Below are 72,089 nucleotides of genomic sequence, written 5' to 3'. Positions count from 1 at the left end.
TAGTGGAATATGAGACTTTTCCGCTAACTTGTGACAAAAAATAAAATTTCCATGAACTCACTATGCCCATCAGCGAATGCCTTAGGGGGTCTACTTTCCAAAATGGGGTCATTTGTGGGGTGTTTCTACTGTCTGGGCATTGTAGAACCTCAGGAAATATAACAGGTGCTCAGAAAGTCAAAGTGCGTAAATTAATTTTTGTGCACCATAGTTTGTAAACGCTATAACTTTTACCCAAACCAATAAATATATACTTATTGCTTTTTTATCAAAGACGTGGAACAATACATTTAGAGAAAAATATATAGAAATTTAGTTTTATTTGAAAAATTTTACAACAGAAACAGAAAAATGTCATTTTTTTGCAAAGATTTCGGACAATTTTGATTAATATCAAAAAAAGTTAAAATGTCAACAGCAATGAAATACCACCAAATGAAAGCTCTAATAGTGAGAATAAAAGGAGGTAAAATTAATTTGGGTGGTAAGTTGTATGACCGAGCAATAAACCGTGAAAGTAGTGTAGTGCAGAATTGTAAAAAGTGGTCTGGTCATTAACACCTTAAGGTGTTTTTTTGCAAATCTTTTGCAAATCTGACCAGTGTCACTTTATGTGGTGATAACTTTAAAACGCTTTGACTTATCCAGGCCATTCTGAGATAGTTTTTTTGGCACATATTGTACTTCATGACACTGGTAAAATGAAGTAAAAAAAAAAAAAAATTATTTATAAAAAAATACCAAATTTTCCAAAAATTCTTAAAAAATTTCAAATTTCCAAGTTTCAATTTCTCTACTTCTATAATACATAGTAATACCTCCAAACATAGTTATTACTTTACATTCCCCATATGTCTACTTTATGTTTGCATCATTTTAGGAATGATATTTTATATTTTGGGGATGTTACAAGGCTTAGAAGTTTGGAAGCAAATCTTGAAATTGTTCTGAAATTTTCAAAAACCCAATTTTTAGGGACCAGTTCAGGTCTGAAGTCACTTTGTGAGGCTTATATAATAGAAACCACCCAAAGATGACACCATTCTAGAAACTACACCCCTCAAGGTATTCAAAACTGATTTTACAAACTTTGTTAACCCTTTAGGTGTACCACAAGAATTAATGGAAAATAGAGATACAATTTCAAAATTTCACTTTTTTGGCAGATTTTCCATTTTAATATTTTTTTCCATTTACAAAGCAAGGGTTAACAGCCAAACAAGACTCATTATTTATGGCCCTGATTCTGTAGTTTACAGAAACTCCATATATGTGGTCGTAAACTGCTGTATGGGCACATGGCAGGGCGCAGAAGGAAAGGAATGCCATACGGTTTCTGGAAGGCCGATTTTGCTAGACAGTTTTTTTTTTTACACCGTGACCCATTTGAAGCCCCCCTGATGCACCCCTAGAGTAGAAACTCCATAAAATTGACTCCATCTAAGAAACTACACCCCTTAAGGTATTCAAAACAGATTTTACAAATGTCATTAACCCTTTAGGCGTTCCACAAGAGTTATTGGCAATTAGAGATGAAATTTCAGAATTTCCATTTTACAATTTTTTTTTCTAGTTACAAAGCAAGGGTTAACAGCCAAACAAAACTCATTATTTATGGCCATGATTCTGTAGTTTACAGAAACACCCCATATGTGGTTGTAAACTGCTGTACGGGCACACGGCAGGGCGCAGAAGGAAAGGAATGCCATATGGTTTTTGGAAGGCAGATTTTGATAGACAGTTTTTTTGGACACCATGTCCCATTTGAAGCCCCCCTAATGCACCACTAGAGTAGAAACTCCAAAAAAGTGACCCCATTTTAGAAGCTACGGGATAGGGTGGAAGTTTTGTTGGTACTAGTTTAGGGTACATATGATTTTTGGTTGCTCTTTATTACACTTTTTGTAAGGCAAGGTAACAAGAATAGCTTTTTTGGCACCTTTTTTTGTTATTTACAACATTCATCTGATAGATTAGATCATGTGGTATTTATTATAGAGCAGGTTGTCACGGACGCGGCGATACCTAATATGTATACAATTTTTTTATTTATGTAAGTTTTACACAATGATTTCATTTTAGAAACAAAAAAAATATGTTTTAGTGCCTCCATAGTCTGAGAGCCATAGTTTTTTCAGTATTTGGGCAATTATCTAAAGTAGGGTCTCATTTTTTGTGGGATGAGATGACGGTTTTATTGGCACTATTTTGGGGTGGATATGACTTTTTGATCACTTGCTATTACACTTTATGTGACATAAGATGACAAAAAATTGCTTTTTTTACACCATTTATATTTTTTATTTTAGGGGGTTAGGTCATGTGATATTTTTATAGAGCCGGTCGATACGGATGTGGCGATCCCTAATATGTATACTTTTTTAAATTTATGTAAGTTTTACATAATGATTTCATTTTTGAAACAAAAAAAAATCATGTTTTAGTGTTTCCATAGTCTAAGAGCCATAGTTTTTTAAGTTTTTGGGAGATTATCATGGGTAGGGTATGATTTTTGCGGGATGAGATGACGGTTTGATTGGCGCTATTTTGGGGTGCATATGACTTTTTGATCGCTTGCTATTACACTTTTTGTGATGTAAGGTGACAAAAAATTATTTTTTATTTTTTACGGTGTTCAACTGAGGGGTTATCTCATGTGATATTATTATAGAGCTGGTCGATACGGATGCGGCGATACCTAATATGTATACTTTTTTTTATTTATGTAAGTTTTACCCAATAATATCATTTTTGAAACAAAAAAAATCATGTCCCCATAATTTTTTTTTTTTTTGGGCCATTGTCTCATGTAGGGGCTCATTTTTTGTGGGATGAGGTGACGGTTTGATTGGTACTATTTCGGCGTACATGCAACTCTTTTGATCACTCTTATTACCTTTTTTGGGAAGTAAGGTGGGCAAAATTTCAATTTCCTGATAGTTTTTTTCTTTTTAATTTTTTTGGCGTTCTCCGTGCGGGGAAAGTAACATGACTGTTTTATAGATCAGGTCGTTACGGATGCGGCGATACCTAATATGTGTAGTGTATTTTATTTTTTTAATTTTTATTCAGTGATAAATGTGTTTTTATTATCTTTACATTTTTTCTGCCACAACTGAGCAGACGGGGAAGGGGAAGGAGGGGAGCTCCCTCCCTCTGTCCCCCCATCTATATGGGGGCTGAAAAGGCACAGCAGCCCCCCGATGACAGAGGGAGGGAGCTCCCTGACTTAACCCTTTCCATACAGCGGTCCGTACGGACTGCTGTATGGAAAGGGTGAAACGGCTGACATCGCGATGTCAGCCGTTTATACCAGAGCGTCATTTTAAAGTTTCTGATCCCTGCGGTCAGGGACCCTCAGGTATCAGAAACTACAGAAAGCGCTGCAAACCGCAGGTCTGAATTGACCTGCGGTTTGCACCAATCGCCGATACGGGGGGGTCACAGGACCCCCCTCGGCATTGACCCTGGGTGCCTGGCTGTGTGTAACAGCCGACACTCAGCACTGTCAACATGTTTGCAGACATGGTGACAGTTTAATGCCAGGACGAGTATACTCGTCCTGGAGCGCTAAGTACCAGTGTTCCAGGACGAGTATACTCGTCCAAGGTCCTGAAGGTGTTAAGGGGGTTTACGCCAGGGGGGCTGAGGTGGTTAAAGTCCGCTTAGTTCAGTACAACATAATCAATAGAACAGTCCATTCAAAAATAAAGGTATTTTTACCCTGGGTTCTTTTTAGTCCGTAGTAGATTCCAGTCGGCTTTCCTGCCAAACTTTCCACATGTCCTCAGTTTCCGGCTCTGTTCACAGCCAACCACAGCAGTGTGTCCACCACACCACACACTCCACACCACCACCTCACTTCCTTTTCCTCTTATCAGGAGAGTGCGTTAACCCTGTGGTTACCGGATCCTAGGTAGTGCTTTCTTAAAGGCACCACAACCCAAATAATGGTGATACATATCTGTCACTGAGGACCCAACCTTGGCGTCCTCTACAATAGATATATATATATATATATATATATATATATAAGCAAAAAACGGAACAGCACCTCCTGAGACTAATCGCAGGTGCAGGCTACCCGGCAATAATACAGCAAACAAATAAAGTAGCAGCACACCACTAAATGCACTAAGACTGAGTATACAAGTGAATATGTGAACAGGGTCAAATACATGACGCCAATATTATTATTATTATTATTATTTACTGCAAATGCAGTAAAGAAGCTTTTAGCGCATATTATTGATCAAAAATATGTCGGGCCCACCTACCAGGCGACAAGGTTGCTTCTTATCAGGTGGGACCTACTCTAACATGGAGGGTCCAGCTCCATTTTCACTCTGATTTAAAAACACCAAGGGCTGGGGGATGGGCGAGGAGTGCTAAGTTCCAAAGAGGATGCCTAGTCCTCTATAATATACATATAAGCAAAAAACGGAACAGCACCTCCTGAGACTAATCGCAGGTGCAGGCTACCCGGCAATAATACAGCAAACAAATAAAGTAGCAGCACACCACTAAATGCACTAAGACTGAGTATACAAGTGAATATGTGAACAGGGTCAAATACATGACGCCAATATTATTATTATTATTATTATTATTTACTGCAAATGCAGTAAAGAAGCTTTTAGCGCATATTATTGATCAAAAATATGTCGGGCCCACCTACCAGGCGACAAGGTTGCACCTGCGATTAGTCTCAGGAGGTGCTGTTCCGTTTTTTGCTTATATGTATATTATAGAGGACTAGGCATCCTCTTTGGAACTTAGCACTCCTCGCCCATCCCCCAGCCCTTGGTGTTTTTAAATCAGAGTGAAAATGGAGCTGGACCCTCCATGTTAGAGTAGGTCCCACCTGATAAGAAGCAACCTTGTCGCCTGGTAGGTGGGCCCGACATATTTTTGATCAATAATATGCGCTAAAAGCTTCTTTACTGCATTTGCAGTAAATAATAATAATAATAATAATAATATTGGCGTCATGTATTTGACCCTGTTCACATATTCACTTGTATACTCAGTCTTAGTGCATTTAGTGGTGTGCTGCTACTTTATTTGTTTGCTGTATTATTGCCGGGTAGCCTGCACCTGCGATTAGTCTCAGGAGGTGCTGTTCCGTTTTTTGCTTATATGTATATTATAGAGGACTAGGCATCCTCTTTGGAACTTAGCACTCCTCGCCCATCCCCCAGCCCTTGGTGTTTTTAAATCAGAGTGAAAATGGAGCTGGACCCTCCATGTTAGAGTAGGTCCCACCTGATAAGAAGCAACCTTGTCGCCTGGTAGGTGGGCCCGACATATTTTTGATCAATAATATGCGCTAAAAGCTTCTTTACTGCATTTGCAGTAAATAATAATAATAATAATAATATTGGCGTCATGTATTTGACCCTGTTCACATATTCACTTGTATACTCAGTCTTAGTGCATTTAGTGGTGTGCTGCTACTTTATTTGTTTGCTATATATATATATATATATATATATATATATATATATATAAAATTAATTATTATTTATTTTTAACTCTCCATTAAGTAACCTGCTTTTAATTATTTCATAATGGCCCCTGAAGTCCCCCCCCTCCCCCCTTGCATTATTCTAGTCAGCACCTACTGATTTAATACACACATTCTCCAACTGCATTAATATATTTCCACCTGCAATACCACAAGCGGCCGCTAGATGGCCTACCTAACAACAGCCGTAACACTAGTCCACCAGCAGAGGAAGGGAACGGAGCTACGAGCCAGTGCACAGACAGAACAGGCAATCGCATGATGCTGAACTATGAAGCAGACAGGGCAGAGCTGCCCCTGGGTTAGACAATAAATCAAGCCGACCTCGTTATAAGGCAAAACCCCCTACACAATGCCGACCAGATCTGACACTGGACCCACGGAAAGCCTCAATCTTACCGAAAGTGCCGGTGTTCTGACTGCCAAAGGAAAGATGCTGCCCGCTCGAATCTCCCGCTTCCCCAGTGCAGTGGACGAACCAGAAGTGACGTGAGACACCCAGTCGTCATTCTGATGCGTCCCTCCATGTTTTCTTTGCGAGTAACCCCGCCTCCCCTCGCACAAATCTGGCAAATAAATTTGCCTATAACATGTCAGTGTCACTCCAAATCTATTTAGCATTGCTGTCTTTGCATTAAAGAGCTTGAAATACAATAGAGACAAAGAGATACATTTTGAAAAGAAAAGAAATAATAAAAGAAATGAAATATAAGTCCTAGGAGACCTCAGAGTGCCATACACTAATTTTCAAGCCAATTAGAGCACTTTCAATCCAGGTCAAATTTATAAACACTCAAATCAAAATTTGTTAGAGAAGCACCCAAAATATTTTCAAGAAATTCACTGATTTCTAGTGAAGAATATTGGACATAAACAAAGGGACAGTTATCATTCATCTACAGTATGTCAATGGTTCTAGAGACAAACATAGCAAATTTTGGAACTCATATTACTTGTGCTAAATTCTTGACTATTTTGGGCTATATGCGTTGGTCTCCACAGATGGGTGGGAGAATGGGCACTGCGAGGCTGGGTCTAGTTGGCCCAGTGCATTTATTATTGTTTATGTTTAGTAACTTGGTGCAGATTTCAGTTCTGGTGCACAGCCTTTCACAGATTCACCAAGACTCTAGAAATTAAAGGACAGTGAGTGAAATAAGGAGGGGGGGGGGGGGATGCAGAGAAAGCTGACATAGCCAGAAGCATTATGCTGTTGGATTAATTTAATCCAGCTATGTGAAGGAGTTTCACAGACTTTGCAGCAGCAAAATGTTTTTTTATGTTTTTTTTTAAAAATAGAATACTATTTAGAAATGTTTAATATTTTGCATTTAGGGAACACAAGAGCAATATTGTTTTTGCAAATTAACTGCACAAAGGTGTCCACAGCCTTTAACCTTCTCAGGACCGCCGCACGCAGGATTGTTCCTCCTGGACGCGGCTATACGTCCTCTCGCGAGAGGTGAGATTTCCTGTGAACGCGCGCACACAGGGGCGCGCGTTCACAGGATCGCAAGGTAAACCAGTGGATCTACAGCCTGCCAGCGGCAATCATTCGCTGGCAGGCTGTAGATGCGACTTTTTTTTAACCCTTGAAAGGTATATCAGATGCTGTTTTGTTAACAGCGTCTGATATACCTGCTACCTGGTCCTCTGGTGGTCCCTTTTGCTTGGATCGACCACCAGAGGACACAAGCAGCTCTGTTATAAGTAGCACCAAGCACCACACTACACTACACTGCACCCCCCGTCACTTATTAACCCCTGATCACCCCCCTGTAAGGCTTCATTCAGACGTCTGTATGTGTTTTGCGGATCCACGGATCCGCGGATCCGCAAAACACGGACACCGCGGATCTGAAAAACACGGACACCGTCAATGTGCGGATCAGAACATTGCCAGAACTATATAGAAAATGCCAGAATAGGACATGTTCTATAGGCTCTACAAAAAACACAGTGTTCGCCCGATCAGGCCTGATCTTGTGCGCACAGTTGCAAAAACACCGTAAAATCCCTGTGGCGCTATAAAGATCACTTTTGAGGGGCATGGCGAGTTCATAGAAGATTTTTTCTTTTTGGCACAAGTTAGCGGAATTTTTATATATTTTTTTTCTTACAAAGTCTCATATTCCACTAACTTGTGACAAAAAATAAAATCTCACATGAACTCACCATACCCCTCACAGAATCCAAATGCGTAAACATTTTTAGACATTTATATTCCAGACTTCTTCTCACGCTTTAGGGCCCCTAAAATGCCAGGGCAGAATAAATACCCCATAAGTGACCCCATTTTGGAAACAAGACACCCCAAGGTATTCCGTGAGAGGCATAGTGAGTTCCTAGAATATATTAATTTTTTGGCACAAGTTAGCGGAAAATGTTTTTTTTTTTTTTTTTTTCTCTTACAAAATTATTTTCCGCTAACTTGTGCAAAAAAAAATATTCTAGGAACTCACCATGCCCCTCACGGAATGCCTTGGGGTGTCTTCTTTCCAAAATGGGGTCACATGTGGGGTATTTATACTGTCCTGGTATTTTAGGGGCCCTAAAGCGTGAGAAGAAGTCTGGAATCCAAATGCCTAAAAATGCCCTCCTAAAAGATACTCATTGGAATTTGGGCCCCTTTGAGCACCTAGGCTGCAAAAAAGTGTCACACATGTGGTATTGCCATACTCAGGAGACGTAGGGCAATGTGTTTTGGGTAGGGATGAGCGAACTCGAACTGTATAGTTCGGGTTCGTACCGAATTTTGGGGTGTCCGTGACACGGACCCGAACCCGGACATTTTCGTAAAAGTCCGGGTTCGGGTTCGGTGTTCGTCGCTTTCTTCGCGCTTTTGTGACGCTTTCTTGGCGCTTTTTGAAAGGCTGCAAAGCAGCCAATCAACAAGCGTCATACTACTTGCCCCAAGAGGCCATCACAGCCATGCCTACTATTGGCATGGCTGTGATTGGCCAGAGCACCATGTGACCCAGCCTCTATTTAAGCTGGAGTCACATAGCGCCGCCCGTCACTCTGCTCTGATTAGCGTAGGGAGAGGTTGCGGCTGCGACAGTAGGGCGAGATTAGGCAGATTAACTCCTCCAAAGGACTTGATTAACTGATCGATCTGCAGCTGTGGATCATTGAGCTGCTGATCCTCAATTGCTCACTGTTTTTAGGCTGCACAGACCGTTTGTCAGTCACATTTTTCTGGGGTGATCGGCGGCCATTTTGTGTCTTGTGGTGCGCCAGCACAAGCTGCGACCAAGTGCATTTAACCCTCAATGGTGTGGTTGTTTTTTGGCTAAAGCCTACATCAGGGTGAAGCTGTCACACCAAGTGCATTTAACCCTCAGTAGTGTGGTTGGTCAAGCTATCACACCAAGTGCATTTAACCAGCAATAGTCTGTTCATTTTTTGGCCATATACTAAATCAGGGGCAAGCTGCGCCCGTCACCAAGTGCATTTAACCCTCAGTAGTGTGGTTGGTCAAGCTGTGACACCAAGTGCATTTAACCAGCAATAGTCTGTTCATTTTTTGGCCATATACTACATCAGGGGCAAGCTGCGCCCATCACCAAGTGCATTTAACCAGCAATAGTGTGGTTATTTTTTGGCCATATCCCAGTCTAATTCTGTCACTAAATCCATACCGGTCACCCAGCGCCTAAATACTAGGCCTCAAATTTATATCCCGCTAAATCTCTCGTTACCGCTGTCCTGTTGTGGCTGGGAAAGTTATTTAGTGTCCGTCAAAGCACATTTTTTGTTCTGGGTTGAAATACAATTCCCAATTTAGCAATTTAAAAATTTAGTGGTTTCTGCTGTATCAGAGCTATTTGAAATCTATCCCTAAAAGGGTATATAATATTCAAGGTGCACATAGGGTCATTCAGAATAACTTCACACACCCGCTACTGTGCATTTCCAAGTCTAATTCTGTCACTAAACCCATACCTGTCACCCAGCGCCTAAATACTAGGCCTCAAATTTATATCCAGCTAAATCTGTCCTTAGTGCTGTAGCTGGGCGAGTTATTTAGTGTCCGTTCAAGCACATTTCTTGTTCTGGGTTGAAATACAATTCCCAATTTAGCAATTTCATAATTTAGTGGTTTCTGCTATATCAGAGCTATTTGAAATCTATCCCTAAAAGGGTATATAATATTCAAGGTGCACATTGGGTCATTCAGAATAACTTCACACACACCCGCTACTGTGTATTTCCAAGTCTAATTCTGTCACTAAACCCATACCTGTCACCCAGCGCCTAAATACTAGGCCTCAAATTTATATCCTGCTAAATCTCTCGTTAGTGCTGTAGCTGGGCGAGTTATTTAGTGTCCGTTCAAGCACATTTCTTGTTCTGGGTTGAAATACAATTCCCAATTTAGCAATTTCATAATTTAGTGGTTTCTGCTATATCAGAGCTATTTGAAATCTATCCCTAAAAGGGTAGATCATATTGAAGGTGCACATAGGGACATTCAGTATAACTTCACACACACCCGCTACTGTGTATTTCCAAGTCTAATTCTGTCACTAAACCCATACCTGTCACCCAGCGCCTAAATACTAGGCCTCAAATTTATATCCAGCTAAATATGTCCTTAGTGCTGTAGCTGGGCGAGTTATTTAGTATCCGTTCAAGCACATTTCTTGTTCTGGGTTGAAATACAATTCCCAATTTAGCAATTTCATAATTTAGTGGTTTCTGCTATATCAGAGCTATTTGAAATCTATCCCTAAAAGGGTATATAATATTCAAGGTGCACATTGGGTCATTCAGAATAACTTCACACACACCCGCTACTGTGTATTTCCAAGTCTAATTCTGTCACTAAACCCATACCTGTCACCCAGCGCCTAAATACTAGGCCTCAAATTTATATCCAGCTAAATCTCTCGTTAGTGCTGTAGCTGGGTGAGTTATTTAGTGTCCGTTCAAGCACATTTCTTGTTCTGGGTTGAAATACAATTCCCAATTTAGCAATTTCATAATTTAGTGGTTTCTGCTATATCAGAGCTATTTGAAATCTATCCCTAAAAGGGTATATAATATTCAAGGTACACATTGGGTCATTCAGAATAACTTCACACACACCCGCTACTGTGTATTTCCAAGTCTAATTCTGTCACTAAACCCATACCGGTCACCCAGCGCCTAAATACTAGGCCTCAAATTTATATCCAGCTAAATCTGTCCTTAGTGCTGTAGCTGGGCGAGTTATTTAGTGTCCGTTCAAGCACATTTCTTGTTCTGGGTTGAAATACAATTCCCAATTTAGCAATTTCATAATTTAGTGGTTTCTGCTATATCAGAGCTATTTGAAATCTATCCCTAAAAGGGTATATAATATTCAAGGTGCACATTGGGTCATTCAGAATAACTTCACACACACCCGCTACTGTGTATTTCCAAGTCTAATTCTGTCACTAAACCCATACCTGTCACCCAGCGCCTAAATACTAGGCCTCAAATTTATATCCTGCTAAATCTCTCGTTAGTGCTGTAGCTGGGCGAGTTATTTAGTGTCCGTTCAAGCACATTTCTTGTTCTGGGTTGAAATACAATTCCCAATTTAGCAATTTCATAATTTAGTGGTTTCTGCTATATCAGAGCTATTTGAAATCTATCCCTAAAAGGGTATATAATATTCAAGGTGCACATTGGGTCATTCAGAATAACTTCACACACACCCGCTACTGTGTATTTCCAAGTCTAATTCTGTCACTAAACCCATACCTGTCACCCAGCGCCTAAATACTAGGCCTCAAATTTATATCCTGCTAAATCTCTCGTTAGTGCTGTAGCTGGGCGAGTTATTTAGTGTCCGTTCAAGCACATTTCTTGTTCTGGGTTGAAATACAATTCCCAATTTAGCAATTTCATAATTTAGTGGTTTCTGCTATATCAGAGCTATTTGAAATCTATCCCTAAAAGGGTATATAATATTCAAGGTGCACATTGGGTCATTCAGAATAACTTCACACACACACGCTTCTGTGCATTTCCAAGTCGAATTCTGTCACTAAATCCATACCGGTCACCCAGCGCCTAAATACTAGGCCTCAAATTTATATCCCGCTGAATTTGAATACAATACATTGGGCCAAATAATATATTTGTTGTTGTGGTGAACCATAACAATGAGAAAAACATCTAGTAAGGGACGCGGACGTGGACATGGTCGTGGTGGTGTTAGTGGACCCTCTGGTGCTGGGAGAGGACGTGGCCGTTCTGCCACATCCACACGTCCTAGTGTACCAACTACCTCAGGTCCCAGTAGCCGCCAGAATTTACAGCGATATATGGTGGGGCCCAATGCCGTTCTAAGGATGGTAAGGCCTGAGCAGGTACAGGCATTAGTCAATTGGGTGGCCGACAGTGGATCCAGCACGTTCACATTATCTCCCACCCAGTCTTCTGCAGAAAGCGCACAGATGGCGCCTGAAAACCAACCCCATCAGTCTGTCACATCACCCCCATGCATACCAGGGAAACTGTCTCAGCCTCAAGTTATGCAGCAGTCTCTTATGCTGTTTGAAGACTCCGCTGGCAGGGTTTCCCAGGGGCATCCACCTAGCCCTTCCCCAGCGGTGAAAGACATACAATGCACTGACGCACAACCACTTATGTTTCCTGATGATGAGGACATGGGAATACCACCTCAGCATGTCTCTGATGATGACGAAACACAGGTGCCAACTGCTGCGTCTTTCTGCAGTGTGCAGACTGAACAGGAGGTCAGGGATCAAGACTGGGTGGAAGACGATGCAGGGGACGATGAGGTCCTAGACCCCACATGGAATGAAGGTCGTGCCACTGACTTTCACAGTTCGGAGGAAGAGGCAGTGGTGAGACCGAGCCAACAGCATAGCAAAAGAGGGAGCAGTGGGCAAAAGCAGAACACCCGCCGCCAAGAGACTCCGCCTGCTACTGACCGCCGCCATCTGGGACCGAGCACCCCAAAGGCAGCTTCAAGGAGTTCCCTGGCATGGCACTTCTTCAAACAATGTGCTGACGACAAGACCCGAGTGGTTTGCACGCTGTGCCATCAGAGCCTGAAGCGAGGCATTAACGTTCTGAACCTGAGCACAACCTGCATGACCAGGCACCTGCATGCAAAGCATGAACTGCAGTGGAGTAAACACCTTAAAACCAAGGAAGTCACTCAGGCTCCCCCTGCTACCTCTTCTGCTGCTGCCGCCTCGGCCTATTCTGCTGCTGCCGCCTCGGCCTCTTCCTCCGCCTCTGGAGGAACGTTGGCACCTGCCGCCCAGCAAACAGGGGATGTACCACCAACACCACCACCACCACCTCCGTCACCAAGCGTCTCAACCATGTCACACGCCAGCGTTCAGCTCTCCATCTCACAAACATTTGATAGAAAGCGTAAATTCCCACCTAGCCACCCTCGATCCCTGGCCCTGAATGCCAGCATTTCTAAACTACTGGCCTATGAAATGCTGTCATTTAGGCTGGTGGACACAGACAGCTTCAAACAGCTCATGTCGCTTGCTGTCCCACAGTATGTTGTTCCCAGCCGGCACTACTTCTCCAAGAGAGCCGTGCCTTCCCTGCACAACCAAGTATCCGATAAAATCAAGTGTGCACTGCGCAACGCCATCTGTAGCAAGGTCCACCTAACCACAGATACGTGGACCAGTAAGCACGGCCAGGGACGCTATATCTCCCTAACTGCACACTGGGTAAATGTAGTGGCAGCTGGGCCCCAGGCGGAGAGCTGTTTGGCGCACGTCCTTCCGCCGCCAAGGATCGCAGGGCAACATTCTTTGCCTCCTGTTGCCACCTCCTCCTTCTCGGCTTCCTCCTCCTCTTCTTCCACCTGCTCATCCAGTCAGCCACACACCTTCACCACCAACTTCAGCACAGCCCGGGGTAAACGTCAGCAGGCCATTCTGAAACTCATATGTTTGGGGGACAGGCCCCACACCGCACAGGAGTTGTGGCGGGGTATTGAACAACAGACCGACGAGTGGTTGCTGCCGGTGAGCCTCAAGCCCGGCCTGGTGGTGTGTGATAATGGGCGAAATCTCGTTGCAGCTCTGGGACTAGCCAATTTGACGCACATCCCTTGCTTGGCGCATGTGCTGAATTTGGTGGTGCAGAAGTTCATTCACAACTACCCCGACATGTCAGAGCTGCTGCATAAAGTGCGGGCCGTCTGTTCGCGCTTCCGGCGTTCACATCCTGCTGCTGCTCGCCTGTCTGCGCTACAGCGTAACTTCGGCCTTCCCGCTCACCGCCTCATATGCGACGTGCCCACCAGGTGGAACTCCACCTTGCACATGCTGGACAGACTGTGCGAGCAGCAGCAGGCCATAGTGGAGTTTCAGCTGCAGCACGCACGGGTCAGTCGCACTACAGAACAGCACCACTTCACCACCAATGACTGGGCCTCCATGCGAGACCTGTGTGCCCTGTTGCGCTGTTTCGAGTACTCCACCAACATGGCCAGTGGCGATGACGCCGTTATCAGCGTTACAATACCACTTCTATGTCTCCTTGAGAAAACACTTAGGGCGATGATGCAAGAGGAGGTGGCCCAGGAGGAGGAGGAGGAGGAGGAAGAGGGGTCATTTTTAGCACTTTCAGGCCAGTCTCTTCGAAGTGACTCAGAGGGAGGTTTTTGGCAACAGCAGAGGCCAGGTACAAATGTGGCCAGACAGGGCCCACTACTGGAGGACGAGGAGGATGAGGATGAGGAGGAGGTGGAGGAGGATGAGGATGAAGCATGGTCACAGCGGGGTGGCACCCAACGCAGCTCGGGTCCATCACTGGTGCGTGGCTGGGGGGAAAGGCAGGACGATGACGATACGCCTCCCACAGAGGACAGCTTGTCCTTACCCCTGGGCAGCCTGGCACACATGAGCGACTACATGCTGCAGTGCCTGCGCAACGACAGCAGAGTTGCCCACATTTTAACCTGTGCGGACTACTGGGTTGCCACCCTGCTGGATCCACGCTACAAAGACAATGTGCCCACCTTACTTCCTGCACTGGAGCGTGATAGGAAGATGCGCGAGTACAAGCGCACGTTGGTAGACGCGCTACTGAGAGCATTCCCAAATGTCACAGGGGAACAAGTGGAAGCCCAAGGCCAAGGCAGAGGAGGAGCAAGAGGTCGCCAAGGCAGCTGTGTCAATGCCAGCTCCTTTGAGGGCAGGGTTAGCATGGCAGAGATGTGGAAAACTTTTGTCAACACGCCACAGCTAACTGCACCACCACCTGATACGCAACGTGTTAGCAGGAGGCAACATTTCACTAACATGGTGGAACAGTACGTGTGCACACCCCTCCACGTACTGACTGATGGTTCGGCCCCATTCAACTTCTGGGTCTCTAAATTGTCCACGTGGCCAGAGCTAGCCTTTTATGCCTTGGAGGTGCTGGCCTGCCCGGCGGCCAGCGTTTTGTCTGAACGTGTATTCAGCACGGCAGGGGGCGTCATTACAGACAAACGCAGCCGCCTGTCTACAGCCAATGTGGACAAGCTGACGTTCATAAAAATGAACCAGGCATGGATCCCACAGGATCTGTCCGTCCCTTGTCCAGATTAGACATTAACTACCTCCCCTTAACCATATATTATTGGACTCCAGGGCACTTCCTCATTCAATCCTATTTTTATTTTCATTTTACCATTATATTGCGAGGCTACCCAAAGTTGAATGAACCTCTCCTGTGTCTGGGTGCCGGGGCCTAAATATATGCCAATGGACTGTTCCAATGTTGGGTGACGTGAAGCCTGATTCTCTGCTATGACATGCAGAATGATTCTCTGCTGACATGAAGCCAGATTCTCTGTTACGGGACCTCCCTCCTCTGCCTGGGTGCTGGGCCTAAATATATGCCAATGGACTGTTGCAGTGGTGGGTGACGTGAAGCCTCATTCTCTGCTATGACATGCAGACTGATTCTCTGCTGACATGAAGACAGATTCTCTGTTACGGGACCTCCCTCCTCTGCCTGGGTGCTGGGCCTAAATATATGCCAATGGACTGTTGCAGTGGTGGCTGACGTGAAGCCTCATTCTCTGCTATGACATGCAGACTAATTCTCTGCTGACATGAAGACAGATTCTCTGTTACGGGACCTCTCTCCTCTGCCTGTGTGTGTGCTGGGCCTAAATATATGCCAATGGACTGTTGCAGTGGTGGCTGACGTGAAGCCTCATTCTCTGCTATGACATGCAGACTAATTCTCTGCTGACATGAAGACAGATTCTCTGTTACGGGACCTCTCTCCTCTGCCTGTGTGTGTGCTGGGCCTAAATATATGCCAATGGACTGTTGCAGTGGTGGCTGACGTGAAGCCTCATTCTCTGCTATGACATGCAGACTGATTCTCTGCTGACATGAAGCCAGATTCTCTGTTACGGGACCTCTCTCCTCTGCCTGTGTGTGTGCTGGGCCTAAATATATGCCAATGGACTGTTGCAGTGGTGGCTGACGTGAAGCCTCATTCTCTGCTATGACATGCAGACTAATTCTCTGCTGACATGAAGCCAGATTCTCTGTTACGGGACCTCCCTCCTCTGCCTGGGTGCTGGGCCTAAATATATGCCAATGGACTGTTGCAGTGGTGGCTGACGTGAAGCCTGATTCTCTGCTATGACATGCAGACTGATTCTCTGCTGACATGAAGCCAGATCCTCTGTTACGGGACCTCTCTCCTCTGCCTGGGTGCTGGGCCTAAATTTATGACAATGGACTGTTGCAGTGGTGGCTGACGTGAAGCCTGATTCTCTGCTATGACATGCAGACTGATTCTCTGCTGACATGAAGCCAGATCCTCTGTTACGGGACCTCTCTCCTCTGCCTGGGTGCTGGGCCTAAATATATGCCAATGGACTGTTGCAGTGGTGGCTGACGTGAAGCCTCATTCTCTGCTATGACATGCAGACTGATTCTCTGCTGACATGAAGCCAGATTGTCTGTTACGGGACCTCTCTCCTCTGCCTGGGTGCTGGGTAGTGTTGAGCGCGAATATTCGAAAAGCGAATTTTTTTCGCGAATATCGCAACTTCGCGATTTCGCGAATATTTTGAATATAGTGCTATATATTTGTAAAAACGAATATTCGTTTTTTTTTTTTTTCCCCCCCCACAAAATTACAGTACACATATAATTGATTGTTTCCCAAAGGTCCAACAGCTAAGATCTTACTCACATTGCCTAGAAAGTGATTGAGGCGCGAATCTTCGTAAGGCGATTTTATTAGCGCACATGCGAATATCGGCACGTCCCAGAACAGAGGCAAAGGGCTTTGCATTCATACATTAGTGATTGAATTGAGCTGCGAATCTTCGTAAGGCGATTTTATTTACGCAAATGCAAATATCTACACTTGTCCCCAGAACAGAGAGGCAAAGACCTGTGCATTCATATAGTATAGCACCATATTCGCGAATACGTAGAACTTCGTAAAATTCGATTTACGAATATTCATATTTTTTATTTTACTTTCCACCTTACAGATTACATTGATCTGTACTCTGTCAACTACTGTCATCACCCCCCACTGTATCTCGATTGATTCCCAAAAGTCTCACATTGCCTAGAAAGTGATTGAGGTGCGAATCTTCGTAAGGCGATTTTATTAGCGCACATGCGAATATCTACACTTGTCCCAGAACAGAGGCAAAGGGCATTGCATTCATACATTAGTGATTGAATTGAGTTGCGAATCTTCGTAAGGCGATTTTATTAACGCACATGCGAATATCTACACTTGTCCCCAGAACAGAGAGGCAAAGGCCTGTGCATTCATATAGTATATCACCATATTCGCGAATATTTCGAACTTCGTAAAATTCGATTTACGAATATTCGTATTTTTTATTTTAGTTTCCACCTTACAGATTACATTGATCTGTACTCTGTCAACTACTGTCATCACCCCCCACTGTATCTCGATTGATTCCCAAAAGTCTCACATTGCCTAGAAAGTGATTGAGTTGCGAATCTTCGTAAGGCGATTATATTAGCGCACATGCGAATATCTACACTTGTCCCAGAACAGCCTTTGCATTCATACATTAGTGATTGAATTGAGTTGCGAATCTTCGTAAGGCGATTTCATTAGCGCACATGCGAATTTTGCATAGCATATGTATTATGCGAAATGCGAAAATTCGAATTATCGCATATGCGAAATAATGAACTCGAATATTCGCGAATATTTTACGAATATTCTTTCGAATATTCGCGAAATTTCGCGAATTCGAATATGGGACATGCCGCTCAACACTAGTGCTGGGCCTAAATTTATGACAATGGACTGTTGCAGTGGTGGCTGACGTGAAGCCTGATTCTCTGCTATGACATGAAGACTGATTCTCTGCTGACATGAAGCCAGATTCTCTGTTACGGGACCTCTCTCCTCTGCCTGGGTGCTGGGCCTAAATATATGCCAATGGACTGTTGCAGTGGTGGCTGACGTGAAGCCTCATTCTCTGCTATGACATGCAGACTAATTCTCTGCTGACATGAAGCCAGATCCTCTGTTACGGGACCTCTCTCCTCTGCCTGGGTGCTGGGCCTAAATATATGAAAATGGACTGTTGCAGTGGTGGGTGACGTGAAGCCTGATTCTCTGCTATGACATGCAGACTGATTCTCTGCTGACATGAAGCCAGATTGTCTGTTACGGGACCTCTCTCCTCTGCCTGGGTGCTGGGCCTAAATATATGCCAATGGACTGTTGCAGTGGTGGCTGACGTGAAGCCTCATTCTCTGCTATGACATGCAGACTAATTCTCTGCTGACATGAAGCCAGATTCTCTGTTACGGGACCTCTCTCTTCTCTGCCTGGGTTCCGGGGCCTAAATATCTGAGAATGGACTGTTCCAGTGGTGGGTGACGGGAAGCCAGATTCTCTGCTATGGGACCTCTCTCCAATTGATTTTGGTTAATTTTTATTTATTTAATTTTTATTTTTATTCATTTCCCTATCCACATTTGTTTGCAGGGGATTTACCTACATGTTGCTGCCTTTTGCAGCCCTCTAGCCCTTTCCTGGGCTGTTTTACAGCCGTTTTAGTGCCGAAAAGTTCGGGTCCCCATTGACTTCAATGGGGTTCGGGTTCGGGACGAAGTTCGGATCGGGTTCGGATCCCGAACCCGAACATTTCCGGGATGTTCGGCCGAACTTCTCGAACCCGAACATCCAGGTGTTCGCTCAACTCTAGTTTTGGGGTGTATTTTTACATATACCCATGCTGTAGAACTTATATACACTTATTTTACACTTATCTTTTTTTTAAATCAAATACATGTAGAACAATAAATTTAGAGAAAAATTTATATAGAAATGTAGTTTAAATTGAAAAATTTTACAACAAAAAGTGAAAAATTTAGTTTTTTTGCAAAAATTTTGTTACATTTTGATTATTATCAAAAAAAGTTAAAATGTAAGCAGAAATGAAATACCACCAAGTGAAAGCTCTATTAGTGAGAAGAAAAGGAGGCAAAATTCATTTGGGTGGTAAGTTGTATGACCGAGCAATAAACCGTGAAATTAGTGTAGTGCAGAATTGTAAAAAGTGGTCTGGTCATTAAGGGGGTTTAAGCTAGGGGGGCTGAAGTGGTTAAATTACTTCGAAAATGACAATTATTATATAAAACTGATAGATGAATAATACTGATGATGATCTTGCATTATGTTGATGACATAAATATACAATACACACAGTGTTTTAAAAAATCAGTAGAAAAGCCAAGTTTATTAAGCAGTAAATTCAATGTAATATTAAAATTTAAGAATAAAAAAATGACAAAATAAAACGCTCAAATACATTTTAAATCAAAATATATAGGAAAAAAAAGCACCGTCTTTCCAGCCATTTCAATTTTCTTCAAATGAATTTGTTAAATTTTCAGGTTCAGGTTGCCTTGACTGTAAAAAGGATATAAAATAATCAAAATTAGAATGTTTTACACTAGATTTCACATATGATGTGTCACTTCATTTGTAGTTGAATATTCTCTATTTTGTGATGGTCAGTAGATACAACGGTGTTTTAATTTTTGCTGTTTTTGTGTTCTTCGTGGAAATTAGTACATCGTTTAGTGATGTCCATAAGTGAGTTACTGTGTTAGACATGTTCAGCTCATTGACACCCACTCAAGTATAGATGTTACGAAGTTCAGTAATACAGTGAAGGAGCCTAGGTGCTCACACGATCCCCCTTTGCTCTGCTTATCATGGTGGTCCTTATGGGACTTCATTGATCATAACTTGATAGAAAAACTCCTTTATAGGCTTCAAAAGCTTTTATATCACGGTTATATTAAAAACTAAAAAGTTTTTTAAAAAGTTACTCACAGATGGTGTACGTCAGAAGGAATCCTTTTCTCGCTACGGATCTATTAGTTTGGAAATTCATGAGGATTTTATTACCAACTGAAGTAATAGAAATTGAGCCTTTTCCACAAAACATATATGTGGGTGACGTGTCCTCCACCCCACTGCCATAGACTTCCAGGCTATCCATATAGCAAGATATAGCTGACTCTATGTCATATGTTCCTTTTAGTGAGATCTGTGGAAAAAAGAGGGAGACCATATACATCCAGATGTTAGAATAATGAAACCCAGAATTAAAAAGGTTTTCTGAGATTCTAGGATAGGTCATCAATAACAGATTGTTGGGGGTCCTACTCCCGACACCTCAGTTGAACAGCTTTTTGAAAAGGGTGAAGCATTACGACTTCTTCCTAGACCAATGATGGCATGTTCATCAGTCAAATGATCTAGGCACAGCTCAGTCATATTCAAGTGACGGTGCTGTGCATTGCATGCTTTAAGCATACCAGCACAGCTGATCTGTGGGGGTGCCAGGAGTCGGATACCTGTCCATCTGATATTGATGACCTATCCTGAGGATAAGTCACCAATATCTAAATCTCAGAAAACCCCTTTAAGAATAATGAAACAGACTTATGAGATGTTATAGCTAATCACCTTGTATCCGGTAGGTGCATATATAGTAAAAAAACAGTTCAGGTTGGGAAAGTAGGACCCTGAGGCGTAACCTGGAGATGTGATGTTATATGTTGCCGTAAAGAAAGTTCCTCCACATGGCACTAAAATAAAGCAATGTAAATGTTAGGTACAGTAATTACCAGAAGACACAAAATACAGTCATGTGAAAAAATTAGGACACCCTTTGAAAGCATGTGGTTTTTTGTAACATTTTTAATAAAAGGTTATTTCATCTCCGTTTCAACAATACAGAGAGATTAAAGTAATCCGACTAAACAAAGAAAACTGAAGAAAAGTCTTTTCAAGATCTTCTGTAAATGTCATTCTACAAAAATGCCTATTCTAACTGAGGAAAAAGATAGGACACCCTTGCCCCTAATAGCGAGTGTTACCTCCTTTGGCTGAAATAACTGCAGTGAGACGGTTCTTGTAGCCATCTACCAGTCTTCGACATCGGTCTGAGGAAATTTTACCCCACTCCTCAATGCAGAACTTTTTCAGCTGTGAGATGTTTGAGGGGTTTCTTGCACGTACAGCCCTTTTCAAGTCACCCCACAGCATCTCAATGGGATTCAAATCTGGACTTTGACTTGGCCATTCCAGGACTCTCCATTTCTTCTTTTTCAGCCAATCTTTGGTTGATTTACTAGTATGTTTTGGGTCATTGTCATGTTGCATGGTCCAGTTCCGCTTCAGCTTTAATTTTCTAACTGATGGTCTCACATGTTCTTCAAGCACCTTCTGATACACAGTAGAATTCATCGTGGATTCTATGATGGTGAGCTGACCAGGTCCTGCTGCAGCAAAGCAGCCCCAAACCATGACACTTCCACCTCCATGCTTCACAGTTGGTATGAGGTTCTTTTCTTGGAATGCTGTGTTTGGTTTACGCCAAACATGTCCTCTGCTGTTGTGTCCAAATAATTCAATTTTGGACTCATCTGTCCAAAGAACATTATTCCAGAAGTCCTGGTCTTTGTCAACTTTATCTTTGGCAAATGTCAGTCTGGCCTCGATGTTTCTCTTGGAAAGCAAAGGTTTCCTCCTTGCACACCTCCCATGCAAGTTAAACTTGTACAGTCTCTTTCTGATTGTAGAGGCATGTACTTCTACATCAACAGTAGCCAGAGCCTGCTGTAGTTCTCGAGATGACACTTTAGGGTTTTTGGAGACCTCTTTTAGCATCTTGCGGTCTGCTCTTGGGGTGAACTTGCTGGGGCGACCAGTCCTGGGCATGTTGGCAGTTGTTTTGAAAGCCCTCCACTTGTAGACTATCTTCCGGACAGTGGAATGGCTGATTTCAAAATCTTTTGAGATCTTTTTAAATCCCTTCCCAGACTCATAGGCTGCTACAATCTTTTTTCTGAAGTCCTCTGACAGCTCTTTTGCTCTCACCATGGTGCTCACTCTCACTTCAACAGTCAGGAGCACACCAAACTAAATGTCTGAGGTTTAAATAGGGCAAGCCTCATTCAACATGCAGAGTAACGATCTACTAATTATGTGCACCTGGTGTGATATACCTGTGTGAGATCTGAGCCAATTTAAGAGGGAATACATGTGAGGGTGTCCTATCTTTTTCCTCAGTTAGAATAGGCATTTTTGTAGAATGACATTTACAGAAGATCTTGAAAAGACTTTTCTTCAGTTTTCTTTGTTTAGTTGGATTACTTTAATCTCTCTGTATTGTTGAAACGGAGATGAAATAACCTTTTATTAAAAATGTTACAAAAAACCACATGCTTTCAAAGGGTGTCCTAATTTTTTCACATGACTGTATATAAAATACTAAAAATAGCAAATACTAAAATCAGAAAATGCCTGTGTACAATGGATTTATAGAGCAGAGTTATAAAGTGAAGATCATAAGCCACAATTGAAGATTTTTACATGGACCCTCAAAAGACACATTAAAAATGTCACACGATTGTCTAGATTGTGTTCAATACACATTTCTTGGATTGTTAGGTTGGATACCTAGACATTGTCTACAGATGAGCTCCCTTGACTGCTTTCATCTATCTATCTATCTATCTATCTATCTTTCTTTTTATAATCAGATATAAATTGTTTTAGTTTTTAACGACTACATATTTTTTACCTCCATTTGCTTGTTCCTCACCTGTGTTATACGAAGCACTGAATCCCTTAGATGAAATAGTGCCATCACTAACAAATTCCATCAGCATCTGGTTTGTGGAACCAATTACTGTAGGAATTTTTGCGCTGCCACATGTGCTGTTCAGCAGGACTGGAGATCTCCTACTGGGTCCATCGTAGATCCTAATATAGTCTGAGGTACACCCAGGAGTGCTCTGAAGACTGAAGTCATTGAAGGTTACAGAAACCTGAAATAAAAGCCAAGAACACTCTTGTAAAATGTTGAATTTCATATCACTTAACCTTTATCACGTCTGCATAGACGCTGTATCTGGTCCTACGGTGTAGTCACATTCAAGTAAATGGTCTTGTGATGGAATACCAGGCACCACATGTACACAAGAATGATGCTGTTTGTAGCAAAATCAGAAATGTATTATTCAAGATGCCCAAAAACCACCAATTTTTAAACTATGATTTGGCTTCTACATTTTATTAAAGTCTTAATTTAAGAAGTTGACCATTAACGTGATTGGACCTGGTCCATCACCATCTATCATATAAAAAAAAATAACAATTAACAATTATCATTAGTGTTGAGTGAATCAAACTCAGCAAAGTGGACCTAAATCTGAATTTCAGGGAAAATTAGCCACAAAGCTGAATTTCCTCGTGCTTCATGGTAACAAATTGATTTTCCCTGAATGGCAGTAAAAAACAAAACGAAAAAAAACATACTTATCTAATCCATTTCAGCGTAAAAAAAAGAGCCATCAATATCCATCTTGATTGAAGATCCCGCGCAAAATCCCCCGTCATCACAGTGGCCAACATGATGACACCATCATGGGCCATGCGAGTTTTCGCGCTGGATATACAATCAAGATGGTGGCAACCAACTCTTCGCGATCTAATAAGTGAGAGTTAGTATGATTTTATATATATATATTTTTTTAAATTGTACACTAATATTGCTGTCAGATGCCGCGATCAGCTATGAGGAGTAAAATGACGGGGAGCGGCGCAATCGCTGAACCCTGTCATTGCACCCACTATTTACAAATGTGCTTTGTGATGACGTTATTTTTTTTTGTAAAATTCGGCAAAGTAGCTGAAAATAATTTTTTTATAATCATATCATCAATAATTATCATCTATAAAGTGGCAAGTTTCTGGCCCCAATGCAAAATGAAAATAAGTGGACTGTCGACCTACCAGGTGCCATTTGTACTGCTGTTGTCTAAGTATGAAGCAGAAGGGCCTTTGCACACCCTGAGTTACCTATAGTCTCCCTATTGCTATGCACTTGTGTGACCACAGTACGTTTTAAGGGGGGTCAGATGTATCAGTCACCCTAGGGCCTTGGTTTGGAAGAGGGCCCAAGTGTCCTTCTACCATGTAAGAAGAGAACAGTATTACAAAGAAGGCTCTGTTACAGACTTGGCATTGCGGCCCAGTAGCTTCACCTCTATGAAAATATACATTCAAATATTGACTTTTTTGCAAATTTGTGACTATACTTACTTGTCTTCCTGGGGTTCTGATCAAAAAGACATAGTTTGTGTTGTGTGAATAATTAGATGGATAGTTAGCAGAGGAGAAATTTCCAGTTGGATTATTGAGCAGCTTGCTGGAGACATCTAATGAAAAATTAAATTTAATTAAACAACTTATATTACATGACAATCCCTTTCTAACAAAACTAGAACAAGCCCTGTATCTACTTTTGATCTCCCTGTTCATTGCTCTGCTAGATTCTCCTTTCTCGGGGGGACTTTTTGCTGCAGCTCTCTCTTATCACAGTTTAGGATGTGTGCCCTTTGTGCCGCTGCTCTCTTCCTTTCTCCTACAGCTCTATCCCTGTAACTGTCACAGCTTATAACAGTAGATCTGACTGGTGGCAGTTAAAGGATGGAACTGAGCATGTGCGACCAGCTCAGTAGGTGGATGTGCACATTACTACTGTATATAGGTTAAACAACAGGGGCACCATTATACTGAAATAAAGAGAATACCTCCTAACTGCAGCATTAGTAACAGAAAGTAAATTACAAAAGTTGCCAGTTTTTCTTTCTGAATTGTATTAAAATAACATTTAAAGGTGGCAAAACCCTATATTATAAATGAGAAATAAGTAACAAAATTAATTGTAATTGAATATTTGTGATATTTTTATAAAATCATTCTTTTTGTTCAATTACATCGTTTTTGAAATTTTCTCACGAGTATTTCAGTCATGTCCTAAAAGTCTAAAGTGATAGGTTACTTTGCTGACCTTTCCTCATCAGTTGTAGATCAAGACTGATAATTTCTTAATCATTGGCTATTTTAAAGAGAATGTATCTGGTATGTTTTTTGTTTTTTTTGCCAATTATAACCCGATAGTGATAGCTAGAGTTGAGCGAACACCTGGATGTTCGGGTTCGAGAAGTTCGGCCGAACATCCCGGAAATGTTCGGGTTCGGGATCCGAACCCGATCCGAACTTCGTCCCGAACCCGAACCCCATTGAAGTCAATGGGGACCCGAACTTTTCGGCACTAAAAAGGCTGTAAAACAGCCCAGGAAAGAGCTAGAGGGCTGCAAAAGGCAGCAACATGTAGGTAAATCCCCTGCAAACAAATGTGGATAGGGAAATGAATTAAAATAAAAATTAAATAAATAAAAATTAACCAAAATCAATTGGAGAGAGGTTCCATAGCAGAGAATCTGGCTTCCCGTCACCCACCACTGGAACAGTCCATTCTCAGATATTTAGGCCCCGGCACCCAGGCAGAGGAGAGAGGTCCCGTAACAGAGAATCTGTCTTCATGTCAGCAGAGAATTAGTCTGCATGTCATAGCAGAGAATGAGGCTTCACGTCAGCCACCACTGCAACAGTCCATTGGCATATATTTAGGCCCAGCACACACACAGGCAGAGGAGAGAGGTCCCGTAACAGACAATCTGGCTTCATGTCAGCAGAGAATCAGTCTGCATGTCATAGCAGAGAATCAGGCTTCACGTCAGCCACCACTGCAACAGTCCATTGTCATAAATTTAGGCCCAGCACCCAGGCAGAGGAGAGAGGTCCCGTAACAGAGAATCTGGCTTCATGTCAGCAGAGAATCAGTCTTCATATCATAGCAGAGAATCAGGCTTCACGTCACCCACCACTGTAAGAGTCAATTTTCATAAATTTAGGCCCAGAACCCAGGCAGAGGAGAAAGGTCCCGTAACAGACAATCTGGCTTCATGTCAGCAGAGAATCAGTCTTCATATCATAGCAGAGAATCAGGCTTCACGTCACCCACCACTGTAAGAGTCAATTTTCATAAATTTAGGCCCAGAACCCAGGCAGAGGAGAAAGGTCCAGTAACAGACAATCTGGCTTCATGTCAGCAGAGAATCAGTCTTCATATCATAGCAGAGAATCAGGCTTCACGTCACCCACCACTGTAAGAGTCAATTTTCATAAATTTAGGCCCAGAACCCAGGCAGAGGAGAAAGGTCCCGTAACAGACAATCTGGCTTCATGTCAGCAGAGAATCAGTCTTCATATCATAGCAGAGAATCAGGCTTCACGTCACCCACCACTGTAAGAGTCAATTTTCATAAATTTAGGCCCAGAACCCAGGCAGAGGAGAAAGGTCCCGTAACAGACAATCTGGCTTCATGTCAGCAGAGAATCAGTCTTCATATCATAGCAGAGAATCAGGCTTCACGTCACCCACCACTGTAAGAGTCAATTTTCATAAATTTAGGCCCAGAACCCAGGTAGAGGAGAAAGGTCCCGTAACAGACAATCTGGCTTCATGACAGCAGAGAATCAGTCTGCATGTCATAGCAGAGAATCAGGCTTCACGTCAGCCACCACTGCAACAGTCCATTGTCATAAATTTAGGCCCAGCACCCAGGCAGAGGAGAGAGGTCCCGTAACAGAGGATCTGGCTTCATGTCAGCAGAGAATCAGTCTGCATGTCATAGCAGAGAATGAGGCTTCACGTCAGCCACCACTGCAACAGTCCATTGGCATATATTTAGGCCCAGCACACACACAGGCAGAGGAGAGAGGTCCCGTAACAGACAATCTGGCTTCATGTCAGCAGAGAATTAGTCTGCATGTCATAGCAGAGAATGAGGCTTCACGTCACCCACCACTGCAACAGTCCATTGGCATATATTCAGGCCCAGCACCCAGGCAGAGGAGAGAGGTCCCGTAACAGAGGATCTGGCTTCATGTCAGCAGAGAATCAGTCTGCATGTCATAGCAGAGAATCAGGCTTCACGTCAGCCACCACTGCAACAGTCCATTGTCATAAATTTAGGCCCAGCACCCAGGCAGAGGAGAGAGGTCCCGTAACAGAGGATCTGGCTTCATGTCAGCAGAGAATCAGTCTGCATGTCATAGCAGAGAATGAGGCTTCACGTCACCCACCACTGCAACAGTCCATTGGCATATATTCAGGCCCAGCACCCAGGCAGAGGAGAGAGGTCCCGTAACAGAGGATCTGGCTTCATGTCAGCAGAGAATCAGTCTGCATGTCATAGCAGAGAATCAGGCTTCACGTCAGCCACCACTGCAACAGTCCATTGTCATAAATTTAGGCCCAGCACCCAGGCAGAGGAGAGAGGTCCCGTAACAGAGGATCTGGCTTCATGTCAGCAGAGAATCAGTCTGCATGTCATAGCAGAGAATCAGGCTTCACGTCAGCCACCACTGCAACAGTCCATTGTCATAAATTTAGGCCCAGCACCCAGGCAGAGGAGAGAGGTCCCGTAACAGACAATCTGGCTTCATGTCAGCAGAGAATTAGTCTGCATGTCATAGCAGAGAATCAGGCTTCATGTCAGCCACCACTGCAACAGTCCATTGGCATATATTTAGGCCTAGCACACAGGCAGAGGAGAGGTTCATTCAACTTTGGGTAGCATCGCAATATAATGGTAAAATGAAAATAAAAATAGGATTGAATGAGGAAGTGCCCTGGAGTCCAATAATATATGGTTATGGGGAGGTAGTTAATGTCTAATCTGGACAAGGGACGGACAGGTCCTGTGGGATCCATGCCTGGTTCATTTTTATGAACGTCAGCTTGTCCACATTGGCTGTAGACAGGCGGCTGCGTTTGTCTGTAATGACGCCCCCTGCCGTGCTGAATACACGTTCAGACAAAACGCTGGCTGCCGGGCAGGCCAGCACCTCCAAGGCATAAAAGGCTAGCTCTGGCCACGTGGACAATTTAGAGACCCAGAAGTTGAATGGGGCCGAACCATCAGTCAGTACGTGGAGGGGTGTGCACACGTACTGTTCCACCATGTTAGTGAAATGTTGCCTCCTGCTAACACGTTGCGTATCAGGTGGTGGTGCAGTTAGCTGTGGCGTGTTGACAAAAGTTTTCCACATCTCTGCCATGCTAACCCTGCCCTCAGAGGAGCTGGCCGTGACACAGCTGCCTTGGCGACCTCTTGCTCCTCCTCTGCCTTGGCCTTGGGCTTCCACTTGTTCCCCTGTGACATTTGGGAATGCTCTCAGTAGCGCGTCTACCAACGTGCGCTTGTACTCGCGCATCTTCCTATCACGCTCCAGTGCAGGAAGTAAGGTGGGCACATTGTCTTTGTAGCGTGGATCCAGCAGGGTGGCAACCCAGTAGTCCGCACAGGTTAAAATGTGGGCAACTCTGCTGTCGTTGCGCAGGCACTGCAGCATGTAGTCGCTCATGTGTGCCAGGCTGCCCAGGGGTAAGGACAAGCTGTCCTCTGTGGGAGGCGTATCGTCATCGTCCTGCCTTTCCCCCCAGCCACGCACCAGTGATGGACCCGAGCTGCGTTGGGTGCCACCCCGCTGTGACCATGCTTCATCCTCATCCTCCTCCACCTCCTCCTCATCCTCGTCCTCCTCGTCCTCCAGTAGTGGGCCCTGGCTGGCCACATTTGTACCTGGCCTCTGCTGTTGCAAAAAACCTCCCTCTGAGTCACTTCGAAGAGACTGGCCTGAAAGTGCTAAAAATGACCCCTCTTCCTCATCCTCCTCCTCCTCCTCCTGGGACACCTCCTGTTCCATCATCGCCCTAAGTGTTTTCTCAAGGAGACATAGAAGTGGTATTGTAACGCTGATAACGGTGTCATCGCCACTGGCCATGTTGGTGGAGTACTCGAAACAGCGCAACAGGGCACACAGGTCTCGCATGGAGGCCCAGTCATTGGTGGTGAAGTGGTGCTGTTCTGTAGTGCGACTGACCCGTGCGTGCTGCAGCTGAAACTCCACTATGGCCTGCTGCTGCTCGCACAGTCTGTCCAGCATGTGCAAGGTGGAGTTCCACCTGGTGGGCACGTCGCATATGAGGCGGTGAGCGGGAAGGCCGAAGTTACGCTGTAGCGCAGACAGGCGAGCAGCGGCAGGATGTGAACGCCGGAAGCGCGAACAGACGGCCCGCACTTTATGCAGCAGCTCTGACATGTCGGGGTAGTTGTGAATGAACTTCTGCACCACCAAATTCAGCACATGCGCCAAGCAAGGGATGTGCGTCAAATTGGCTAGTCCCAGAGCTGCAACGAGATTTCGCCCATTATCACACACCACCAGGCCGGGCTTGAGGCTCACCGGCAGCAACCACTCGTCGGTCTGTTGTTCAATACCCCGCCACAACTCCTGTGCGGTGTGGGGCCTGTCCCCCAAACATATGAGTTTCAGAATGGCCTGCTGACGTTTACCCCGGGCTGTGCTGAAGTTGGTGGTGAAGGTGTGTGGCTGACTGGATGAGCAGGTGGAAGAAGAGGAGGAGGAAGCCGAGAAGGAGGAGGTGGCAACAGGAGGCAAAGAATGTTGCCCTGCGATCCTTGGCGGCGGCAGGACGTGCGCCAAACAGCTCTCCGCCTGGGGCCCAGCTGCCACTACATTTACCCAGTGTGCAGTTAGGGAGATATAGCGTCCCTGGCCGTGCTTACTGGTCCACGTATCTGTGGTTAGGTGGACCTTGCTACAGATGGCGTTGCGCAGTGCACACTTGATTTTATCGGATACTTGGTTGTGCAGGGAAGGCACGGCTCTCTTGGAGAAGTAGTGCCGGCTGGGAACAACATACTGTGGGACAGCAAGCGACATGAGCTGTTTGAAGCTGTCTGTGTCCACCAGCCTAAATGACAGCATTTCATAGGCCAGTAGTTTAGAAATGCTGGCATTCAGGGCCAGGGATCGAGGGTGGCTAGGTGGGAATTTACGCTTTCTATCAAATGTTTGTGAGATGGAGAGCTGAACGCTGGCGTGTGACATGGTTGAGACGCTTGGTGACGGAGGTGGTGGTGGTGGTGTTGGTGGTACATCCCCTGTTTGCTGGGCGGCAGGTGCCAACGTTCCTCCAGAGGCGGAGGAAGAGGCCGAGGCGGCAGCAGCAGAATAGGCCGAGGCGGCAGCAGCAGAAGAGGTAGCAGGGGGAGCCTGAGTGACTTCCTTGGTTTTAAGGTGTTTACTCCACTGCAGTTCATGCTTTGCATGCAGGTGCCTGGTCATGCAGGTTGTGCTCAGGTTCAGAACGTTAATGCCTCGCTTCAGGCTCTGATGGCACAGCGTGCAAACCACTCGGGTCTTGTCGTCAGCACATTGTTTGAAGAAGTGCCATGCCAGGGAACTCCTTGAAGCTGCCTTTGGGGTGCTCGGTCCCAGATGGCGGCGGTCAGTAGCAGGCGGAGTCTCTTGGCGGCGGGTGTTCTGCTTTTGCCCACTGCTCCCTCTTTTGCTACGCTGTTGGCTCGGTCTCACCACTGCCTCTTCCTCCGAACTGTGAAAGTCAGTGGCACGACCTTCATTCCATGTGGGGTCTAGGACCTCATCGTCCCCTGCATCGTCTTCCACCCAGTCTTGATCCCTGACCTCCTGTTCAGTCTGCACACTGCAGAAAGACGCAGCAGTTGGCACCTGTGTTTCGTCATCATCAGAGACATGCTGAGGTGGTATTCCCATGTCCTCATCATCAGGAAACATAAGTGGTTGTGCGTCAGTGCATTCTATGTCTTTCACCGCTGGGGAAGGGCTAGGTGGATGCCCTTGGGAAACCCTGCCAGCGGAGTCTTCAAACAGCATAAGAGACTGCTGCATAACTTGAGGCTGAGACAGTTTCCCTGGTATGCATGGGGGTGATGTGACAGACTGATGGGGTTGGTTTTCAGGCGCCATCTGTGCGCTTTCTGCAGAAGACTGGGTGGGAGATAATGTGAACGTGCTGGATCCACTGTCGGCCACCCAATTGACTAATGCCTGTACCTGCTCAGGCCTTACCATCCTTAGAACGGCATTGGGCCCCACCATATATCGCTGTAAATTCTGGCGGCTACTGGGACCTGAGGTAGTTGGTACACTAGGACGTGTGGATGTGGCAGAACGGCCACGTCCTCTCCCAGCACCAGAGGGTCCACTAACACCACCACGACCATGTCCACGTCCGCGTCCCTTACTAGATGTTTTTCTCATTGTTATGGTTCACCACAACAACAAATATATTATTTGGCCCAATGTATTGTATTCAAATTCAGCGGGATATAAATTTGAGGCCTAGTATTTAGGCGCTGGGTGACCGGTATGGATTTAGTGACAGAATTAGACTTGGAAATGCACAGAAGCGTGTGTGTGAAGTTATTCTGAATGACCCTATGTGCACCTTCAATATTATATACCCTTTTAGGGATAGATTTCAAATAGCTCTGATATAGCAGAAACCACTAAATTATGAAATTGCTAAATTGGGAATTGTACTTCAACCCAGAACAAAAAATGTGCTTTGACGGACACTAAATATCTTGCCCAGCAACAACAGTACAGCGGTGGGTAACGAGAGATTTAGAGGGATTTAAATTTGAGGCCTAGTATTTAGGCGCTGGGTCACCGGTATGGATTTAGTGACAGAATTAGACTTGGAAATGCACAGAAGCGTGTGTGTGAAGTTATTCTGAATGACCCTATGTGCACCTTCAATATTATATACCCTTTTAGGGATAGATTTCAAATAGCTCTGATATAGCAGAAACCACTAAATTATGAAATTGCTAAATTGGGAATTGTACTTCAACCCAGAACAAAAAATGTGCTTTGACGGACACTAAATATCTTGCCCAGCAACAACAGTACAGCGGTGGGTAACGAGAGATTTAGAGGGATTTAAATTTGAGGCCTAGTATTTAGGCGCTGGGTCACCGGTATGGATTTAGTGACAGAATTAGACTTGGAAATGCACAGAAGCGTGTGTGTGAAGTTATTCTGAATGACCCTATGTGCACCTTCAATATTATATACCCTTTTAGGGATAGATTTCAAATAGCTCTGATATAGCAGAAACCACTAAATTATGAAATTGCTAAATTGGGAATTGTACTTCAACCCAGAACAAAAAATGTGCTTTGACGGACACTAAATATCTTGCCCAGCAACAACAGTACAGCGGTGGGTAACGAGAGATTTAGAGGGATTTAAATTTGAGGCCTAGTATTTAGGCGCTGGGTGACAGGTATGGGTTTAGTGACAGAATTAGACTTGGAAATGCACAGAAGCGTGTGTGTGAAGTTATTCTGAATGACCCTATGTGCACCTTCAATATTATATACCCTTTTAGGGATAGATTTCAAATAGCTCTGATATAGCAGAAACCACTAAATTATGAAATTGCTAAATTGGGAATTGTACTTCAACCCAGAACAAAAAATGTGCTTTGACGGACACTAAATATCTTGCCCAGCAACAACAGTACAGCGGTGGTAACGAGAGATTTAGAGGGATTTAAATTTGAGGCCTAGTATTTAGGCGCTGGGTCACCGGTATGGATTTAGTGACAGAATTAGACTTGGAAATGCACAGAAGCGTGTGTGTGAAGTTATTCTGAATGACCCTATGTGCACCTTCAATATTATATACCCTTTTAGGGATAGATTTCAAATAGCTCTGATATAGCAGAAACCACTAAATTATGAAATTGCTAAATTGGGAATTGTACTTCAACCCAGAACAAAAAATGTGCTTTGACGGACACTAAATATCTTGCCCAGCAACAACAGTACAGCGGTGGGTAACGAGAGATTTAGAGGGATTTAAATTTGAGGCCTAGTATTTAGGCGCTGGGTGACAGGTATGGGTTTAGTGACAGAATTAGACTTGGAAATGCACAGAAGCGTGTGTGTGAAGTTATTCTGAATGACCCTATGTGCACCTTCAATATTATATACCCTTTTAGGGATAGATTTCAAATAGCTCTGATATAGCAGAAACCACTAAATTATGAAATTGCTAAATTGGGAATTGTACTTCAACCCAGAACAAAAAATGTGCTTTGACGGACACTAAATATCTTGCCCAGCAACAACAGTACAGCGGTGGGTAACGAGAGATTTAGAGGGATTTAAATTTGAGGCCTAGTATTTAGGCGCTGGGTGACAGGTATGGGTTTAGTGACAGAATTAGACTTGGAAATGCACAGAAGCGTGTGTGTGAAGTTATTCTGAATGACCCTATGTGCACCTTCAATATTATATACCCTTTTAGGGATAGATTTCAAATAGCTCTGATATAGCAGAAACCACTAAATTATGAAATTGCTAAATTGGGAATTGTACTTCAACCCAGAACAAAAAATGTGCTTTGACGGACACTAAATATCTTGCCCAGCAACAACAGTACAGCGGTGGGTAACGAGAGATTTAGAGGGATTTAAATTTGAGGCCTAGTATTTAGGCGCTGGGTCACCGGTATGGATTTAGTGACAGAATTAGACTTGGAAATGCACAGAAGCGTGTGTGTGAAGTTATTCTGAATGACCCTATGTGCACCTTCAATATTATATACCCTTTTAGGGATAGATTTCAAATAGCTCTGATATAGCAGAAACCACTAAATTATGAAATTGCTAAATTGGGAATTGTACTTCAACCCAGAACAAAAAATGTGCTTTGACGGACACTAAATATCTTGCCCAGCAACAACAGTACAGCGGTGGGTAACGAGAGATTTAGAGGGATTTAAATTTGAGGCCTAGTATTTAGGCGCTGGGTGACAGGTATGGGTTTAGTGACAGAATTAGACTTGGAAATGCACAGAAGCGTGTGTGTGAAGTTATTCTGAATGACCCTATGTGCACCTTCAATATTATATACCCTTTTAGGGATAGATTCCAAATAGCTCTGATATAGCAGGAACCACTAAATTATGAAATTGCTAAATTGGGAATTGTACTTCAACCCAGAACAAAAAATGTGCTTTGACGGACACTAAATATCTTGCCCAGCAACAACAGTACAGCGGTAACGAGAGATTTAGAGGGATTTAAATTTGAGGCCTAGTATTTAGGCGCTGGGTGACAGGTATGGGTTTAGTGACAGAATTAGACTTGGAAATACACAGTAGCGGGTGTGTGTGAAGTTATTCTGAATGACCCAATGTGCACCTTCAATATTATATACCCTTTTTGGGATAGATTTCAAATAGCTCTGATATAGCAGGAACCACTAAATTATAAAATTGCTAAATTGGGAATTGTATTTCAACCCAGAACAAGAAATGTGCTTGAACGGACACTAAATAACTCGCCCAGCTACAGCACTAGGGACAGATTTAGCTGGATATAAATTTGAGGCCTAGTATTTAGGCGCTGGGTGACCGGTATGGATTTAGTGACAGAATTAGACTGGGATATGGCCAAAAAATAAACAGACTATTGCTGGTTAAATGCACTTGGTGTGACAGCTTCACCCTGATGTAGGCTTTAGCCAAAAAACAACCACACCATTGAGGGTTAAATGCACTTGGTGACAGGCGCAGCTTGCCCCTGATTTTGTATATGGCCAAAAAATGAACAGACTATTGCTGGTTAAATGCACTTGGTGTGACAGCTTCACCCTGATGTAGGCTTTAGCCAAAAAACAACCACACCATTGAGGGTTAAATGCACTTGGTGACAGGCGCAGCTTGCCCCTGATTTTGTATATGGCCAAAAAATGAACAGACTATTGCTGGTTAAATGCACTTGGTGTGACAGCTTCCCCCTGATGTAGGCTTTAGCCAAAAAACAACCACACCATTGAGGGTTAAATGCACTTGGTGACAGGCGCAGCTTGCCCCTGATTTTGTATATGGCCAAAAAATGAACAGACTATTGCTGGTTAAATGCACTTGGTGTGACAGCTTCACCCTGATGTAGGCTTTAGCCAAAAAACAACCACACCATTGAGGGTTAAATGCACTTGGTCGCAGCTTGTGCTGGCGCACCACAAGACACAAAATGGCCGCCGATCACCCCAGAAAAATGAGACTGACAAACGGTCTGTGCAGCCTAAAAACAGTGAGCAATTGAGGATCAGCAGCTCAATGATCCACAGCTGCAGATCGATCAGTTAATCAAGTCCTTTGGAGGAGTTAATCTGCCTAATCTCGCCCTACTGTCGCAGCCGCAACCTCTCCCTACGCTAATCAGAGCAGAGTGACGGGCGGCGCTATGTGACTCCAGCTTAAATAGAGGCTGGGTCACATGGTGCTCTGGCCAATCACAGCCATGCCAATAGTAGGCATGGCTGTGATGGCCTCTTGGGGCAAGTAGTATGACGCTTGTTGATTGGCTGCTTTGCAGCCTTTCAAAAAGCGCCAAGAAAGCGTCACAAAAGCGCCAAGAAAGCGACGAACACCGAACCCGAACCCGGACTTTTACGAAAATGTCCGGGTTCGGGTCCGTGTCACGGACACCCCAAAATTCGGTACGAACCCGAACTATACAGTTCGAGTTCGCTCATCCCTAGTGATAGCCATTCCTCTATTTCAATTTTTTTATTCTTAAAAAATATTAAACATAAAAACTTTATTAAAAAAATAGGTCATTTTCTGATGATACATCTTCTTTAAACCCCTCACTAAAGATTGTGCTTGCAGTGCTTTGAAAACATATGGGACACATATTCATCTGGAACCTATATTAATCAGCTAAAAGAGATAATGGCCACAAAGAGCATCTCTAACTCTTGGGGACCCAAAACATCATTTTATTGATGGCCTACTGAGTTTAATGGGCAACATGTTATCTTTCATTTCATCTATGTTGAGTAATTCAATACTTGCTGCTAGGTTACTCGCATATTACTGCTAGGTGTAACAACAATGGCACCAATTTTCATTTGCAATTTTTTAGGGATCCATTAAAACAACCATATTTTTTACTCACTGACCTCCAAATTTCATAACTTCAACCACATAATGGCAATGTAGGACATATACAATGTGGCTCAGTTTCATTGTTAAAGTTATACTTTCGAAGTATACTCACTGCAGTTGTAGAGTTTATTGATTTTTGCCACATCCAGGACACTGAGGCCATCTCTTTGTCCAATGGACACATTTGGGTCAGGAATGGGTGTGATGGTGGGTATCTTTGGATTCATGCTAAATGCAAACCTAATAGAAAAATAATATTAGATAATTATTTTATATGTATACCCACAGGAGTACATCCCATGTCTCTAGAGGGTAGTTGAACAACATGTCTGTACTGCTAGCATGATAGACAGTCTCACTTATCACACTTAGTCAGACATTGAGGTGTGATGTTGACTCAAAGCAGTAGCATGGCTCATTTACTGCACTGAACCTCTGCAAATTAGGCAGAGGGATGCATAACATGCACTTTTAAATATTTTTTTTTACATTTTAGCTAAAAGGTGAAGTTTGGTAAGGTGTTTCTAGCTTAGGGATGTTGAGAAACACTGGTGCCAAAAATGATTCCACAAATAGAGATAAATAAGCGGCACTCACCATTCGATGCAAATGTTTCTTTTACTGGTACAGAGAGGGGGATAACAAAAACAGTGCAATCACAGGAACATGGCGACGGCCGTTTCGCATATCACCGCTTCATCTGAACAATACTGTCAACCCTTTTACGCAAATGACATCATCTTTTATGCGCCACGTGCGCTAACTTAGGCGCATGATGTTAGAAAATTAGAAAAAGCTAAAAGTGTGCTCCAAAACCGCCTACCAGAAAGTCAGTCCAGCAGCTTCTTTAAACGCCTCGACTAGAAATTGACCGTAATTCAGAGTGAAATTAAGGAGAAAAAGCAAGATAAATTCCTAAGAGACAAACTTGATTATGAATCTGGAAGGTTTTTTAACTGGAGTAACAAGCCCCTAGAGAAAACAACGCAATCCAAAACGGAAGAGAAGCGATTTCTGGACTTCAGACTCAGATTCCAGTTTTTCTGATGACCAACATATTCACGGTCCATTTGAGTCTACAGGACTAACCCATGAGGGGTCCCCTTTAGTAGGAGAATTATAAGGGGGCGAAGGAAACGTAACAAAAGGAAGCAGGCCGAGAAAACAGGGATACAAGCGCAAACAAGTATCCCAGCGACGATAGCTGAGGAGATTACTTTAGAGGAAACGGAAAACATAATGCTAAATCTGTCGGGAGTGAAGCTACCACTTGACTGCGTGAAGGTCCTTAATCGAGGCCTTAATTACAGTCTGGTCGAGGGCTTCAACCTGATAGATTTTGAAATTGATCTTTTCAAAGCTATCAGGAAATTGAACCTTAGAAGAATTTATAATTCCTCAACCTCGCGTCATGTCGAATATAAAGAGGGTTAACAACCTGCAGAAATTGGCCCTTTAGGCTTCAGCACACATGCCAACTTTAGCCAGACAGAGATCTCCTGTCTGGAATGGTTGACTGAAGCCAGTCTTGATACCCCTCCGGATGTGGGAGTTATTCCGGAATTCACTGGTGGACTCCCCTCCACATTTTGTCCCCCCCTGCCCGCCGGCAATAGCATCAATGTCTTTCCCCAAAAGGTGCTTGAAGGGGTTAAATCTTTGATTTACCCCCAAGCAAACCACAATATTTCTTGAGGAGAAGAGCAAGCACTGAAATGCTTACAGTCACAAGAAGACATTGTTGTGAAGCCGGCGGACAAGGTGGGAAACATAGTGCTACTCAGTAAAGAATACTACAGGGAGTGCAGAATTATTAGGCAAATGAGTATTTTGACCACATCATCCTCTTTATGCATGTTGTCTTACTCCAAGCTGTATAGGCTCGAAAGCCTACTACCAATTAAGCATATTAGGTGATGTGCATCTCTGTAATGAGAAGGGGTGTGGTCTAATGACATCAACACCCTATATCAGGTGTGCATAATTATTAGGCAACTTCCTTTCCTTTGGCAAAATGGGTCAAAAGAAGGACTTGACAGGCTCAGAAAAGGCAAAAATAGTGAGATATCTTGCAGAGGGATGCAGCACTCTTAAAATTGCAAAGCTTCTGAAGCGTGATCATCGAACAATCAAGCGTTTTATTCAAAATAGTCAACAGGGTCGCAAGAAGCGTGTGGAAAAACCAAGGCGCAAAATAACTGCCCATGAACTGAGAAAAGTCAAGCGTGCAGCTGCCAAGATGCCACTTGCCACCAGTTTGGCCATATTTCAGAGCTGCAACATCACTGGAGTGCCCAAAAGCACAAGGTGTGCAATACTCAGAGACATGGCCAAGGTAAGAAAGGCTGAAAGACGACCACCACTGAACAAGACACACAAGCTGAAACGTCAAGACTGGGCCAAGAAATATCTCAAGACTGATTTTTCTAAGGTTTTATGGACTGATGAAATGAGAGTGAGTCTTGATGGGCCAGATGGATGGGCCCGTGGCTGGATTGGTAAAGGGCAGAGAGCTCCAGTCCGACTCAGATGCCAGCAAGGTGGAGGTGGAGTACTGGTTTGGGCTGGTATCATCAAAGATGAGCTTGTGGGGCCTTTTCGGGTTGAGGATGGAGTCAAGCTCAACTCCCAGTCCTACTGCCAGTTTCTGGAAGACACCTTCTTCAAGCAGTCTATGGAGCAACACTGGAAAATGCCGCGCTCTTCCACAGGAAGCCAGGAGCCCGGACCTCGCCCTGAACCTTGGGCGCACAACGGATCCCAAAAGAAAGAAAGATGGTCCAGCTTCACTGAAAAATACTTGAGGCTTTATTCAATCCCGTGCAGATAAAAACCAACATACAGCAATGCAGAAAATCGACCGGTTTCGGATCACTGTAGATGCGGATCCTTAGTCATGATGTGCATCAGTGGGAAGTGAGGTCGAGACTAAATAGTGAACCACCAAACACAGGTGATCACAATCAGGTACAGGACACACCTCCTGATGACATCCTTCACAGATAAAATGCATAGTAATTACAACATGCCAAAAAACATAGAAAAGTAAGATAAAATGTACAAATTGCAATGATAAAAAAGGTTCACTATTTAGTCTCGACCTCACTTCCCACTGATGCACATCATGACTAAGGATCCGCATCTACAGTGATCCGAAACCGGTCGATTTTCTGCATTGCTGTATGTTGGTTTTTATCTGCACGGGATTGAATAAAGCCTCAAGTATTTTTCAGTGAAGCTGGACCATCTTTCTTTCTTCTTCAAGCAGTGGTACAGGAAGAAGTCTGCATCCTTCAAGAAAAACATGATTTTCATGCAGGACAATGCTCCATCACACGTGTCCAAGTACTCCACAGCGTGGCTGGCAAGAAAGGGTATAAAAGAAGAAAATCTAATGACATGGCCTCCTTGTTCACCTGATCTGAACCCCATTGAGAACCTGTGGTCCATCATCAAATGTGAGATTTACAAGGAGGGAAAACAGTACACCTCTCTGAACAGTGTCTGGGAGGCTGTGGTTGCTGCTGCACGCAATGTTGATGGTGAACAGATCAAAACACTGACAGAATCCATGGATGGCAGGCTTTTGAGTGTCCTTGCAAAGAAAGGTGGCTATATTGGTCACTGATTTGTTTTTGTTTTGTTTTTGAATGTCAGAAATGTAGATTTGTGAATGTTGAGATGTTATATTGGTTTCACTGGTAAAAATAAATAATTGAAATGGGTATATATTTGTTCTTTGTTAAGTTGCCTAATAATTATGCACAGTAATAGTCACCTGCACACACAGATATCCCCCTAAAATAGCTGAAACTAAAAACAAACTAAAAACTACTTCCAAAAATATTCAGCTTTGATATTAATGAGTTTTTTGGGTTCATTGAGAACATGGTTGTTGTTCAATAATAAAATTAATCCTCAAAAATACAACTTGCCTAATAATTCTGCACTCCCTGTATGTAGCAGAGGCTCATAGACAGCTGAATGACACTCTGACTTATGAAAAATTATTGAGTGATCCAACTTTTAAAATACAAAAGCTGTTAAGGAGCTTTCTGCATACATATGTCGATATGAACATGTTATCTAAAAACAAAGCCGAAAAATAGTTTTCCATGTATCCGACAAGACCAACATGGTATTTTCTCCTGAAGATTCACAAGTAACTGACCCATCCCCAATTGTCTCTGGGAATGGGTCAGTGACCGAACCATTGTCCAGGTATATAGATTGGTTACTAAGACCGCTAGTAAAAATGGCACCCTCACACCTCAGGGACAGTGGCAGGAGAAATTTAATTTAGTGTCACTGGATGTGGAAGGTCTCTATATGCGTATCCCCCAGGACAGAGGCTTTCTAGCAGTGATGAAAATTCTAGAAAATACAGACAAAAGTGAGGTCTTTAAGAGTTTCATCAGAAATGGTCTAGAAATTTTTTTAAAAAATAATGCCTTTATGTTCGGGAATACGTGGTTTAAACAAAATGTTGGCACCGCGATGGGTACTTCGGTCGCATGTACATTTGCCAACCTATACCTGTCACGGTTCGAGGATAGATAGGTATTCTGCGTCCAACCCCTATGTTAAATACATACAGACATACCAGCGCTTTATAGACAATGTGTTTATCATATGGCAGGGCACTGAACACACATTCAAGCAATTTGTGAATCATCTGAATAAGGAGAATGACATGAACATGCGCTTTACTTACAAATTTGGAGGGGACAAACTAGAGTTTCTGGATGTGCTCATCTCCGTTGGTGACCAAGGGCTTCCGTAAGCCCACGGCAACCAATTCTCTATTGCATTATTTGAGTTATCAACCGACAGCTGTGAAAAGTGCCGTACCCTATGGCCAATTTAGACGCTTGGCACGCACAAATAAATCAGAGGATAGCTATAATAAACAAGCCATGGATTTAAAAAAACGGTTAAGATCGAGGGATTATCCCCTTAAATTACTTAATACAGCCATGGAAAAAGTGACTGCGGTAGGCCGAAAAACCCACTCATGTCCTGAACCATTACAAAAAACAAAAACCAGCGAGACACCCTGCCCCTTTGTATTCTCATTTAGGTACAGTCCAATGGCCGACATAATCAAAAAGGTCGTCAGAGACAACTGCAATATTGTAGCCAGTGATACCAATCTGAAAGATATGCGAGACTCCCGCCCCTTGATTGCATTTCCGAGGTGCCATTTGGTCCGCAGCCATTTTAAAGAAACAAAAAATCGCACTTGGCTGGATGGGTGGTCACCAAAAGGCAATAGAAGGTGCAGCAGCTGCTCTTTTTGCAGGTACAGTCCCCAGTGCTCTCACATATCTTTCGGAGGTATTAATCATAAAGTGAACACACTAATTACATGTAGGAGCAAATATGTAGTGTACCTAATCTTGTGCAGATGTGGTAGATTCTACATCGACAAGACGGTCCGCTGCCTCTTTGAACGCATCCGCAAACATATATATTCTATTACCACCGACAGGGGTGTCCCATGCCTTATAGAACATATACAGTCTGCACATAACGGAGATAGTTCAGTCCTCAGATTTGAAGGCTTAGAGTTAGAGGTTGTTCAAAATCCACCGAGAGGGGGCGATAGAGGACGGGAACTACTAAGAAAAGAAGGTGGATGGATCTTGCGTTCTAATGCCATGGGCCCTCTGGGACCGAACGAAAAACTCGATATGAGTGTCTTTCTGTTATGTCTCAATATTCTATGTATGTTGTTTGTTGTTGCTTTTAATGTTTCTTGGATATCTTATTTTGTAACATTGATGTACAACCCCTGCTTCTGACGTAGCCTACACTCGCAATGTTATGCGACAGTCTGCGCCAACATCATGTGCCTAAGTTAGTGCGCGTGGCGCATAAAAGCTGATGTCATTTGCGTCAAAGGGTTGACAGTATTGGCCAGATGAAGCGGTGATACGCGAAACAGCCGTCGCCATGTTCCTGTGATTGCACTGCTTTTGTTATCCCCCTCTCTGTACCCAGTAAAAGAAACATTTGCATCGAATGGTGAGTGCCGCTTATTTATCTCTATTTGTGGAATAATTTTTGTACCTGACAAGCGGCGCACCACCAGATTGCGAGATACCGCAGCCCCTGCCTACTCCATGTGACCAGTGGTGAAGCGAAGGTCTGCCGCAGTGCCACCGAATCCTGCATCTCATTTTACCACTGGTGCCAAAAATGTTACTGAGAATAAAATAAATCATTTTTAGATAATTTGTTGGTGCATGCATTGTAAAGCCAGGTTCAGATAGCCCTAAATCAAACATTACTTAACACCTTAGGGACTGGGCCAATTTTTGTTTTTAAATATTTATTTAGTCCTTTCAAGAGCCATTACTTTTTTTTTGTCTTTTTTTTGTCCGCATAGCCATATGAGGGCTTTATTTTGCATGACAGGTTGTATTTTTAATGGCATAATTTAATTTGCCTTGGCTTATATTTAAATATGGGGAAAAATCATTATGAGGTGAAATAAAATAGAATATACAGTTAAGCCCAAAGTTTGTCAGGTTTTGATATTACGTGATATACGATATGCACTAAAAATAACATGACATCCTAGTTCCACGGTTCAAAATGATTATGGCAGTACCAAATTTGTATACTCTTTTATTATGTTTTACTTCTTTTAAACAGATAAAAACCTTTCACAGATCATGTCGGGGGAGAAAAAAATCTGTCTCATTGAATTTTAATCCCGGATCCTTTCTTTTTGGGGATAAGCTCCTGCCAGATATGTCAGCACATGACTTTCTCCTCTCAGCCAGTTGAAAACACAGCTGACTGTATATGTCTATGGCATTTGGCTGACCACTAGTGAAGGTGTATGGGAACCTTATGTCAGTTATCCACCACGGTTCATCTGACATACATCCTAATATACTTACTTTCCATAATGCATCACTGAAGAATAATCATATGGCAGACCTAAGGTAGTGCCATTCTGTATGTTCAAAATTTGACTTTTCCCCTAGGGAAAAAAACTAAATTATTAGATACAATATGTGAAGCACAAAGATATACTCATACAGAAAATAATTAAATTGTTTTCATGGTTTATAAATATTTTAAAAATATTTACATGTAGCAAAAAGTCACCGATTTTATGTAACGTTTAGAAAATATTTTTTTCATCAAAGTATTCTTTGTTTCTATTTTTTTTAATTTTGTAACTGTATTAATTGCTGCTAAATCTGCCCAAAAGCTGTAGCTACATGTCCATCAAACTCACCGATTTTGGCAGGATTAGCCAACTATCTAATGTGTTTGGGGTTTCCCGTTATCTCTCTTTGCAAATTCAGGGGAAAAAAAGGAGAGGCCAGTTTTTAAATCCTGACCTAAGCTTAGTAGGTCAAGAATTAAAAACAATCTGTTTGATCAGGCAGTGTTTTTAATCATCTAATCTAATTTATGAAGACATAAAAACATTTTTAGCCTCCATTGAAGTTATGGATTAAAAAAAAATGAAAGTAGCCACATTTACAGTGTTGGTACATTTCATTAAAAATAAATAAATACATTTTCCTAAAAACAAGCTACTGTTGTATTGTTTCTGTAAATTTTATGTTGAATTGCTCCATAATGTGAGATTATAATATCTAGGTGTCATATTGGGTGGAGCGTGATGCATGTGTTGAAGTAAATGGTACCTGGACTGACGTTTTTGTAATTTACGTTGATGTAGTTGTCACGATCTGACCGGCTATTTTCATGTAGAAACCCCAAAGCATGATTTAGCTCATGTTGTATGGTTCCTCTAGACATGCAACCAGGGGCTAATAAAAATACAGGCTGAGCTCCTCCAGTTAGCCCAGAATAGGATAAACACCTGAAAGAACAGAAATAAATTAATTTAGAGGTAGGTCACTTCAGGACTTTCCAACACTTCTTGAATGGGATTACAGAGGAAAGGTCCATGACAATCAGTCGGCCTCACGTTATTAGAGTCTCCATTTTATGGATAAATTGACAGTGCTGAAAAGTGATACGGGACAAGGTGTTAAACTATGATCCAGATTTATCAGGGGGTTAACAGGAATTAGAATAAAGAAGCTAAATCTTTAGACTATGAGTTGTGTCTGGTGTTGCAGCTTAATTAAATGAGATATCAGATAAAGCAGTGTTTCCCAACTCCAGTCCTGAGGGCCCATCTACCGGCCGTCATATTGAGAATATCCCACAGAATGAAGTCCTGATAAAATTATACTAATTACCGTATATCACCTGTAGTGTTGAGCATGAATATTGCCACTTCGAGAATTTTGCGAATATTTAGAATATAGTGCTATATATTCGTTATATCGAATATACTGAATTTTTTTCCATCTGAATACATGATTCCTCCCTGCTTCTTGCTTGAGGGCCAATGAGTTATTGGTCCACAAGCAACTTAAGTAGGGAGAAATCAAAAAATTACGAATATTCTAAAAAATGAATATATAGCACTATATTCAACATAGTGCTATATATTAGTTTTTTAGAATTAGTCATGATTCCTCCCTGCTTAAGTTCCTTGTGGGCCAATGACTCATTGGCCCACAAGCAAGACGTAGGGAAGAATCCTGTGTTCAGATAGAAAAAAGACGAATATTCTAAAAACAAATATATAGCACTATATTCTATAGTGCTATATATTCGTTTTTGACCCACACCTGTATTGAGAGTGCAATAGTCGCATATTACGCGATCATTATTATTATTTTTTTCTATTAACAATTTTTATTGTTTTTTAAGCAGATGATATGGGGGGACTTCATCCGTTTGTATAAGGATGAAATGAGTCTTTGGGGTGGTTGTTTTGACCCAATTGTTTCGTCAAACCATGAGGACAGGTGTTGCAAGGGGGAGGAATAAAGTATAGAGGACACTTCAGTTATAATAAAGTTGCGTGTGAAGGAGATGGTCATAGATTCCTTCAGATCTTTAAAAAGAAATGGAAGGGGATGGACGATACCTTCATCATTTAGAATCTCTGAGATAAGCAAACCATAATGTCTAATCTGGGGGTGGCTCGACTCTTTCAAATCTAGAGGGGCCAAATCAATAACCTCCTTAAGGCCTCTTTCACACGACCGTTTTTTTTTTTCCGTTTTGCGGGCCGTTTTTTGCGGTCCGTATACGGTCCGTATACGGAACCATTCATTTCAATGGTTCCGCAAAAAAAACGGAATGTACTCCGTGTGCATTCCGTTTCCGTATTTCCGTTTTTCCGTTCCGTTTAAAGATAGAACATGTCCTATATTTGGCCGCAAATCACGTTCCGTGGCTCCATTAAAGTCTATGGGTCCGCAAAAAAACGGAATGCATACGGAAATGCATCCGTATGTCTTCCGTATCCGTTCCGTTTTTTGCGGAACCATCTATTGAAAATGTTATGCCCAGCCCAATTTTTAATATGAAATTACTGTATACTGTATTTGCCATACGGAAAAACGGAACGGAACAACGGAACGGAAACGGAACCACAACGGAAGCAAAAAACGGAACAACGGATCCGTGAAAAACGGACTGCAAAACACTGAAATGGACATACTGTCGTGTGAAAGAGGCCTAAGAGTGAGAAGTGGTGAAGGAGTGGTTAGCACTTTGTTGTGAGAGGAGAACCAGTCCCACACTGCTAGCGTACACCTTATCAAAGGGTTTTGAATTTGGTGGGATGGGGGGAAGGGGTTCCCAGCAAGTAATAAAGCTCTGGGGGTGGAGGGAAGAAAATGACTTTCCATATGTACCCAGAATTTATGGGGGGGGGGGGGGGGGGCTCTGATCCAGTCCACTACACTGGCTAGATGTATGGCCTTCATATATAATTCAGGATCAGGGAGATTTATACCTCCCAGGTGTTTGGGTTTAGTGAGAGTGTCAAAAGAAATTCTAGATCGACATCCTTTCCAAACAAATTTGCGAACTGCTTTGTTAAACTTGTTGAAAAAGGATTTCGGAAGTTTGATAGGGAGAGCCTGCATGACATATGTTAATCTGGGCAAAATCAAAGCCGAGACCATATTCTTTCTGCCAAACCATGAGAGGTATGTGAGGTCCAATGAGTCCATCTGGGCAATAACAGAGTACAAGAGTGGGACAAAATTTAATTTATATAAATCCGCGGTATTAGGAGAGATTTTCACCCCTAAGTAAGTTAATAGTTGTGTGGACCAGTTGAATGGCAAATGAAGTTTGAGAGACCTAATTGCCGAAGGGATATTACGCGATCATTACCATGCCGAATTTTGCGTAAAAAAAAGAATGTAGAATATAACGAATATACGAATTTGCAAATATATGATAGATATTCTACAAAATATTTGCAAAATATCACAAATTCGAATATGACCACTGCCGCTCATCACTAATCACCTGCTCAATACTAAAGAAATCCTGAAAACATGACCGGCAGGTGGGCCCTGAGGACTGGAGTTGAGGAACACTGAGATAAAGAAAATGGACAAGTGGGACTGTTCATAGAAATCAGACCTCTTTTCTAAACAACCACTTTCAGCAGCATCAGCTGGCCATCAAATGTGCATGGGTACCCAACCCTCCCTTGATGGCATATATCGGGAAAGAGGATAGGGAAGTTGGATTTCAATATCGTACAATAGCGTTCATGTGTATAGAGGAGGGCTCAGGAGAATGTTGCCACCTTAGCATCTTGGGGCCTTTACTTAGACTAGGCTTAGCCAAGGTATTTGAATTTGGGAACAGAAAGACATCCTACTGCAAAGAAAAATTAAAAAGGCCAATATCCTAGTATATATGTCCTAGTAACAGAAATTTGAATACACCCTGACCATTGAAGTAGAACCTAGAAGAGCTTTTTGACATAATCAAAAAATTATATTTGTGATACTTTGGAAGACAGGTCAATAGAGTAAGTAACCTACACATCCTAGTGATGGACTATCTCACAACCACACTAGGGGGGATTTATCAGATGGTGGGACCAGTGTGTTGCCATTATGTAGGAAAAAAAAATAGCATGGTTCATGTAGTTGCCACATGACCTGCATCAAAACAGATTTTGATGTGAGGAGACCCCAAACCTGTAGCACCCGAGGGGCAAGGTAAGTATAATTCCTGCCACATTGGAGGGTCTGCAGAAAAGGTCTCCATGGATGAACTAACCGTTTAAGCCCAAAAGTATCTACATATGGGGACATTTATCAAACTGGTGTAAAGTAAAAGTGGCTTAGCTGACCATAGCAACCAATCAGATTCCACCTTTAATTTCTGACATCTCCTTTGGGAAATTAAAGTGGAATCTGGTTGGTTGCTATGGGCAACTAAGCCAGTTCTACTTTACACCAGTTTGATAAATTACCCCAATAGACTGCACATCATTTACTGTATGAATAAGCTCTCCTCCCCATTGAGGTGAGCATGAAGACTTACCCATCAGATGAGGAAATGTTCAGGTAATTTACTTCTTCTTTCCTGTTTACAAAACGCACACAGGTCAAGGTTTCAAATTCTTGCATTGCGGTCATAAACAGGTTCTGGTTTTCAGCACCTAGTCAAATAAAGACAACATGTCTTATATAAGTGTGGAATCTATAGGAAGACGCCTCCGTTATCAATGTATATATTAAAAATGTATGAAATGCAACTTACCATAATTTGGAGATAAGGTATATGGCACTTGGACAGTTCCATCGGCAGATTTCGGCCATAGACAGTTATCACAGTTAGTGGCATAACGACCCATCCTTTTCATTATATCCCCATAGACTATTGGGTGTGTGCTCTTTTCCACTCCTTTGGAAAAAAAAGAAAACATCTATAAGCCTGATCTGTAGACAGAGTGGACTTTGAATGGAAGGTCTATTTGGTAAAACAATACATTTTCATAGGATTTCAATAGCTACAATACTATATTATTACCTGTGCTCATTGTAGATGTTTATTGGTTTTGGACATATCAGGGGTTGGTCAGCCTTTTGACCATTTTTAACTGTCACCAGTTGTACTTAATTCCTATAGAAAAATGTATCCTCGCCTGCCCCCCCACCACTCCCTTCTGGCTCCGGCTCCATTATGTAATCTTCTAATCAGGGGCGTCGTTAGGTCAAAACATTCGGGGCTTGAGCCCCGGATGTTTTGACCAGTGCCCCGAATGTTATGCTGGCAGCCATTTCCCTACAATCTCCTGCACAGCCCGGAGCCTGACTCCGCCCACTCATGTGACTGATCATGTGCTCCTGACATTATGAAAGGTCCTTTTACCCACTAGGAACTATTATCTCCTGAGGTATGACATGTGAATGGAGCATTTCTAGGTGCATGTTTTGGCTGTATTCTGCCCCCTGCCCTGTACTGTACCCCCTATGCTGCACTGTGTGTGCCTCCTGCCCTGTACTGTTTCACAACAGCTGGAGTGCCGAAGGTTGCTGACTAGGGATGAGCGAACTCGAACTGTATAGTTCGGGTTCGTACCGAATTTTGGGGTGTCCGTGACACGGACCCGAACCCGGACATTTTCGTAAAAGTCCGGGTTCGGGTTCGGTGTTCGTCGCTTTCTTGGCGCTTTTGTGACGCTTTATTGGCGCTTTTTGAAAGGCTGCAAAGCAGCCAATCAACAAGCGTCATACTACTTGCCCCAAGAGGCCATCACAGCCATGCCTACTATTGGCATGGCTGTGATTGGCCAGAGCACCATGTGACCCAGCCTCTATTTAAGCTGGAGTCACATAGCGCCGCCCGTCACTCTGCTCTGATTAGCGTAGGGAGAGGTTGCGGCTGCGACAGTAGGGCGAGATTAGGCAGATTAACTCCTCCAAAGGACTTGATTATTGATCGATCTGCAGCTGTGGGTCATTGAGCTGCTGATACTCAATTGCTCACTGTTTTTAGGCTGCCCAGACCGTTTGTCAGTCACATTTTTCTGGGGTGATCGGCGGCCATTTTGTGTCTTGTGGTGCGCCAGCACAAGCTGCGACCAAGTGCATTTAACCCTCAATGGTGTGGTTGTTTTTTGGCTAAAGCCTACATCAGGGTGAAGCTGTCACACCAAGTGCATTTAACCAGCAATAGTCTGTTTATTTTTTGGCCATATACTACATCAGGGGCAAGCTGCGCCTGTCACCAAGTGCATTTAACCCTCAATGGTGTGGTTGTTTTTTGGCTAAAGCCTACATCAGGGTGAAGCTGTCACACCAAGTGCATTTAACCAGCAATAGTCTGTTTATTTTTTGGCCATATACTACATCAGGGGCAAGCTGCGCCCGTCACCAAGTGCATTTAACCCTCAGTAGTGTGGTTGGTCAAGCTATCACACCAAGTGCATTTAACCAGCAATAGTCTGTTCATTTTTTGGCCATATACTAAATCAGGGGCAAGCTGCGCCCGTCACCAAGTGCATTTAACCAGCAATAGTCTGTTCATTTTTTGGCCATATACTACATCAGGGGCAAGCTGCGCCCGTCACCAAGTGCATTTAACCCTCAGTAGTGTGGTTGGTCAAGCTGTGACACCAAGTGCATTTAACCAGCAATAGTCTGTTCATTTTTTGGCCATATACTACATCAGGGGCAAGCTGCGCCCGTCACCAAGTGCATTTAACCAGCAATAGTGTGGTTATTTTTTGGCCATATCCCAGTCTAATTCTGTCACTAAATCCATACCGGTCACCCAGCGCCTAAATACTAGGCCTCAAATTTATATCCCGCTAAATCTGTCGTTACCGCTGTACTGTTGTGGCTGGGCAAGTTATTTAGTGTCCGTCAAAGCACATTTTTTGTTCAGGGTTGAAATACAATTCCCAATTTAGCAATTTCATAATTTAGTGGTTTCTGCTATATCAGAGCTATTTGAAATCTATCCCTAAAAGGGTATATAATATTCAAGGTGCACATAGGGTCATTCAGAATAACTTCACACACACGCTACTGTGCATTTCCAAGTCTAATTCTGTTAGTAAATCCATACCGGTCACCCAGCGCCTAAATACTAGGCCTCAAATTTATATCCCGCTAAATCTCTCGTTACCGCTGTCCTGTTGTGGCTGGGAAAGTTATTTAGTGTCCGTCAAAGCACATTTTTTGTTCTGGGTTGAAATACAATTCCCAATTTAGCAATTTCATAATTTAGTGGTTCCTGCTATATCAGAGCTATTTGAAATCTATCCCTAAAAGGGTATATAATATTCAAGGTGCACATAGGGTCATTCAGAATAACTTCACACACACGCTACTGTGCATTTCCAAGTCTAATTCTGTCAGTAAATCCATACCGGTCACCCAGCGCCTAAATACTAGGCCTCAAATTTATATCCCGCTAAATCTCTCGTTACCGCTGTACTGTTGTGGCTGGGAAAGTTATTTAGTGTCCGTCAAAGCACATTTTTTGTTCTGGGTTGAAATACAATTCCCAATTTAGCAATTTCATAATTTAGTGGTTTCTGCTATATCCGAGCTATTTGAAATCTATCCCTAAAAGGGTATATAATATTCAAGATGCACATAGGGTCATTCAGAATAACTTCACACACACGCTACTGTGCATTTCCAAGTCTAATTCTGTCACTAAATCCATACCGGTCACCCAGCGACTAAATACTAGGCCTCAAATTTATATCCCGCTAAATCTCTCGTTACCGCTGTACTGTTGTGGCTGGGAAAGTTATTTAGTGTCCGTCAAAGCACATTTTTTGTTCTGGGTTGAAATACAATTCCCAATTTAGCAATTTCATAATTTAGTGGTTCCTGCTATATCAGAGCTATTTGAAATCTATCCCTAAAAGGGTATATAATATTCAAGGTGCACATAGGGTCATTCAGAATAACTTCACACACACGCTACTGTGCATTTCCAAGTCTAATTCTGTTAGTAAATCCATACCGGTCACCCAGCGCCTAAATACTAGGCCTTAAATTTATATCCCGCTGAATTTGAATACAATACATTGGGCCAAATAATATTTTTGTTGTTGTGGTGAACCATAACAATGAGGAAAACATCTAGTAAGGGACGCGGACGTGGACATGGTCGTGGTGGTGTTAGTGGACCCTCTGGTGCTGGGAGAGGACGTGGCCGTTCTGCCACATCCACACGTCCTAGTGTACCAACTACCTCAGGTCCCAGTAGCCGCCAGAATTTACAGCGATATATGGTGGGGCCCAATGCCGTTCTAAGGGTGGTAAGGCCTGAGCAGGTACAGGCATTAGTGAATTGGGTGGCCGACAGTGGATCCAGCACGTTCACATTATCTCCCACCCAGTCTTCTGCAGAAAGCGCACAGATGGCGCCTGAAAACCAACCCCATCAGTCTGTCACATCACCCCCATGCATACCAGGGAAACTGTCTCAGCCTCAAGTTATGCAGCAGTCTCTTATGCTGTTTGAAGACTCCGCTGGCAGGGTTTCCCAAGGGCATCCACCTAGCCCTTCCCCAGCGGTGAAAGATATAGAATGCACTGACGCACAACCACTTATGTTTCCTGATGATGAGGACATGGGAATACCACCTCAGCATGTCTCTGATGATGACGAAACACAGGTGCCAACTGCTGCGTCTTTCTGCAGTGTGCAGACTGAACAGGAGGTCAGGGATCAAGACTGGGTGGAAGACGATGCAGGGGACGATGAGGTCCTAGACCCCACATGGAATGAAGGTCGTGCCACTGACTTTCACAGTTCGGAGGAAGAGGCAGTGGTGAGACCGAGCCAACAGCGTAGCAAAAGAGGGAGCAGTGGGCAAAAGCAGAACACCCGCCGCCAAGAGACTCCGCCTGCTACTGACCGCCGCCATCTGGGACCGAGCACCCCAAAGGCAGCTTCAAGGAGTTCCCTGGCATGGCACTTCTTCAAACAATGTGCTGACGACAAGACCCGAGTGGTTTGCACGCTGTGCCATCAGAGCCTGAAGCGAGGCATTAACGTTCTGAACCTGAGCACAACCTGCATGACCAGGCACCTGCATGCAAAGCATGAACTGCAGTGGAGTATACACCTTAAAACCAAGGAAGTCACTCAGGCTCCCCCTGCTACCTCTTCTGCTGCTGCCACCTCGGCCTCTTCCTCTGCCTCTGGAGGAACGTTGGCACCTGCCGCCCAGCAAACAGGGGATGTACCACCAACACCACCACCACCTCCGTCACCAAGCGTCTCAACCATGTCACACGGCAGCGTTCAGCTCTCCATCTCACAAACATTTGAGAGGAAGCGTAAATTCCCACCTAGCCACCCTCGATCCCTGGCCCTGAATGCCAGCATTTCTAAACTACTGGCCTATGAAATGCTGTCATTTAGGCTGGTGGACACAGACAGCTTCAAACAGCTCATGTCGCTTGCTGTCCCACAGTATGTTGTTCCCAGCCGCCACTACTTCTCCAAGAGAGCCGTGCCTTCCCTGCACAACCAAGTATCCGATAAAATCAAGTGTGCACTGCGCAACGCCATCTGTAGCAAGGTCCACCTAACCACAGATACGTGGACCAGTAAGCACGGCCAGGGACGCTATATCTCCCTAACTGCACACTGGGTAAATGTAGTGGCAGCTGGGCCCCAGGCGGAGAGATGTTTAGCGCACGTCCTTCCGCCGCCAAGGATCGCAGGGCAACATTCTTTGCCTCCTGTTGCCACCTCCACCTTCTCGGCTTCCTCCTCCTCTTCTTCCACCTGCTCATCCAGTCAGCCACACACCTTCACCACCAACTTCAGCACTGCCCGGGGTAAACGTCAGCAGGCCATTCTGAAACTCATATGTTTGGGGGACAGGCCCCACACCGCACAGGAGTTGTGGCGGGGTATAGAACAACAGACCGACGAGTGGTTGCTGCCGGTGAGCCTCAAGCCCGGCCTGGTGGTGTGTGATAATGGGCGAAATCTCGTTGCAGCTCTGGGACTAGCCAATTTGACGCACATCCCTTGCTTGGCGCATGTGCTGAATTTGGTGGTGCAGAAGTTCATTCACAACTACCCCGACATGTCAGAGCTGCTGCATAAAGTGCGGGCCGTCTGTTCGCGCTTCCGGCGTTCACATCCTGCTGCTGCTCGCCTGTCTACGCTACAGCGTAACTTCGGCCTTCCCGCTCACCGCCTCATATGCGACGTGCCCACCAGGTGGAACTCCACTATGCACATGCTGGACAGACTGTGCGAGCAGCAGCAGGCCATAGTGGAGTTTCAGCTGCAGCACGCACGGGTCAGTCGCACTACAGAACAGCACCACTTCACCACCAATGACTGGGCCTCCATGCGAGACCTGTGTGCCCTGTTGCGCTGTTTCGAGTACTCCACCAACATGGCCAGTGGCGATGACGCCGTTATCAGCGTTACAATACCACTTCTATGTCTCCTTGAGAAAACACTTAGGGCGATGATGGAAGAGGAGGTGGCCCAGGAGGAGGAGGAGGAGGAGGAAGAGGGGTCATTTTTAGCACTTTCAGGCCAGTCTCTTCGAAGTGACTCAGAGGGAGGTTTTTTGCAACAGCAGAGGCCAGGTACAAATGTGGCCAGCCAGGGCCCACTACTGGAGGAGAACGAGGATGAGGAGGAGGTGGAGGAGGATGAGGATGAAGCATGGTCACAGCGGGGTGGCACCCAACGCAGCTCGGGTCCATCACTGGTGCGTGGCTGGGGGGAAAGGCAGGACGATGACGATACGCCTCCCACAGAGGACAGCTTGTCCTTACCCCTGGGCAGCCTGGCACACATGAGCGACTACATGCTGCAGTGCCTGCGCAACGACAGCAGAGTTGCCCACATTTTAACCTGTGCGGACTACTGGGTTGCCACTCTGCTGGATCCACGCTACAAAGACAATGTGCCCACCTTACTTCCTGCACTGGAGCGTGATAGGAAGATGCGCGAGTACAAGCGCACGTTGGTAGACGCGCTACTGAGAGCATTCCCAAATGTCACAGGGGAACAAGTGGAAGCCCAAGGCCAAGGCAGAGGAGGAGCAAGAGGTCTCCAAGGCAGCTGTGTCACGGCCAGCTCCTCTGAGGGCAGGGTTAGCATGGCAGAGATGTGGAAAACTTTTGTCAACACGCCACAGCTAACTGCACCACCACCTGATACGCAACGTGTTAGCAGGAGGCAACATTTCACTAACATGGTGGAACAGTACGTGTGCACACCCCTCCACGTACTGACTGATGGTTCGGCCCCATTCAACTTCTGGGTCTCTAAATTGTCCACGTGGCCAGAGCTAGCCTTTTATGCCTTGGAGGTGCTGGCCTGCCCGGCGGCCAGCGTTTTGTCTGAACGTGTATTCAGCACGGCAGGGGGCGTCATTACAGACAAAGCGCAGCCGCCTGTCTACAGCCAATGTGGACAAGCTGACGTTCATAAAAATGAACCAGGCATGGATCCCACAGGACCTGTCCGTCCCTTGTCCAGATTAGACATTAACTACCTCCCCTTAACCATATATTATTGGACTCCAGGGCACTTCCTCATTCAATCCTATTTTTATTTTCATTTTACCATTATATTGCGAGGCTACCCAAAGTTGAATGAACCTCTCCTCTGTCTGGGTGCCGGGGCCTAAATATATGCCAATGGACTGTTCCAATGTTGAGTGACGTGAAGCCTGATTCTCTGCTATGACATGCAGACTAATTCTCTGCTGACATGAAGACAGATTCTCTGTTACGGGACCTCTCTCCTCTGCCTGGGTGCTGGGCCTAAATATATGCCAATGGACTGTTGCAGTGGTGGCTGACGTGAAGCCTCATTCTCTGCTATGACATGCAGACTGATTCTCTGCTGACATGAAGCCAGAGTCTCTGTTACGGGACCTCTCTCCTCTGCCTGTGTGCTGGGCCTAAATATATGCCAATGGACTGTTGCAGTGGTGGCTGACGTGAAGCCTCATTCTCTGCTATGACATGCAGACTGATTCTCTGCTGACATGAAGCCAGAGTCTCTGTTACGGGACCTCTCTCCTCTGCCTGTGTGCTGGGCCTAAATATATGCCAATGGACTGTTGCAGTGGTGGCTGACGTGAAGCCTCATTCTCTGCTATGACATGCAGACTAATTCTCTGCTGACATGAAGCCAGATTGTCTGTTACGGGACCTCTCTCCTCTGCCTGGGTGCTGGGCCTAAATTTATGAAAATGGACTGTTGCAGTGGTGGGTGACGTGAAGCCTGATTCTCTGCTATGACATGAAGACTGATTCTCTGCTGACATGAAGCCAGATCCTCTGTTACGGGACCTCTCTCCTCTGCCTGTGTGCTGGGCCTAAATATATGCCAATGGACTGTTGCAGTGGTGGCTGACGTGAAGCCTCATTCTCTGCTATGACATGCAGACTAATTCTCTGCTGACATGAAGCCAGATTGTCTGTTACGGGACCTCTCTCCTCTGCCTGTGTGCTGGGCCTAAATATATGCCAATGGACTGTTGCAGTGGTGGCTGATGTGAAGCCTGATTCTCTGCTATGACATGCAGACTAATTCTCTGCTGACATGAAGCCAGATTGTCTGTTACGGGACCTCTCTCCTCTGCCTGGGTGCCGGGGCCTAAATATCTGAGAATGGACTGTTCCAGTGGTGGGTGACGGGAAGCCAGATTCTCTGCTATGGGACCTCTCTCCAATTGATTTTGGTTAATTTTTATTTATAAAATTTTTATTTTTATTCATTTCCCTATCCACATTTGTTTGCAGGGGATTTACCTACATGTTGCTGCCTTTTGCAGCCCTCTAGCCCTTTCCTGGGCTGTTTTACAGCCGTTTTAGTGCCGGAAAGTTTGGGTCCCCATTGACTTCAATGGGGTTCGGGACGAAGTTCGGATCGGGTTCGGATCCCGAACCCGAACATTTCCGGGAAGTTCGGCCGAGCTTCTCGAACCCGAACATCCAGGTGTTCGCTCAACTCTATTGCTGACCCCTTGTAATGTACACATAAAATGTATATATTAACAGGTGACTCAGACTGACACCATAAAAAAAAATATATACGTTAATGTATACGTTTTATTTTTTAACAGACTTTGCAGGATACAAAGCGTAGTGTGCTGCGCTTTTGTATCCCATTTTCCAATGTAAACATCAAACGGATGGGAAAAGTGTGATGCGAACTCTCCCTTACATATGCACATATAGGATGCCAAAGGATAGTCATGGAGGAGGGGCCCCATACAAAATTTTGCTGTGGGGCCCAGTCAGTTCTAGCTACGCCCCTGGCTGGCAGGGCCGGCCGCTCTGACTCTCCTGCACTGCGCAGCCCCGTCATCCTAATCCGTATCCTGCAGTAACTGAACTTTAAAACAGTGCTTATGATCTCATTACTATCTTACACACTCAGCTCTTGAAACATGCAAACTCAGCTCCCACTAGGCGGCGCAGGCGCGTGACGTCAGTGAGTGAGCGCCTCCCGCACTGCCTGTTACTGGAGCTGAGTGTCTAAGTCAAGATAGTAATGAGATGAGCGCTGATTTAAAGTTCAGTTACTGCAGGATACGGATTACTGAGGGGATGATCTGTGGGGTTGCCCAGACGGCTAGGCCCTTCACAGTAGTTATTAACCCCTTTCAGCAGTCCTTCATTCACTGAAGGGGGGACTACTGAAAGGGGTTAATAACTACTGTGAAGGGGGGGACTGCTGAAAGGGGTTAATAACTACTGGAAAGGCCTATGGGGGTGTGGCTTCACAAGGGCATGATACAATGGGCTTGTGCCCCGGATGTTTTCAGACCCTAGCAATGCCCCTGCTTCTAATCCATTTATAAACTTCTGGAAAAAGCTTTCGACAGTGACATATCCTCAAGTGGCATGCCACTCCTGGGTTACATGCCACTTGAGCACATGTCACCACTAAAACCATTGTGTGGCAGCGGGCAGCAGGTGAGTATGATTTGACCACTAGGTATAACACACTTTTGGGACAGTTAAAAATGTCTGAAAGGCTGGGCAATCCCTTTAAAAATTTACAGGATGTTACCATGAAATGCAATACTAGAAACAAGAGGAGAGATGGTGCTTCATGTATAAAGTACAGGAAGAGGACAACCATCATTAATTGTGGTCAATCTGTGAGGTTGTGCATGTTTTATGGCAGATGTATTCACTGTTACTGGTTCCTCAGTAGGATTCAGACAGAAGAATCTGGAGTCAGGAAAAGCTGGGTGTCTGTGGTGATGCTTTTTAAATGTAGAAAACAGTCTTGCTACAGCAGTCATTCCACTGAGGCCAGTGGTTGGCTGCAGTAGTCATATGGTAAGATTTCATGGAAAGAAATATAGACTGGTTGAGACCAATGTGGCGGTGTTGGGGCAGTGGGAGGATTAAACGTTTACAAAAAAATATTCCCTGAACAGCCAATTTTTAAGCTGTATGGCAATCCAATGGCTTTGTAGTCTATAAATTCTAACGCTGCCATGTACACTTGATGAATGTCCGCTAAGGATGCCAATTTAAGTAGAATCAGTGAATCCTTAAGGTTATGGCCCAATAGTGTGGCTTTTATGGGCCAAAAGCAACTAATGGCCCCCAACAGCAACCAATGGCTGCAAAATTTAGAAGTAAAGTCATACGATCATTGGCTGCCGTGGGTTACAGTAGCTTTACTTTATTCAACCAGATGTGCCTTTGGGCCGTACCCTCAATGGGTATTAGATTTTTTTGAATTTCAGCATGCCTGATTATTTGTTCTTGTGGGGGAAAAGCCAGCTAAGGTGTATGAACAGCATTAGCCTAGGGATGTGGTCAGGGAAAATACTGCAAATAAAGGAATGTGGAAATGTCATAGCTCTACCTGTGTTCACTTCGAGAATCTTGGAGAAGACGTCAAGAGGTTCCAGTGTTTTGGTATCATCTGCTTTCCCTGTAAATATATTAAAACCAGTGGATTTTTTTCTTAACATACTCAGACAAAAAAAAATGGAACAATATTGATGACCTATCTCAGGATAAGTAATCAATATCTGATTGGCAGTGGTCCAACTCCCGGCAACAGCACCAATCAGATGTTTGACGAGGAGAAGGCGCTCAATGTGAGCACCACTTCCTTCTCTATATACTAAGCATCATTTCCTGTTGAGTGGCAATGTAGTGTAATTACAAGAACTCGATTCATTCAAGTCAATGGAGTGAGTACTCGTCCTTACACTGCAGTTCTGAGATGAACAGGAAGCGGTTCTCACATGGAGCTTGGCCTCCTCTTCAAACTGCTGATTGGCAGGGTGTCAGATCCAGGACAATCTGATATTGATAACCTTTCCTGAGGAGAGGACATCAATATAAATCAATGCACCATCACTTTATGGCTGATTCTGCTAAGGAGTCTGCATTTACATTCTGTGGTTAAAAGCCTTTTCTGATAAATAATTACATTAAGTTGGCCATACACATGAGATTATAGCAGGCTGAAATTACCAGATATTGTCATTTTGGTCAACGATCATTTCAAAAAAGTAGCATATGTCATTGTTTATGATATCCGATTGCAGACTTTGTCTGCTGAAAATGTGATTGGCCAGGTCAGATAAGTTTGTCTCTTTATCCAACTGGTTAGTGTGTATGGGGAGCTTCAGCATTTTTATCAACATCATCTGAAGGACTGTGAAAAACATTTTTTTTTTGCCCTATTCTATTGTTATCCTAGGAGATACGCTGCTGCCAGAGGTTTCTGGCAGTGGCTTTCTCTCCAGTGAATATGTATGTATGAAGGAGTTATTTAGAAGTCGGGAGCGATAGCCATCTTCCGAATGATCATTTGGCCGACAGCTACTGATTGTGTATGGCCCCTAAAGACTGAGCAGTTCCTTTTTAAAGGTCACTGAATTCCCATACATTTTTTCATACTGTATGTTATAAAGACATCAATCATGGAGGTTTGAGGGATGAGACCCTAAGACCCCTTTCACATGAGCGAGTTTTCCGTGAGGATGCAATGTGTGATGTGAATGCATTGCACCCAGACTGAATCCTGACCCATTAATTTCAAATTAGTCTGTGCACATGAGCGTTGTTTTTCACATATCACTTCTGCGTTGCATGAAAATCTCTGCATGTTCTATAGTCTGCATTTTTCACGCAGCCCTGGCCCCATAGAAGTGAATGCGGATGCAATGCGTTTTTTTTCACCGATGGTTACTAAGAGATGTTGTTTGTAAAACTTCAGTTTTTTATCACGTGTGTGAAAAACACATCAAAACGCATTGCACCCGCGCGGAAAAAAATGAACAACTGATCGCAATCGCAGACAAAACTGACTGAACTTACTTGCAAAATGGACACATCCTGAACTTATCCGGAGCCAATCCGTCATGCTTGTGTGAAAGAGGCCTAAAAAATTGCTAGAACCAGGAAAGAGTAGCATTCTCATATTGCAATCTAGCTCCTCGCTGTAGGAGATGGACTTAATAGAAAGTCTTTGGGCTCCTCTCGATTCTGAAGTAAGGAGAGAGCGCAATATGAGAGCTCTTCTCTCTACCCATTTTAGTGCTATTTGGAGATTTCATCACTTAGATCCTAGCCTATCAAAACCTTTGATCTGTAACTATAGCATATTAAATGTTTTATGAAAACTCAGTGACCCTTTAAAATCTCTTAATATACATGACAGTCATGGAATGTGTCTTACCATGATTTTTTCCTGACTTTGGTCGACTTTTACAACCCTAAGTAAGAAGAAGAATGATAGACGTAGTCAAATTTGAAAAAGAAAAGGTGTACTTCACTTATAAAAACTGACTGGTTCCGTGATATAGATGTGCCAGATAGGGTCTTGAAAACATCTTGTATCTGTAAAGCCCTCTGAGGACATATTTTATATTGAAATTTAGTAAAACACAGAATAATGAAGAAGAAGAAAAAAATCCCTTTATTGTCCCTCAGTGGGGAAATTTTGGCATACCAGCAGCAATCACATTCACAACAGAAGCAAAAATAAGAGTAATTAGAAAATATAGAGTAAAAATACAAGAATTTACTTAAAAAATTCACTACTGGGTTTTTTGGGAGCAGTGGTGGTTATAAATCCTAACCGCTGCTGGGAGGAAGGACGATAATGTTCCTTCGTGCACCTAGGAAAATGCGGGCCACAATGCACGAACACAGTCCGTGGGGCAGCCGCAGCGGACCGCAGACTCATTCACTTGAATGTGTCCGCGATCTGGCCGTTCCGCAAAAAGATAGGACATGTTCTATCTTTTTGCGGAACGGAAATACGGGACAAAACCCCACGGAAGCACTCTGTAGTGTTTCCGTAGGGTTCCGTTTCTTGCTTCCGTTCCGCACCATTCTGCATCTCCGGATTTGCGGACTGTGATGCGGAATGCCCACGGAACGGCACCCATGTATGCTGTCCGCAATACGGCAACGGGAGCCACACGTTCGTGTGCAGGGGGCCTAAAGGCTCACTCAACCAACCTAATTGACTGTAGCAGGTTACCACTAAGACCAGTGAATGGATGAGCAGGATTTTCCTGGCATATCCAGGATGGTAAGTGGAAATCAGCAAGGACCAGAACAACGTCGAACTGATAGAAGCGGGGGATTGATGGAGGTGTATATTTATGTCCCCCTTTTTTTTATCTCCCCTGAAAACCCTCCTAACCTTTCAAAGGAGTATGATCATCATTAGTTATGAGATTTTAGAGTCAGATTTTTTTCTGTACTGCAGCATTTCTGTCCACCTGCCATACATGGGACTACAACCCAGTTCTAGTTAAGTAAATGGGGCTGTGCTGAGGTTCCTAGTAGAGCGAATGGATAGGAGTGCCGGTGTGCATGGAAATCTGAAAGAAGCTGCAGCACTTAACTAGTAAATGCTTCTCTAATATTCTGAGAACCAGTGTGAATGTCACCAATCAGGAAAAATATTAAATATCAAATAGATGGACAGATAGGTAGACAAATAGATATAGATGATCATTTTATATAACCAATTAATTAGAACCGCTTACATTAGAGTGATATTAGATGTTACATTTGTCTCACCTTGATGGGTAAACCTGTAGTAGAAGCAATCAGGCAGATCAAAAGAATGGTGGAAATGCTTGGATTCATCTTGGTTTGGTTCTGGAGCAGGTTGATGGGAGAATCCTTGTTCTTTATTGCTTTCTGTTGTACCTTTCTCGGATACCTCCCTTATATCTAGGAACAGACCACCTTCTTAGACAGATTCTAGAGATTACATTGCCCCAGGACAGTTTCCCTCTGGCTTTGTGCATCATCATATTTAATTCTTTAACAATTGGGCAATTCTACAGATACAAACTTGGACAACATCAGGGCAATATTTAAAAAAAACTTATTTAGCTTAAGACCAATGATTACTTTTTCTTGTTTTCCGTGTTCCCTGGAAAATGCAATGTGAAACTGTAACGTCTTTCTATGTCTTGAAGAAAATAGATCTTTATTTAAAGTGCAGGATGGGCTGAATAAAATAAGTTAAAAAACACTTTTCTAATCAATATATTTCAGTCAATCTATAAATAATAATAAATGTATATAGCTTATAGTAAAAATATTCTGAAAATCATATACTGAATACAGTAAAATATTCTGAAGGCTTCTTATTATAATTTGTAAGTTTGATTTATATCTTCAGTTTGTTCTTGCTAAGAAAGAAGAAAGGATGAAAAATGATATATATATATATATATATATACTGTATATATATATATTCTGGAGAAGAGATGAGAGCTAACCTGTCGTGAGTTTGGGTCAAGTTTGACAAACTCAAAAGGTTAGCTCAAAAGATTCAGTTCGGACACAAATTAGTTTGGGCTGAACCAAATCGGCTTTAATTGCCCTAGAAATAGGCATATAATCCCCTTTAGACTCACAGGACTCAAAGGGGGTCCTTTGTGTCGCAATCTGCGACTTTTTCTTGGTCACGCCAGGTCTAAAAAAGTTGGCTCGGAGTGGGCGGGGAAGGGGACAGGCCCGTCACATTTATCATTTTCTACACCTGTTTTAGGCATAGAAAATGGTCTAAATGTAAGACAGCTAGGAATCTGTCTTACATTTAGAAGCAGCTGTGGATCCGCCAAAGTTATGTAGAGGAAGTATGTTTTTTTTATAGCTTTCAAAGAGGCCTTCATAAAAAAAAATTTAAAATGAGTAAGTGTTGAACTGGTTAAGCAGATTATTTTGAAACAACAAATTTTTGTCACAAAACAAATTTTAGCAAAATGAGACAGTCACTGATTGAACATTTCCTAAGATGTGTTCATAAGGATCCCAAACTATATAGCTCCATCCACTGGATAGTGGACAGAGCTGCTTACCACAGAGGTTCTTCCATTGAAGTAAATTTATACAGCGCTGCAATAACCAGCTTTGTCCACTACACAGTAGATGGAAATGTGTAATTTCAATGCCTGTTTCTGGTGCCAGAGCTACTACGAACATGCCAGTGTGTAGGTAGGCCTGAACATGGATGTTGAGGCAGGAGGTCTTGGATTGCTGATTGGTCTCTGGCATGGCACATGAAAACCACCTGGCATGGCACATGAAAAAACTGGTCCATCATTTTGAGGACACTGAACTGGCTGCTGCTGCAGCTTCTGCTGCTTATGACAGTGAGAGCTGGGTGATTCTGTGGGGAGTGGACAGGGTCTCCCTTTCAGACATGCTGGTTTCAGGCGTCCGTTCACTGAAAGCTGCGGCAAGCTGAGTACACAGTGTTTCCTGGTAGTAATGTAATTTGCTCTCCATTTTGATGAAAGGAAAACATTCCCCCATTTTGCTTTGATAGTGAGGGTCTAAAAGCATGGTTATCCAGCATGATGCTTGATGTCTGTCACTGCTAAGCAAACGAGCATGCAGCTTGCCATTTTGGCCAGCATGCCTGAGGAGTTCGTTCTTTCCAGCTTCGCCCTCCAGTAAGACTCTTTGGTTTCAGGGCTGGTGCCATCATGATCATCATCCTCTATCTCCTCCACCTCCGATCCCTCCTCCTCTGCTGCTTGATGTACTTTAGTAACTGCTCACCTGTATGACTACTCTCGTCCAGGCTTATTGCCCATGCTGCAGCTTTTGGAGAACAGATGCCTTCCATCTACATGTCTGTCCAATAGGCCCCTTTCCACCCTTCTCACTGCCTCCAATACCACAGGCAGCAGAAGCCACAGCAGCAGACAGTTCAGTATCATCAACATGATGGAGAGAAATTTTGGCTGTGTCAGGCTGACACAAATCAGCAAATGAAGACCTACCGCCTAAACGTCTAGGTTTAGTCCTACCTGGACTCTGGTCTTTTTCCTGTGCATACAAAGTTCCCTGACAACATGGACTTCTAGGCAGGCAGACTGGAACAGTGGCCCAAACTGACCCTATATGCTCCCTTTGTACTAGTCTGTCTACCCTCCAATATTATCTCAGAGAGGGTTTTCGGGACATCCAAGCGACATCCAAAGTAGTCTTCCGTCTGTGTACAAAGCATCACTTTGGGTAAAATTAGTGAAGCATGGAGCTGTAAGGATTTTCACACACCTCCAGTTGAGGCCAATGAATAGATCTAGCCTTTTTGACAGTGCCCCATAATGCCACTGCTAGTGTTGACTTATTTACCATCATGTTTTGTACCAAATGGCTGCTGCTGCCACCATGATGCCACCATCATGTCACTGCCGATATCTGTCTGCCTGCCTACCATCAGGGGCAGACTGGGAACTTAAAGTGGCCCTGGAAAAAATTAAAGTGGTCCCATGTTGTAGGCAGATCCAAATTGACAGAAGGTGGGACAACTGAAGTAGGCGGGGACAGTAATACTGCAGTGCAGAGCAAAATACTGCTGCTGGCACCACAGTATCAAACTATATCATTGTCCTGAGTATGCCTGGGAAGGTGCATAATTACTGATGCTTCTACATTCATTCATGCTGATAGTATCAGATTTTTAAGTACCTGGCTGATGGTCCTTTGGGCATTGCCCACTGGGAAATATCCCTGTAGGGTCTATGGCCTGTCTGCCCGTGTCTACCATCATGTTCTGTACTGTATAGCAACAGCTACTGCCACTGCAGCTGTTCTCCCTGCTGCTAATTCACCTACTGCCACTACCATTACCATTACACATCACTACTACTACTACTACCCCTAAACAGCCACACACACACATCTACTGCTTTGTCTGTTCCATGCTACTGCTGCCGCTACCATTGTCACCACATGCCACCATTATGGCTTGTCTAGAAGAAGCCACTCTTTCTTCTGACAACTAACACTTGTGTGCGTATAAATACAGGCAGGCATTCTGCCCCCATTAACGCATATATTTTAGACGCTTGTGCAAAACAAACCACTGTTTATTCTGACATTAGTGTCTGTGTATAAGCAGAGGCAGCAAACTGACACATTAAGGCATAATTTTGGGATGCTTGGCCCCTTAACAAGCCACTGTCTTTTTCCCATAACACTGTACTAAAACACCATCTGCTCCTGGTTAGAGACAATTTTGGAAGCTTTGCAATAAAAAAAGCATAACACATGACTGGGTGGTGTATTTTTAGACACGCTGTTCATTAACAGTGTCAATCATCCCCTATCTATATATATATTAGTGCAGTGTTAGGGTCCATTCACACGTCCGTTGTTTCTTTCCTGATCTGTTCGGTTTTTAGCGGAACAGATCTGGACCAGATCTGTACCCATTAATTTTCGATGGGTCCTGAAAAAAAATCAGACATTGTGCCGTCCGATTTTTTTCAGGACCCATTGAAAATGAATGGGTCCAGATCTGGTCCGCAAAAAACGGAACAGATCAGGAAAGAAAGAAACAACGGATGTGTTAATTGACCCTTACTGTGACATTATTTGCTTTTGTTGTCTTTGCATTCAAGAGTTTTAAAGGAAGGAGAGTCCTACTAGACCTCAGAGTGTCATATGCCGATTTTCAGGTCAACTGGAACAGATTTGATTTATATATTTTTTTATTCAACGTATCGGAAACAAAACAAATTTCAAGCAATTTGCTCATGTTTAGCAAAAATTTTTCCTATAGCAACTCACACCGCATTAATCCACCCTACTGTTCACTACAGTCAGTCATAGGGGGACATTTATCAAATAAGAAACATCAGTTTTGTGGTCTAAAAAAGTTGCAAGTCATGGCAACTGCAACATTTTCTTTAAATATTTAAATTTGATCCTCGCCACTTTTCATGGTGGTCTATCTTAAGAGCTAAAACTGAGATTAAACCTGGATTATGGCTTGTTTACTATGCAACAAACTCCAGGCAACCCCCTGGTCTACTTTCACACATACAGACGTGGACAAAATTGTTGGTACCCTTTGGTCAATGAAAGAAAAAGTCACAATGGTCACAGAAATAACTTTAATCTGACAAAAGTAATAATAAATTAAAATTCTATAAATGTTAACCAATGAAAGTCAGACATTGTTTTTCAACCATGCTTCAACAGAATTATGTAAAAAAATAAACTCATGAAACAGGCATGGACAAAAATGATGGTACCCCTAGAAAACACAGAACATAATGTGACCAAAGGGACATGTTAATTCAAGGTGTGTCCACTAATTAGCATCACAGGTGTCTACAACCTTGTAATCAGCCATTGGGCCTATATATATGGCTCCAGGTAATCACTGTGTTGTTTGGTGATATGGTGTGTACCACACTCGACATGGACCAGAGGGAGCAAAGGAAAGAGCTGTCTCAAGAGATCAGAAAGAAAATTATAGACAAGCATGTTAAAGGTAAAGGCTATAAGACCATCTCCAAGCAACTAGATGTTCCTGTGAGTACAGTTGCACATATTATTCATAAGTTTAAGATCCATGGGACTGTAGCCAACCTCCCTGGACGTGGCCGCAGGAGGAAAATTGATGACAAATCTAAGAGACGGATAATCCGAATGGTAACAAAAGAGCCTAGAAAGACTTCTAAAGAGATTCAAGGTGAACTTCATGCTCAAGGAACATCAGTGTCAGATCGCACCATCCGTCGTTGTTTGAGCCAAAGTGGACTACATGGGAGACGACCAAGGAGGACACCATTGTTGAAAACGAATCATAAAAAAGCAAGACTGGAATATGCCAAACTACATGTTGACAAGCCACAAAGCTTCTGGGAGAATGTCCTGTGGACAGATGAGACAAAAATCGAAGTTTTTGCCAAGGCACATCAGCTGTATGTTCACAGACGAAAAAATGAAGCATATCAAGAAAAGAACACTGTCCCTACTGTGAAACATGGAGGAGGCTCTGTTATGTTCTGGGGCTGCTTTGCTGCGTCTGGCACAGGGTGTCTTGAATCTGTGCAGGGTACAATGAAATCTCAAGACTATCAAGGAATTCTAGAGAGAAATGTACTAGCCAGTGTCAGAAAGCTTGGTCTCAGTCGCAGGTCATGGGTCTTGCAACAGGACAATGACCCAAAACACACCGCTAAAAACACCCAAGAATGGCTAAGAGGAAAAAATTGGACTATTCTAAAGTGGCCTTCTATGAGCCCTGACCTCAATCCTATTGAGCATCTTTGGAAGGAGCTGAAACATGCAGTCTGGAAAAGGCACCCTTCAAACCGGACACAACTGGAGCAGTTTGCTCATGAGGAGTGGGCCAAAATACCTGCTGAGAGGTGCAGATGTCTCATTGACAGTTACAGGAAGCGTTTGATTGCAGTGATTGCCTCAAAAGGTTGCGCAACAAAATATTAAGTTAGGGGTACCATCATTTTTGTCCATGCCTGTTTCATGAGTTTATTTTTTTACATAATTCTGTTGAAGCATGGTTGAAAAACAATGTCTGACTTTCATTGGTTAACATTTATAGAATTTTAATTTATTATTACTTTTGTCAGATTAAAGTTATTTCTGTGACCATTGTGACTTTTTCTTTCATTGACCAAAGGGTACCAACAATTTTGTCCACGTCTGTATAGGTGTAAACCACATTACACTCACACCACAAATATTATAAAGGAGCACCAGTTCATAAATTGTATCCTAATCTGCAAACGGTGGCCAAACATGTTTATTTTTATATATAGGTAATATAATTTTTGCTTTAAGGTGGCATGTGTTAAAAGAAGTGGAGGGTATAGAACAGCAGGTGAAACATTTTTTTTCCCAACATGAGGTCTTTAGGACATATACTTCAGAAGCATTGAGCTGAAAATAGTTTAATTAATACTACAGTTTGAATGTTGTTTTCTTACAGGTTTTCTTACATTTCTATTAATTGTTGAAGCAGTTGTGAAAAAATATGTTCTGTATATAATTGGTTCCATTAGTGAGCTACCTTCTTTCCGTTCATTAATAATTTGATACCCCATTATTGGATAGGCCGACACTGTCATATGATGATGACTATTTGCTTGGTGGTTGAAGACGGAGGAGCAACCCCACAACCTCAGACAGGCAAAAACTCTTGCTCCGCTCCTGCCTCTGTCGCCATGCTGTTTGACATGTGGACTTGGAATGTTTAGACATTGCCACATTGAGTTTGGGTGACTGACATATTTGGTCAGCATGGTACAATACCATTGTACATGACTATATAGGAATCAGATAAAAAGGATTGCTGGTGTAACGTGCCTACTGTCCAGTTATGAAAGCCCCCTATCCATATTTTATTACTGTTTTTCTACCCACAGTACCTTATGTTCATAACCCTTCCCGTAGTGTTGTCTTTCAAAAGGACTTTAGAGACGACAAACCTTCTCCCCTTTTCTGTTTTTTTAAAGATCCAAAGTGAAATCCAAATTGCGTGACCTTTCTCTGATAGGCACGATGACTAGACCTTTCTGAACACAGCTAAAAATAAGAATTGTAGCAAGTATATGACCAGATATCAATAAAGGTGTACACATTACTTCCTGCATGTAAATGTTTGCCGTTATTATTGGCGGTGTCTTTAGGTCACTTGTGTCATCAATCATCTGAGCAATTACTGATAATGATGTTTACCCTATCACATTAGTCGCAGTCCATTGTCGTTTAAAGATCCCCTATTAAAGAGATTTCTCAGCCAGTATGTGCAGTTTCACCAGAAACCAGCCCTTTGAAGGTGCTAAGTAACAGTTCTGTCCCTTTAGTTTGGAACCTTCACACTGAATATAGTCATTTATGCAAATACCTAAGCCATGTGTGTGATGCCTAATTACCCACTTATCCCTTGTTCTATAAACAGCAAGTGATAGAGAAGTCATTCTGGTAATATGGGTTCCCTGTAGTTACAGTCTTCTTTCAGAATATCTAACCTTAGGGTCTTTGTATATTAGAGCAATTATTTAGGATAACATTATATTTATTCATTTTACTCATTTTCATAGCTTTGGAGTATCTTTGGAGTGTTTAAGGAGACTAGAGTACCAAGAAGGAACCCATGCAAACATGGAGAGTACATTCCAAATTCCCTGCAGGTGTTGTCCTTGGTTGAATTTAAATCTAGGACTCCAGTGCTCAAAGGTTGCGTACCACTGAAGCAACATCCATATGAACAGTCATTTTGTATATTGTGGATTGCAATTTGTGGAACGGAATGGGCCACCAATTATAGAGAAATGCCTATTCTTGCCCCTTTGAAGTGAATGGGTCCACATCCGAGGTGTTAAACCAGTTAAAACATTCAAGTTTCCTGATAAAGAGCAACATCACTCTCGCTTGCATATCTCAACTTTGTCAATATACCATATGATGAGCCAATACCTTCTAGGGTCAGGTGCTTTGCACTTGACCCCATAGTTGGGTCATCTTTCAGACACAACATGTACAGAAACAGTCTTCAAAGATAGTTTTTCCTCCACTATTGCTTATTTAAGACTCCTGTCAAGGTTGAGCATTCCGGTACAATAGAGAAATGAGGCAACACTGCCAGCGTCTCCGGCCAAATCAGAGGTGGGAACTGCACAGATCAGTCAAAGAAGTGCCCTTCAGTGGTGCTCTGCTATCAGCAGGAAAGTTCACAGTAATGATATAACAATGGAGAAGAAATGATAGCGGCACTCACCCGGGCGTAGCAAAAAGATGCCTTTAAAGGTTGAGCATTCTATCCAATAGCACCAAATGTGCCAGCTATGCAGACTATGGCCACTCTCGCGCCATATATTGCTAGTTAAAAGTGTCAGATGCTAACTCATTTTTTCTCCAACCAAAAGGTTCTGAACAAAAAGAAAAGTAGATAATGTGGCATGGAGTACAGTCATGGCCAAAAGTTTTGAAAATGACACAAATATTAGTTTTCACAAAATTTGCTGCTAAACTGCTTTTAGATCTTTGTTTCAGTTGTTTCTGTGATGTAGTGAAATATAATTACACGCACTTCATAAGTTTCAAAGGCTTTTATTGACAATTACATGACATTTATGAAAAGAGTCAGAATTTGCAGTGTTGGACCTTCTTTTGAAGGACCTCTGCAATTCGACTGGGCATGCTCTCAATCAACTTCTGGGACAATTCCTGACTGATAGCAACCCATTCTTTCATAATCACTTCTTGGAATTTGTCAGAATTAGTGGATTTTTGTTTGTCCACCCGCCTCTTGAGGATTGACCACAAGTTCTCAATGGGATTAAGATCTGGGGAGTTTCCTGGCCATGGACCCAAAATGTCAATGTATTGGTCCCCGAGCCACTAAATTATCACTTTTGCCTTATGGCACGGTGCTTCATCGTGCTGGAAAATGCATTGTTCTTCACCAAACTGTTGTTAGATTGTTGGAAGAAGTTGCTGTTGGAGGGTGTTTTGGTACCATTTTTTATTCATGGCTGTGTTTTTGGGCAAAATTGTGAGTGAGCCCACTCCCTTGGATGAGAAGCAACCCCACACATAAATGGTCTCAGGATGCTTTACTGTTAGCATGACACAAGACTGATGGTAGCGCTCACCTTTTCTTCTCCGGACAAGCCTTTTTCATGATGCCCCAAACAATCGGAAAGAGGCTTCATCGGAAAATATGACTTTGCCCCAGGCCTCAGCAGTCCATTCACCATATTTTCTGCAGAAGATCTGTCCCTGATGGGGTTTTTTGGAGAACAGTGGCTTCTTTGCTGCCCTTCTTGACACCAGGCCATCTTCCAAAAATCTTCGCTCACACCTGCCTGCTGCCATTCGTGAGGAAGCTCTGCACTGGTGGCACTCCAATCCTGCAGCTGAATCTTCTTTAGGAGACGATCCTGGCGCTTGCTGGACTTGGGATGCCCTGAAGACTTCTTAACAAGAATTGAACCTTTTTCCTTGAAGTTCTTAATGATCCTATAAATTGTTGATTGAGGTGCAATCTTAGTAGCCACAATATCCTTGCCTATGAAGCCATTTTTTTTGCAACATAATGATGGCTGCACGCGTTTCTTTGCAGATCACCATGGTTAACAATTGAAGAACAATGTTTTCAAGCATCACCCTCCTTTTAACAGGTCAAGTCTGCCATTTTAACCCAATCAGCCTGACATAATGATCTCCAGCCTTGTGCTCGTCAACATTCTCACCTGAGTTAACAAGACGATTACTGAAATGATCTCAGCAGGTCCTTTAATGACAGCAATGAAATCCAGTGGAAAGGTTTTTTTGGGGGATTAAGTTAATTTTCATAGCAAAGAAGGAATATGCAATTCATCTGATCACTCTTCATAATATTCTGGAGTATATGCAAATTGCTATTATAAAAACTTAAGCAGCAACTTTTCCAATTTTGAATATTTATGTAATTCTCAAAATATTTGGCCACGACTGTACACACCCGTTTTAGTGACAAGCATTATACAGTATAAACAACTTGTTTTTTGTTTGGGCTGGCAATAGACCTGAGGCTGAGGACAACAGAATATTAATGAGTTTCACTTGTCCTTCACCCATCAATTCCCAAGTATTCTTAGATGTGGTGATTCTGATAGTTGTGTACATACTAGTACTCATTTTAAAATGGTGGATGGTGATGGCTACTTAGATTTTAAGAGTACACATTTTTATACTCTCTGGTTGAAGAACATACATTTTGAACAATTAAATCATTTAAAAAAAAAACTGTTCTGATTAGGGTCAGAATGGAGATCAGGCAAGGATCAGGGCAGACAGAGAAAAGTCAATATTAGAAGATAGGCAGAAGTCCATGCATTGAACAGGCAAACTAACAATTGGCACACCTTAGAAGACAACTAGCATACCACTTTGGAAGGTGCCCAAAGTACCCCAGGATGACCATCCATTGGTTTGGGAACATTATGGTAAAAGCATGATGGCAATTTTTAAGGGCTAGAGAGAGCATTCAACTGATCCGAGTGGAAAGAAAAATTGCCAACAGGTAGTAGGCCTCGGGCTGTGAGGAAGGGCATTGTTACTCTGGCGGCCAGGACTGTTGGGCAGGGAAAGAGAAACTCCACATGGACCGGAAGCTATTGAGCAGGTGAGCAAGGCCTTGCTCTCCAGCAGATGAGGTACGGCAGAGAGCATGAACCGCCACCATGACAAAGTGATACCAAATGGTTTCACCAGTTGAATAATGGATTCCAAGACTTTAGGGGCATCCTCTAGTGTCACTAGCACATTTTGCTTGGTGATTTATATTATAAAGAGTTTACTTTAGGGACCAGGTATGATTTTTAGATGCTTCACTCCCCTGTATAATTTATTACCCATTAGCAGAATGCATATGGCCCAAATAAACGCCCCACTAGAGATTTTAAAGGGGTTGTCTTACTTCCGTAAGTGGCATTTATCATGTAGAGAAAGTTAATACAGGCACTTACTAATGTATTGTTATAATCCATATTGCTTCCTTTGCTGGCTGGATTCATTTTTTCTATCTCATTATGCACTGCTGGTTTCCATGGTTACAGACAACTCTGCAATCCATCAGTGGTGGCCGTGCTTGCACTTTATAGGAAAAAACACTAGCCTATGTGTGCACCCATGGTCCCGGCCACCAGAGAGGCTGATGCTTTTTCCTATAGTGTGCAAGCACGACCACCACTGATAGATTGCAGGGTGGTCGGTAACAATGGAAACGAGCAGTGTATAATGTGATGGAAAAATGAATCCAGCCAGCAAAGGAAGCAATATGGATAATAACAATATATTAGTAAGTGGCTTGTATTAACTTTCTCTACATGATAAATGCAACTTACTGAAGTGAGACAACCCCTTTAAGTTCAAGGAGCCTCAGTTGCAATAAAATCATCCATAAGATTCCTTATTTTCTTTTGCGGTCACTCATAAAACATTTTCATCTTTTGGTTTCTGATTACATGATTAGTGTCTACTTACTTCAGTGTCCGTATAATTTTCTATATTGGTCACACTACATAGAATAGAATTAACAAAGACCATTCTAATATCACTTATGCTTATTTAAAGCACAGGGGACACTTATCAACCCCTGTATAACAGAACATTAGTGTCTAATAGTCAGTTTGGAGCAGCCCCCT

At 43.3% G+C, this 72,089-nt stretch overlaps 1 protein-coding gene across 1 annotated transcript; it reads right to left on the bottom strand.

Annotated features, from left to right (window-relative positions):
• Positions 1-19,387: 19,387 nt before the first annotated feature.
• On the bottom strand, positions 19,388-60,762 carry LOC122921330 (embryonic protein UVS.2-like). The gene is made up of 12 exons (XM_044271307.1): positions 60,694-60,762; positions 59,336-59,372; positions 57,506-57,574; positions 47,414-47,557; positions 47,195-47,312; positions 43,456-43,634; positions 42,694-42,733; positions 35,895-36,022; positions 24,152-24,267; positions 22,650-22,875; positions 20,507-20,628; positions 19,388-19,438 (listed from the first exon to the last, which is right to left on the bottom strand). The coding sequence occupies exons 1-12, from the start codon at positions 60,760-60,762 to the stop codon at positions 19,388-19,390; spliced, it is 1,299 nt and encodes a 432-aa protein (XP_044127242.1).
• Between the last annotated feature and the right edge of the window lie 11,327 nt (positions 60,763-72,089).

This window comes from Bufo gargarizans, chromosome 11 (genome assembly GCF_014858855.1).
Source record: "Bufo gargarizans isolate SCDJY-AF-19 chromosome 11, ASM1485885v1, whole genome shotgun sequence".
Taxonomy (NCBI): Eukaryota; Metazoa; Chordata; class Amphibia; order Anura; family Bufonidae; genus Bufo; species Bufo gargarizans.
This window is presented reverse-complemented; position numbering and strand designations above follow the sequence as displayed.

Excerpts from the sequence above, each read along its gene's own strand:
- LOC122921330 (XM_044271307.1), bottom strand. The coding sequence starts at position 60,762 with ATGAATCCAAGCATTTCCACCATTCTTTTGATCTGCCTGATTGCTTCT. Across the intron at positions 57,575-59,335 it reads AAAGTCAGGAAAAAATCATG|GGAAAGCAGATGATACCAAA; the intron begins GTAAGACACATT and ends ATATATTTACAG. Across the intron at positions 20,629-22,649 it reads CAGTGCTTCGTATAACACAG|TGCCATGTGGAGGAACTTTC; the intron begins GTGAGGAACAAG and ends GCTTTATTTTAG.